General features: G+C 50.0%; 2 protein-coding genes and 2 long non-coding RNA genes across 16 annotated transcripts in view; 2 read left to right on the top strand and 2 right to left on the bottom strand.

Annotated features, from left to right (window-relative positions):
• Window positions 1-7304, bottom strand: part of LOC309793288 — a 20013-nt gene extending 12709 nt beyond the window's left edge. The window contains exons 1-4 of one of the 7 annotated variants that reach the window (XR_014291902.1): window positions 6998-7304; window positions 6595-6709; window positions 5400-5623; window positions 2684-2881 (exon numbers count right to left, since the gene is read on the bottom strand). This is a non-coding gene — a long non-coding RNA (uncharacterized lncRNA). Of the gene's footprint in view, window positions 1-2683; window positions 2882-5399; window positions 5661-6594; window positions 6959-6997 lie in introns of those variants that run through there. The other 6 variants (XR_014291903.1, XR_014291905.1, XR_014291906.1 and 3 more) reach the window with 6 other exon arrangements.
• Window positions 7305-7353: 49 nt separating this feature from the next.
• On the top strand, window positions 7354-33019 carry KPNB1 (karyopherin subunit beta 1; the record flags this gene model as incomplete). 2 transcript variants are annotated; one of them, XM_082603724.1, is made up of 22 exons in its annotated part: window positions 7354-7708; window positions 7811-7869; window positions 10057-10239; window positions 12680-12880; window positions 13782-13934; window positions 15604-15663; window positions 16222-16311; window positions 16664-16774; window positions 17533-17634; window positions 18868-19092; window positions 20541-20732; window positions 21529-21659; window positions 22716-22863; window positions 23210-23281; window positions 24514-24658; window positions 26255-26337; window positions 26824-26931; window positions 27313-27456; window positions 27570-27675; window positions 28340-28454; window positions 29112-29273; window positions 29988-33019. In XM_082603724.1, coding segments are annotated over exons 1-22 (2631 nt in total). In that variant the 5' UTR covers window positions 7354-7668. The 2 variants fall into 2 exon arrangements, with proteins under 2 accessions (XP_082459850.1, XP_082459849.1); XM_082603723.1 differs by lacking the exon at window positions 29988-33019 and having other exon boundaries at window positions 29112-29277.
• Window positions 33020-34109: 1090 nt separating this feature from the next.
• Window positions 34110-36575, bottom strand: LOC309794120. The gene is made up of 4 exons (XR_014291989.1): window positions 36365-36575; window positions 36057-36143; window positions 35600-35680; window positions 34110-35196 (listed from the first exon to the last, which is right to left on the bottom strand). It is a non-coding gene; the product is annotated as an uncharacterized lncRNA (long non-coding RNA).
• A 3704-nt stretch (window positions 36576-40279) lies between these two features.
• On the top strand, window positions 40280-57494 carry TBKBP1 (TBK1 binding protein 1). 6 transcript variants are annotated; one of them, XM_082605206.1, is made up of 11 exons: window positions 40287-40338; window positions 41522-41645; window positions 42266-42525; window positions 42935-43057; window positions 43292-43396; window positions 44438-44618; window positions 45227-45399; window positions 45595-45656; window positions 54003-54121; window positions 54341-55068; window positions 56100-57494. In XM_082605206.1, exons 3-11 carry the CDS (start codon window positions 42301-42303, stop codon window positions 56226-56228), a joined length of 1845 nt encoding a protein of 614 aa, XP_082461332.1. In that variant the 5' UTR covers window positions 40287-40338; window positions 41522-41645; window positions 42266-42300; the 3' UTR covers window positions 56229-57494. The 6 variants fall into 6 exon arrangements, with proteins under 6 accessions (XP_082461331.1, XP_082461332.1, XP_082461327.1 ...); XM_082605205.1 differs by lacking the exon at window positions 41522-41645 and having other exon boundaries at window positions 40280-40338; XM_082605202.1 differs by lacking the exon at window positions 40287-40338 and having other exon boundaries at window positions 40386-41652.
• Window positions 57495-69192: the final 11698 nt, after the last annotated feature.

The raw sequence follows: 69192 nt of genomic DNA, 5'->3' as shown, positions 1-69192 counted from the left end.
TGCTTTATAACAAAGTGAATCAGTTATACATATACGTATGTTCCCATATCCCCTCCCTCTTGCATCTCCCTCCCACCCTCCCTATCCCACCCCTCCAGGCGGTCACAAAGCACCGAGCTGATCTCCCTGTGCTATGCGGCTGCTTCCCACTAGCTATCTACCTTACGTTTGGTAGTGTATATATGTCCATGCCTCCCTTTCGCTTTGTCACAGCTTACCCTTCCCCCTCCCCATATCCTCAAGTCCATTCTCTAGTAGGTCTGTGTCTTTATTCCTGTCTTACCCCTAGGTTCTTCATGACATTTTTTTCTTCTTAAATTCCATATATGTGTGTTAGCATACGGTATTTGTCTTTCTCTTTCTGACTTACTTCACTCTGTATGACAGACTCTAGGTCTATCCACCTCATTACAAATAGCTCAATTTCGTTTCTTTTTATGGCTGAGTAATATTCTATTGTATATATGTGCCACATCTTCTTTACCCATTCATCCGATGATGGACACTTAGGTTGTTTCCATCTCCGGGCTATTGTAAATAGGGCTGCTATGAACATTTTGGTACATGTCTCTTTTTGAATTATGGTTTTCTCTGGGTATATGCCCAGTAGTGGGACTGCTGGGTCATATGGTAGTTCTATTTGTAGTTTTTTAAGGAACCTCCATACTGTTCTCCATAGTGGCTGTATCAATTTACATTCCCACCAACAGTGCAAGAGGGTTCCCTTTTCTCCACACCCTCTCCAGCATTTATTGTTTCTAGATTTTTTGATGATGGCCATTCTGACTGGTGTGAGATGATACCTCATTGTAGTTTTGATTTGCATTTCTCTAATGATTAATGATGTTGAGCATTCTTTCATGTGTTTGTTGGCAGTCTGTATATCGTCTTTGGAGAAATGTCTATTTAGGTCTTCTGCCCATTTTTGGATTGGGTTGTTTGTTTTTTTGTTATTGAGCTGCATGAGCTGCTTATAAATTTTGGAGATTAATCCTTTGTCAGTTGCTTCATTTGCAAATATTTTCTCCCAATCTGAGGGTTGTCTTTTGGTCTTGTTTATGGTTTCCTTTGCTACAGCATAATTTTTAATGGCTAACTACAATTATAATAGTCCATCATACTAATGTATTGTAACTTGTTTAACCAATCCATCACTGTTAGGTATTTAGGTTGTTTTCAGTTGTTAACCACTGCAGGAGTTTCCTATCACTACTGTAACAAATTACTACAATCTTAGTGCTTAGAGCAACACAAATTTATTCTCTTACAGTTCTGAAAGAAGTCTAAAATGGGTCAGAACTGTGTTCCTTTTGGAAGTCCTAAGGCAGAATCTGTTCCTTGCCTCTTCCAGCTTCCAGAGGCTGCCAACATTCCCTGGCTCATGGCCCCACATCACTCAGGCTTTTACCTCTGTCATCACATCTCCTTTTCTGACTCTTATCCTCCTGTCTCCTTCTTCTAAGGACCTTTGTGACTACACTGGGTCCACCCAGACAATCCAGGATAATCTCCCCATCGCAAAATCCTTAATTTAATCACAGCTGCAAAGTCCCTTTTGCCAGGTAAAGTAACATATTCTTGGGTTCCAGGGATTAGCACGTGGACACCTTTTGGGGAACATTATTCAGACCACCATAGCTATGAACAGTCCACTCTCCCACTTCTTTTTCTACCTCTGCTCTTCCTTCTTTTCTCCCTCTCACTTTTAGTGCCTACTAGTTTGTAACCCCATTTCCAGTTCCAAAATCTTTTGCTTTTCTTTCTCTCTTTACAGAATGTTAAGACATAATTTATCCTTGGGAGCTCAGTGATTGTTTCTGATCTACTGACTTCTAACTTCTTCTTTCCCAAGCACCAGCCTTTCTCCCAAATCCCAATCAAGAATGTACAGTTTCTGGGAATTCCCTGGTGGTCCAGTGGTTAGGACCCAGAGCTTCCAATGCCAGGGGCCCAGGTTCAATCCCTGGTCAGGGAACTAAGATCCGTCAAGCTGGGCGGTCCAGCCAAAAAAAAAAAAAAAAAAAAAATACAGTTTCCCTTGATTGTCCCCTTCTGACCTGAAAGACTAAATGTTTCTAAAACTGGACACACACGACCCCTCCCCTAACCTCTACCCCACCGTCCTGCACCAACTCAGCTCCTATACGTGACCTTGTTTTTAAAATGATTACTCTCAAAAATACTCAAGGCTGGAGACCTAGAACTCACCTTTCATTCTTCTCTCTCCTCTGTCTCTCATCAGCCGCTAAATCCCATCAATTACTTTGTGACTTAGCATTCCTCTAATATTCACCTAATATCTTGGCTGTTGCTAGAGTGTGTAATCGGAGGATTTTCTCCCCATCCAAACCATGCCGGTTGTATGGGGGTGGATTATCCTCTCCTCCAGGAAGCCCTCTTTGACTGTCCCTTCCTGGGATACCATCTCCCACTTCTAGAGAAAAAAACCCATAATTAAGTGTCCACTATGTGCTCAGCTTTTCAACCATCTTAAAATTTAATCGTTAAAGTATGGTTTTAATGTTTACAAATGAGGAAACTGAGAAGCTAAGTAACTTGTGCAAAGTAACAGAGCTAGTAGATGGCAGAACTTGAACCCCAGCCTGACCAACTCCAATGCCAAGCTTTTTGCCTCTATCCCACATGACCTCCCTGGAGTTAATGCCCGTGGTTTAAAACTTGCCTGTTCAGGGCTTCCCTGGTGGCGCAGTGGTTGAGAGTCCGCCTGCCCATGCAGGGGACACGGGTTCGTGCCCCGGTCCGGGAGGATCCCACATGCCACGGAGCGGCTGGGCCCGTGAGCCATGGCCGCTGAGCCGGCACGTCCGGAGCCTGTGCTCTGCAATGGGAGAGGCCACAACGGTGAGAGGCCCGCGTACCGCTAAAAAAAAAAAAAAAAAAAAACTGTTGGTTATTTAAATGCTATATAAACTATGAGGTATACTGTGAGCTACACTGTAATAAGAGTTCAGAGGATAATAATAATAACAGCTAGCACTTACTGAACCCCCATCATATGCCAGGCCCTCACTGTTCTAAGAAATGTACATGTATTAACTTCTTAGGACTTTGCAATAATCCTACAAGGCAAGATCAGGACACAACTTGCAGGGCCCCTTGTTCAAACATTATTAAGAATTTCAACATGGCGACAGCAGAGCATTAAACCAAGTGAGGGGCCAGCATTTCTACGCACCTGTGTGACTGTATAGGTCTCACACCTGTAAGCCAACCCTGGCTAAAACTATTATCTCCATTTTACAGATGAGGAAAGTGAGACACAATGATATTAAATAAACATTCCCAAGATCACACTGTTAGTAAGTGAATACATAAATGTGCACTACCTTAGTTACAGAAGGCTTCATTGCAAACTCTATATTTACAAAGTTCTCCAGTCCTTCAAGGTTCAGCTCTAAGCCCCCTTGTCTACTAAGTACTCTCACAAGTCAGGAAAAAAATCTCTCCTCCTCCTCTGATATTTTAGCTCCACGAAAGCATTTGGTTTGAACCTTTCTTATGGACTTTATCACATCCCCATGTTATACCTGAAATAACCTGGGAGGTGGGGGGGTACATCTAATAAATTCATGTAGTTGAATGAATGAACAAAGAAACAAACTTGTGCATGACTTGAAGACTGGGAGAGACGAGGAGGGAACCTGGGCAGGGGACAGGCCTAGGATAGTGCTGAGCACTTATGCAGGATGAAATTATATGACCGGCTTGATCGGACCAATGGTATACATGGGTGCTAGTGTGGATAACATTGGAAAAGACGGTGAAGTTAAGTTTTAAAGCGCCTTTTACAAAGCTAGACCATCACTTCTCACGGGCCATAAGGACGAGTTGCATGTACCCCTCTGAGGTCAGCCAGTCTTGCTCAGGAGGAAGAGGCATCAGGTCATAGCGTGATTGCTTCTCCCCTCGCAGCCAGTCTCCTCACACATAAGCACCATGGGTTAGTAGGCGGACTGAGCTGGAGAATGCCATCTGATCTCATCCATTCACCAATTCATTGTTCAACAGATACTGGTGAACATCTCCCGTCATAAGACACTTGCACCAAGCACTTTCCCAACTCCCATTCATGCTCAGATCACCCAATGGTATGGCAGAGATTCTCCCATTTCACAAGACTAAGACGTTAAGTTAACTTGCTCAGGATCAGGCAGCAGGAAGTGGCAGAGTAAGACTGAAATCCACCTTCTCTCTTTAATTTCAGAATTTGTTCATTGGACATGAATATTCCTGTTATAGAGAATAGCATATTAAAATCCATGGACTCCATACACAGCTCAAGAAATACAACCTGAAGCCCCTGTGTACCCCTCCACATTCACTAAACCACGTGGCCTCCGATTCCTCCTACTTGGGAAACACTGCAAAGGGCATCACCATCCGGAAATCTAGCAGGCACCAGTGACATCTCCCTCTCCTTCCAATCAGTTACCAAGTTCAATACCTATCTCTGTTTCCACTATTCCTTCTACCTTTCTCCTTTCTACGAGTATCAGCTCGTACCTGGATTACTGCAATGGCCTCCTAACTGGTTTCCTTGCATCTGCTCCTCTCTTTCCAGTCTTAATCTTCACGTTGCAATCAAAGACCTTTTTAAAACCTTTGAGTAGCTGCCCTCTGGTCTTAGGATATAGACAAAAGCAGTGGCATGCCAGGCTCTCACATGGTCTTTCCCTTACTCAACACTCTAGCTGTAGCTCAATCCCTTGTTCCCTGTATTTTGGGTGTGCCAGCTTTCTAGCAGTTTCTTATAATCCCCGAGCTCCCTCCCACCACAGGGCCTTTGCACATGTTTGTTCTTCCCTTCTCCACCTGGATTAACTCTTCCCTTTCTCAAGTACGCTTTCCCTGAGCCTCCTGGCTGGGTCATTCTTTGGTAGCTCTCACTTTTACAACTTTACATCTGTGTGAGATTAACTGATTAAAGTTTTTCTTCCCTAATAGGCCAAGGGCCAAGAACCACTCGCTTCATACAAAATACATGCTAAACAGATAATAGCCAATGTATACACAACATACACAAGATGCCAGGCATGTATTAACATGTATTAACTCTTAACATGTATTAACTCACTAAGACCTCCTAAAAGTTGTGTATGAGGCAGGTACAATTATTAGCCCCACTTTACATAAAGCAAAGAAAATCACACAAGCTTAGAAGTGGCAGAGTTGGGTTATGAACTCAGGCAGTCAGTTTCTGGAATCTGAGTGCTAAGCACTCACATTATAGCGCCCAGTAGCATCTGCTGAATGCATGACAGTGTTGGCTGTTTTTGATAGAGACCACAGAGCACCTGTCTTAGCTCAACTAAAAACTCATTTCAGTTGGCTGCGGTAAGGACCTTATGTTTGACTGGAACTTTGCTGAAAACATTTACCTTCCCAGCATTTTATTCCAGCTACTTTAAAAATCCATTTCCTCTCACTGGTAGTATCATGACTGATGTTGAGCAGAGGAGGTGCCTCAGCAAACGGATAAGAGGACAGGAGAAACTTGGCTTGGAGTGAAACAGAACTGCGGATCACTTGTAGTGTGGGTCATCCTCATAAAGACAATACAGAGATTTTGATGGACGTCATCTCACTTAATCTTCATTGATTCCTAATAAAGTTACACACACAGGGCAGTTCTTCATCAGCTGATAGATGAAGCAAAAGGCTGAGATTAAAAGGACCGCTAAGCCACAGGAAATCAACTAGGCACAGGACGGGTAAGGAACGGTGTCCCCACACTTCCAGCTTTAGAACTCCAGATATTTCTGGCAGAGAAAGATCTCGTCTTCCTTTAAGGAATAAAGGTAGCTGGCCAACCTTTCCTAATTCCTTTTTTGTGTGTGCGCTGCGTGGCTTGCGGAATATCAGTTCCCCAGCCAGGGGTTGAACCCAGGCCATGGCAGTGAAAGCGCGGAATCCTAACCACTAGACCACCAGGAAACTTCCTAACTCTTGGTTGGAACTTCTCAACAAGGACAGAGTTGCTCTTAGGCTTTCCCAGTATGGCTAGAGTAGGGCAATTTTCCCACAAGCTGAAGCTATATGGTAAAGAGCTCTATAAGCTAGCTGCATCCAATTAACCCTAGATCAATATGGTGAAAATCTAACAATTCTGGAAATTCTTCACCTGGAGCCCCTGTACCAACGTGAGGGGAAGTCAAGAAACTGTACGCACATTTTCTTTATGTTCATTTTGCTAAGAAAAGCTTTCATTAGTTTCTTTGAGGGCTTATAACTAAAAAAGGCTAAGAACCACGACCCTTTATGCCTGTACACACATTCTTTCTGGTTCACGGTTGCGCCTTTATAAAAGGGCCACGTTCGCAGGATGAAACATTTCTAGTCTTTCAAGTACCTAATAGCTATGAATGGGTGTGTAAGAGGAATCCAACTGTCCAAACCACATAAGTTAGACCTTATAACAACACAGGCCTCAAACTATACACAGGTCTAAAGGAGCTGCATTAGCATTCACCTCCTTGGAGGAGATGCGTGTAAGGCCAAGAGCAGTCAGGAGCGCTTGAGTCCAGTCCCAATAAGGCCACTAACCGGCTGAGTAACCTTGGACAAGGTGCATACCCTCTCTCGGCTTCAGTTTCCACATCTGCAAATTGGAAGTTGAACCGCATGGTCTTCAAGGTCCTTCCCAGCCGAAAGCCTGGTACCAAGTAGGCCTAGCCATTAAAGCAGCTTCCTGTGGGCGCGGGGCAGGGTTTTAACGGTCCCCCCTCCCCCGCTCGAGCCCGCGAAACCCTCTTCAACACGCCCCTCGGAGTAACGGCGCTTTCCCAACCGCAACCCGGACACGACTCCGCCCCTTCCCGGGGGCGTCCCGTCGTGCACTGCGCCGGGCTTCTAAAGCGGTGGGGCACCTCCCGCCTTTCCGAGGCCCCGACCCCAAACTCCTCTCCCCAGTTTTTTGGGGTGCCCTATCCTATCAACGTCTAGTAACCCAGCCAATCGAGCGGGCCAGGAGTCTTACCTTCGGTCCACCCTCCTCCCAGCGCTCAGACGGCCTCAGCTCACGGCCTTTACCAGGCCAATCCAATCAGCGGCCGGCTCTGGCCGGCCTCACCCCAATCTCCCGCCCCTCGGCCAATCCGCGCCCCCATCCCGCTGCCCGCCCAGCCAACCCCGGGCGTTGAAACCAGCGGGCGAATGGGCGCAGGGCGGCCCTTCAACGCTGACCGCCTGGCCAATTGGGGGTTCCGCGTGGCCACAGCGGCAGCCAATCGACATGTAGCGCGGTGCCGCCGCGGAGAGGTCCGGCCCGAATATCCCTCCGCCTTCCTCCCTCCCCCTCTCCTTCCCTGCGAGCCGCCGTTTACTCACCGCCTCCCTTCCCTTCTTTCTCCCTCCGCCACCCGAGCACCAGCCGCGCTCTGAGCTGCCCCCGGGGTCCCTCCCCCGCCGTTAGAGGAGCAGCTGCCGCCGCCGCCAGTAGCAAATTAGGAGGGAGGAAAGACGGAAAGGAGGAAGGAAGGGGAGCTGGAGCGACTACCAAGAGGGAGCCGGTGAATGGGCTTGTGGTGACCCCCGCCCCCCACCCCACCCTCCCTACCCACCCGACCCCCAACCCCCATCCCCAGTTAGAGCCGCCGCCCGAGAGGCCGGGCCGTCGTCCTAAGAGGAGTCGCCGCCACCACCTCCGCCATGGAGCTTATCACCATCCTCGAGAAGACCGTGTCTCCCGGTAGGAGGCGGGGGCCGGGGGTCGAACTGAGGTGATTGGGTGGGGGGAGGGGAAGCCCTGGCCCCTCTGACCCTGTTCCCTTTCCCACTTTCCTTCCCCCAGATCGGCTGGAACTGGAAGCGGCGCAGAAGTTCCTGGAGCGTGCGGCCGTGGAGAACCTGGTGCGTGCCACCCCGCCGTCCCCCATCCCGCCGTCTCCCCATCCCCTGCATGCGGGCCTTCCCGCCCTCCCGGAGGCCCAGGCCTCGGGAACCCACCCCGCCCCATCCCGTCCCCCTCCCCCCCCCGTCCAACCTAACCCCGCCATCGGGAAGCCGGTGGGTGTGTCCCGCCCCGGGCCCGGCAGCTGGCCAATGGCGCGGCGCGCCGGGGTGACTGCCACCCAATCGGCGTGCAGCCTGAGGGCGGCGGTGCAGCAGGAGGGAGAAAGAGGGAGGGAGGGGAGGTTAGGTTGCGCGGCGCTGCGTGTTCAGCAAGGGTGGGGGTGGGGGAGCCGGGCCTAGGGGCCATGTGGAAGCTACGAACCCCGCCGCCCGCCTTGTTCGTACCGGGGCCGGCTTCTCCTTCCAGTCCCATGGCCCCTGTGATTGTCCGCCTACTTCCCAGAGCTCTACCGTTTCCAGTCTCCCTTGGTCTGTGCTCATGGCCAGGCCTGCACCCGAATGCCTCTTAACCCATTTCCGGCAGTGTTTCTCCTTTTCTTGACGGGGTATTCCTCACCCGGGTTTTTGTATTTCCCCCCCCCCCGCGGCCCCCCGGATCAGTAGAGACTAAATCTGCACCCAGATAACAGGCTGAGGCTCATCTTTGAGATCGGGCCTGTTTCCAGAGGAAAGTTCCTCGTTTTTCATATTTTCAAATTTAAAGGGTACAGAACAAATGAATGTTAAGTCCCCTAGAGGCTGGACCTCTGTATAAAATTGTGAGATGTATTGGTTGAAACAATCTACGTGCCAGTAATGTTTCTCTTTGGATTCCCTCCTGTTGGGGGGATGGGGAGCAGAGAGAAGGGTGAATGATACTAGACATCCTTTAAAGGTAATAGTTCTAAATAACACTGTAACCAGATGTGTTCTTTTGTGTTACCTAGGCAAAATAACGCAAGAAAAAAAAGTGACAAGGCGTATTTTTATTTTATACAAACTGCCTTTGAATGGTTTTTGGTTTTTTTGTGTTTTGTGGAGTTTAGTGTTTTTTGTGGGGTTTTTTGCCTTTCCATGTGTTAGTTTTTACTACTAATCTTTTTATCCTTAACTTTCCATAGAAAAGATTTTTATCCACTAGTATAGACTGATAATATTTCCACTTGGTATATATTCCTCTTTTCTTCTTTTGCTAAATTTGCAAGGAGCCTTTTCTCTTATTCCTAACATTTTATTTTATGCCCAACATTCCTGACATTCTTTAGTGGTATATAATTAATAAAACTTTTAAGAATTATTTCCCACTGTAATTGCAGGACTTGTTAGTGGTAAACTATCTGCTTTTAGTTTTTCCTGTTAGCTTCTCCATTGGAGAGAGCTTCTTGCAGGGAAGACTAGTGTGTGTTAAAATTTTTAAACCAAACTGGGGACCTGAGCAGTACAAAAGATTGAGTATACTTTTCAAGAATCTACAGTAATGTTTAAACAACTCAAGAATAGGAACAATTCAAGGAATAGGAACCTTTAGTGTGTTAACTGTTGCCTATTAAACATGAAGTCATTTTCCTTGACATTTTAACCTTTTCAGTTGCCCCCTATTTCTAAATATTTGTTATCACTTTTTCCTTATAAATCTTTTTTCACTGTTACTATTTTGCGGAAACACTGAAAACTAAACTAGAGAACACTAGCCTCCTAAGTCTATGTTTTACATTTAGAAGTACTTCCCTCTCTTATACCTGCTGCCATGAGATCAAAAGCCACCCTGGGTGTCATTCTTTTTGGACTAAGATTTTTTTTAATCTAAATTTTAAAAGTAACAATTTTACTTTCTACCCTGTCATAACATACTCATCTAACAAATACAATTTACTGAGTACCAGATTTTGGTCCAGGTATGAAGAAGAATCCTCTACCAGATTGTCAAGCTTGCTTTAATTCTGGGGGATCTAATGTGAAGATTTGGGCACTCTTAGTTGATGTTGATAGGAAAACCTGTAACTCCTTGTTAAATGCTGAGTCTGTGTGAGAAGATGGATGACTTCCTCATGTACCAAATAACATTTTTATAGGAATCTTGAAGTAGATATTTTGGCATTTTCCGAAATATGATATGTCCTAAAAATTTCAGGTTTCCCCCTGTTTTTTGATGCTATTCTCAATTGGTGAAGTTCCTAAGAGGTATTTCCATTCACATCTTAACAGCCCACTTTCCTTGTGGAACTGTCCAGAGTGCTGGCAAATCCAGGAAACAGTCAGGTTGCCAGAGTTGCAGCTGGTCTACAAATCAAGAATTCTTTGACATCTAAAGATCCAGATATCAAGACACAGTACCAGCAGAGGTGGCTTGCTATTGATGCAAATGCTCGACGGGAAGTCAAAAATTATGTAAGTAGCTTTCATCTCCTTTTGGTCATAGTAGCCTGGGGAATGTCAGTTCTTTTGTCATCTACATGGGAAAGAGCTGACAGTGCAATAGATGTCTGGGATCTAAACTTAACTTGAAGGTAAAAAATGTATTTGATATAAGTCTCCTTTCTCAAACTGTTTTTCTCCAAGTGATTCTTCCTTAGTTAACTAACACTTAGCTCTTGCTGAACTTCTGCTGTAGATAGATCTCATTGTTTGGTGATTAGGCATGGCACTGTGTGGAGTCAGAACGGGAATTAAATGATCTCCTGGGCTTTCAAGCCCAAAGAGTTTGTGAAATAAGATTATGACATTAATCGTGTTTTTATCTACTTAGCAAATAATGAGAAACTTCTAGAGACATCTGGCTTTTTGTCAAGGTGTTTAAAAAGTGAGCTGATGGATTTTATTTTTTATTTATTTATTTTTTTTTGAGGAAAATTGAATGTCACTTGTTGCACTGCATTATGGAGTTCTTGTGATTTGCTTGCTGAATTAGAAATCCATAATTCTTGCTGCAGCACAGAACTCAGAATATATGGACGTATTGCTTTTTTTAAAAAATTGGGTCCTTTAGTGGCCTGTGTTACATGGATAAGGCACAGAGGGTAGTAAGTCAAACATCTGTGCAGTCATCAGTTGGTCCTTGGTATTTGAGGAGAAACCAGTGGGGGGATTTCTGTGTCTGTACTTGTGCTCGTCGTGGTTGTGCACATCAATCTTCTGTTTCCTGGTTCTGGGTGTCAGCATTAGGTAAATTAGTGCTCTTTACGGCAGTAACTTCTCTTTCTAATTATGTACCTCCTTCCCTCTTCACTCTTGCATGGAGGAACTCATGACAGGAAACTAGGTTACAGAAGCCAGCTCAGTTGGAATCTTCTTTGGACTATGTAGAGCTGTTTCTATCTGCATTGGGTTTCCTTATATAATAACAGTTTAATTCTCCTCTCAGTGATTTGATATAAATGAAGTTTATTCCATTAATCACTGGAAATCTTCTGTCGTCGTTGTTGTTTGTTTTTGTTTTTTGGCTGCGCTGTGTGGCATGCGACATCTTAGTTCCCCACCCAGGGATTGAACCCATGCCCCTGCAGTGGAAGGGTGGAGTCTTAACCACTGGACTACCAGGGAAGTCCCATAATCACTGGAAATCTTGATACTTAACTGTATTCATTCAATTTCTCGTTTTCCTCAAATTACACAATAGTAAATGAGAGAAGACATGATTGGAACTGTAGCTGACTTTGGAGGGGGACACATCAATCTCAACACAAAATTTAAAATTTTTGAGTAAGAATTTGTATAGACATTATTGAGCTTTCATGCATGAAAAAAAATAGCAGTTATCTTGGGCTTTTTTCCCTTTCATAGCACATCTGGTAATACTTTTTCAGTGCTGGTGGTTATTTTTTTAAATGTGGGTCTGGACACAGTTGAGAGCTAATTTCTTACTCCTCTTATTTCTGATAATTGACTGTTACCATTAGGGTCACCCCTAGTTTTAAAAAAATAACTTTGAGTACTCAGGATTTAGACATTTGTAGTCTCTAAATCACCTCAAGTAATATTAATTAATGGTCTTCTAGAAGCAATTTAAAGGAGAAAAGCTAAAGAGAGAATGGGATTCGCGTATATACTAGGAGATGGTGCAATATAGTATAAAGGCACCCTGGATTTCTTAGTCAGACTTGGATTAATACCTGTTCAGCCCCTGCCCTTTTGGACAATTCATCTCATCCCTGCTCCCTTCCCCATAACAGTTTTTGTTAAAGTCCAGTCTAGCTCTGGTAGCCCTAGGGAGCAAAACCTTCATTTAGAATCAATCAGAACTGTTATTGGGTAGAGCTGTTGGGATTGGGCAGGTCTGATGATACACCGTATAAGGGGGAAGGATGGGGATTTCATTATTATTAGCTACAAAGCAGGATACTAAGTGACCTGACCTAGTCAGCAGAGCTGGCCTGAATATCTGGCAGCTACTCTTTGTCCTGTGTTCACGCCAGGAACAGTTAACTGTTTGCCTTTTGAGTGGACTGGTGATTCTTAGTGAGTTCATTGACGGAATTAGCTGATCACGGTAATGATTAACCCAGGGTCAGTTGTGGCTTCATTCTTTATCTGTACCTTCTTACCTTGTGTTGAACACTGAGGTGAGGTATCTGGCTTTGGAAATTCCATTTGGAAGTAGGAGATAATTGGTTTCATTTCTAGGCTCTGGGGCAGGGTTGATTGTGCTGCTGTTGATATTGAGGCTGGCTGTTTTCCCAACAGGTGGCCTATACTGTATATGCCTTTTCCTACTTTTCTGTATTATAGAAAATTCAGAGGCTGATGTAAGAGGTATGCTGGTCGGCAAAATATATTCAAGTAGTATTAAAATTGATACCTTTTGTCTTTTTCTGTGTGTACCTGAGGACAGGTTTTGCAGACTCTGGGCACAGAGACTTACCGGCCCAGTTCTGCCTCGCAGTGTGTGGCTGGTATTGCTTGTGCAGAGATCCCAGTGAACCAATGGCCAGAACTCATTCCTCAGCTGGTGGCCAATGTCACAAACCCCAACAGCACAGAGCACATGAAAGAGTCAACATTGGAAGCTATTGGTTACATTTGCCAAGATATAGTAAGTGCTGTGTCTAACTTACATACCTCTGATTCCCTCTAGTTGTAACATGCATGGTATTAGAATTCTTCTTCATCATCATGAAAAAAACCAAGCCATCGCAGAGTGTTTTGAAAGTAGGGCTGCTTTATTTGTTATTCTAGACTTCTATATTCAGATAGTTAACTTATCCTCATATTGCTAAGCATGCCCTAAAGGAAAGAGACTTAAGGTTTACAAACTCAAGATGGAAATCCATGTATGGAGGGACATAGATATTCTCTCCTCTCCTTGATCTGATCGCTTTCGGAAGATCCTCAATGTACCAAGGATGCTGTGTTACGTTTTCAGTTACTGTTTTACAGAAGCAGTTTGCCAGCTTTTGCTGTAGTGGTTTAACCACTGGAGCCACAACACAGTACGTTAAATGCAGCCCTCCTAGGACTTGTTGCTGCTGAGGTTACTACTCTTGGTGTCTGTTTTGATATACAGATTGGATGAAGCAAAGAAGTCCACAGCACTTGACCTGGACTTAGACTCCATAGATGTGCCCAGGTGTTGATCCTTGGTCCTCAGATGTTCTGAAGCTTTACTTCAGTTGGTACAGATGGCCTGGAAAAAAACACCAGACTGCCATCTCCATTTGCACAGAAGGGGAAAAAAAAAATCCAGCATTACTTCATGCCCAGAGTCATTATGCTAAGAAGCAGAGATGAAGTTGATGAGTTTAACTTGTTTCAGTTCAATTTTGGACTCCCAGACCCTGGGATATTTGGCAGGTGGTTTGTCCCTGAATGGAAATGTGTGGGAAAAGATCAGGAAAGTCTCATGATACTCTCTCAAATAGACTTTACAGTTGAAAGGACTGCTGATTAGTCATGAGCTCAATTATTATATTCACTGCACTTCCCTGCTGTTTCAGGACCCAGAGCAACTACAGGATAAATCCAATGAGATTCTGACTGCCATAATCCAGGGGATGAGGAAAGAAGAGCCTAGTAATAATGTGAAGCTAGCGGCTACTAATGCACTCCTGAACTCACTGGAGTTCACCAAAGCAAACTTTGACAAAGAGGTAAGTGTCTCTTGATTAGAAAGTGTAGGTTCAGAGGGTGAGGCGTGAGAGTTAAATGAAAGTTTTGTTTTGTTTTAAGTTTATGACTTAGAAGGTACCATTTTGTTTAGAAGCATTTATCTCCCATCTAGTTAAGATTTGTGTTGTGTGAAATGGCCATGGAGTAGGTGTTTGCCATTTCTCATCGGGCTTTTGGGATTAATGTGATCTAAAATGTTTCTAGGTTTAGGTTTTCCCTTTTGCAGTCCAAAGTGTGAGTATGCTTTGGGATTTTTTAAAAAGCATTATGCAAATTGGGCTGTTTCATACTTCCTTAGGAAAGTGCTTTTGAAAATTAATATATAAATAAAGTTTATTTTGCCTGAAAGTATTTCCCCCATTATTTATTTTTAGTTGTGTTAAAATGTACAATAAAATAAAGTTTGCCATCTTAACCATTTTTAAGTGTAAAGCTCAGTAGTGTTAAGTATATGCACATTGTTTTGCAGTCAATTTCCAGAGCTTTTTCGTCTTGCAAAACTGAAATTATATTATTAACTCCCCATTTTCCCCTTTACAATCCCTGGCAACCACCTTTATACTTTCTGATTCTATGAGTTTGTTTACTCTAGACAGTTTATGTTAGTAGAATCATACAGTATTTGAATTGCCTTTTTGTGACTGTCTTATTTCACTTAGCATAATGTCTTGGGTTCATGCATGTTATAACGTGTCAGAATTTCCTTTTTAAGGCTGAATAATAATTCCATTATATTCGTTTGTTGATGGGCATTTGGTTTGCTTCCTTCCACCTTGTGACTGTTGTTAATAGTGTTGCTGTGTACATGGGTGTACAAATATATCTTTGAGAAGTTGTTTTCAGTTCTTTTGGATATATACCCAGAAGTCGATTGCTGGGTGATATAGTCTGAAAGCATTTTTGCGGGTTTGTTGACGCTTTAGTTGGGCTTTTTGCCTTTTCTTGGCCTTAGAGTGGACAAAGTAGGGAGGTCTAAAACCAAAGCAAATTGCATTCTAATTGCTTGGAAATGTAGTTCATTAGTCTTCTCCTGTATCTTACCACATTTGATCTGGGTTTGTTTGAATTCTCTTAAAGTTTATTTTTTTTTATTTTTAATTTTTAAAAAATATTTAATGTATTTATTTGGCTGCATCGGGTCTTAGTTGCGGCATGTGGGATATTACTTGCGACATGCGCAATCTAGTTCCCTGACCAGGGATTGAAGCCGGGCCCCCTGCATTGGGAGCTCAGGGTCTTAGCCACTGGACCACCAGGGAGGTCCCTCTCTTAAATTTTAAATACAAGGAAGGGGGTTTTCCTAATTGTAGGGGGGTTTTTTGTTTTGTTTTAACCATTTTTATTTCAATCCTGTGACCTACCTTTTCCTGTCTGCTTCCTTCCTCAAGTCTTGTTAGTGAAGGTCATTTGGGGGATTAAAAGATTCAGGACCTCCTTAGAGGGCAGGTCATATAGTAGACACTGGGGGCAAACTGTAGAGCCTAATGGGACTGTAGAGTCCCATTACTGTGTCAGGAAAACCTGCTTGATTGATCCAGGGTTGTGTGGGTCCCTGAGGAAGTGAGAGGTTTTCTTTGAAGGGACAGTCTAGTAATCTTCATATATGTGGTTTATACCCTTGTCATTTTCTTTATTTTTATTCTTTTGCAGTCCGAAAGGCACTTTATTATGCAGGTGGTCTGTGAAGCCACACAGTGTCCAGATACAAGGGTAAGTGAGAGGTCATGTGAATAATTTGTCTTCTACCTTTCCTAGGAAATGCTAACTCTAGCATAGTAGTTTAAAATGTTGGAATCTGGTGACTTCAGAAATAGGTTTGACTAATACTGTTATTAAATAAGAATTTTTCTTCACTGAATTGGAGAAGAGGGAAGAATAGTCCTTGGAAAGCTAACATGATGGAAGTTGTCACCCTCTTAAAAAAGATTTAAGGGAGAAATGGTTTTTGATCAGCCTTGCTATTTAATTGCTGTAGGTTGTTCAAGTGATTGTTTTCCATTGTAGCCATTGAAACAGCTTTCCTGTTGCTGTAACCTAAACCTTGACCCTTGAAGCTGGTGGGAGTAACATCCAGTCTGAGGGCGTTAGTGAGTTTAGTCCTGCCAGGGGTTCCACAGATATCTTTAAAGTAAAAAAGAAGGAAAGGAAATACACTTCAATTGACCCTATAGATTATTAACCCATTTGAGTGAAGTGGTTATTTCCCTTTGTCAGATTGCATTGTTATTAAACTAAATAGTAAACTGTTTAATCTGATGTTTGCAAAAGGTACGAGTGGCTGCCTTACAGAATCTGGTGAAGATAATGTCCTTATATTATCAGTACATGGAGACATACATGGGTCCTGCTCTCTTTGCAGTAAGTATTTTTATTTTATGTAGCTGAGCACAGAGCTGGTTGCAGAAGTCCATTATTCTTAGTTGATGTTTCGTCAGTTCTGTAATTTTTTATTTAATGTTGTGAAATCAAGGAAATTCCCTGAGTCTGTGTATTAGATTTAAGTTCATCAGCAGTGTGCCAAGAAAACTTGTGCTACCTTTGTACTAATAAGAGTATATTTTAAAAATCTCTTTCTTTTTCCTACCTTTCATTTCAGACCTAGCTTTCATAAATCTACATTTTTGAAACTTGAGTATCTGTGGTTATAGGAGGGGTCGAACTTGAACCAGCACTTATTTGGGGCCTGGGGTGTCATGTTTTCTCTCTTAAGATCACAATTGAAGCAATGAAAAGTGACATTGATGAGGTGGCCCTACAAGGGATAGAATTCTGGTCCAATGTCTGTGATGAGGAAATGGACTTGGCCATTGAAGCTTCAGAGGTGAGCCTGGGAGAGTCCATGTGGTGGGAGAGCTGTTATTCTGACTGGGCTTTGGGACTTACCTCTTTTGTGGATATTATTTTTCCTCTGGGAGAGCTTTATTATGACCGGGCTTAGAGGGTATCTCCATTTGTAGAGATTTGGAGTTTTCTGCTAGCCAAAGGCCCTCATGAGGGAGACAGATCAGGAATGAAGCATCTCCTGTTTTTACCAGTCAGGATTTGTTGAAAATACTAGTACTGTGAACACAAGGGGGCAGCAAGAAGTCACATTTTAACCAGGTGACATCTGATGCTGAATTATTTTCTTTTGGAAGGCCTAATGCAAGCATGGGATGTATAATTGATAGCTTACTAACTCTGGTGAAGGAATTAGATATGGAGAAAGGGGTTAATTCTGCACTCACAAATTTGAATTCAAGCTTTGTTTCCAACCTTGATTGTCTTTATGTCCTACTAAAAGCACAATCTTTGGCATCTTTATGTAAACTTCATACATCTCTTCATCCAGAGGTCACTTAGTGAAAAAATAATATAATTCTTAAGGTTGCCTTCGTCCTTTAAGGTAAATTATATGTATGGCCTAAAAGAATCTCATTGAAGTAGCCCAAAAGTGAGCGCCTCCAGAGACCACACACACTGCATGTTACCATGTGCTCCATGTATTTCTGTACAGACCTGTGGGCAGCTCTCACTGTATGCCTTTAGTAGCATAGCTTGTTTGCTGCTGTCCAGAATTTGCTTTATGTTTCTCCTCAGGCAGCAGAACAAGGACGGCCCCCTGAGCACACCAGCAAGTTTTATGCCAAGGGAGCACTACAGTACCTGGTTCCAATCCTCACACAGACACTAACTAAACAGGTGAGTTACCTTCCAAATCTAGCCAGGTGAGCTGTGAAGCCTTGTTAACGGTTGGTTTGCTGTGGAACAGTTGCCACGAAGGAACTCGGCAACTCTTGAACTAGTTGATGTTCTGTTATAGATGCCTCGGGAAGAGCTGAGCTGGATCTGTAAGATCCTCTAGGCTCTGAGTAGTTTGTGACAAAATAAATGTGGCGAGACTTGATGAGGGATGTGGGTTTAATGAGTAAGTAGAGAAGTTATCTTACAAGAAGTGTATCGTGGTTGCCATTGTTCCCTTCTGGCTTCATGCATCCCAGTTTTTCTTGGTATGGTGTTTGAGAGATTCTTCCTGTCACCGCACCTCTTCTGGTGCATGTGAAATATTATCAGAGTTGGCAGCGCTTTGAGGAAACAACGCTGTAACTTTGAGCACTGTAAAATTTCTGCGTACACAGGAATGTAATTTGTTTTTAGGGAAGTACATGACTCTTAATATAGCAATCTTGAAAGATAAATAGAGATATACTTAGTTTGAAATGGACTGGGTGTTCCCTCAAATTTTCATCTCATCTTTTAGTTTTACAGTTGCTATTTTTCTATCTTTGACCTTAGTATTTTCACTTTTGTATATTTTTGTTGTGCTTTTCTCATTTGGGAACAAATTATTCTTTAGGTATATAATTTTCTGAAGTTGCATAAGCAGGCTGCCTTAAATTACTCTGGTGTGAACAGCCACAATAAGAAGGATATACCTTGAATTCTAGTTTCAAGGGAGATCTGAATGGAATCTTTTTTAACCTTTTATTGAAATAATAATTACTAGCACACCAGAACCACACTCCCCACCCCCATCCCCCCAGTGTCTTCTTCCTGGTCGTTAACTCCTCCCTCACCTTTAACTGCATAGATTTTGACTGATTCTGAACTTTATATAACTAGAATCATGTAGCATATATTGTCTTGTTCTGCTTTTTACTTTATGTGTTCAAGCTTCATCCTTATTGCATGTAGTTGGAGTTTGTTCATCTCATTGTATAGTGCTAAGAAGTATCTTCCCTCTGTCTGCATCTTGTTTAACAAAGGCTGTGCTGTGATGAATCTTTGTGGAAGGGATAAAGATAAGAAAGTTTTATATTTTATTTACTTCCCCAAAGCTGAAGTTGTAATGATACTTGAGAGTAGTCAGAGGACCTTTTGAGTTAAAGTGATTCTTTGAATAAAAACTTAATTAGTGCCACGTTCTTTCACTAGGATGAAAATGATGATGACGACGACTGGAACCCCTGCAAAGCGGCTGGGGTGTGCCTCATGCTCCTGGCCACCTGCTGTGAAGATGACATTGTCCCGCATGTCCTCCCCTTCATCAAAGAACACATCAAGAACCCTGATTGGCGGTACCGGGATGCAGCAGTGATGGCTTTCGGCTGTATCTTGGAAGGACCAGAGCCCAATCAGCTCAAACCACTAGTTATACAGGTGAAGCTGAGGGAGTTTGTGGGTGGAAAGTGGGATATTTATTGTTTATTTAAACCTTTTGCCTGAAGATTTGCCTTTATTTTATTTTTTTATTTTTATTTTTTGCGGTACGCGGGCCTCTCACTGTTGTGGCCTCTCCCGTTGCGGAGTACAGGCTCCAGAGGCTCAGGCCCAGCGGCCATGGCTCACGGGCCCAGCCGCTCCGCGGCATGTGGGATCTTCCCGGACTGGGGCACGAACCCGTGTCCTCTGCATCGGCAGGCAGACTCTCAACCACTGTGCCACAAGGGAAGCCCGATTTGCCTTTATTTTAAGAACAAAGCTGTAGATAGTCATCCACAAAGGTTATTTCTAGATAGCTATTTGCTGTCAATGAGGCATAAAATAGATTTTTTATTACAAAAATCATATGACTTGAAAAATGCAGAAAAGGCCAAAAATAAAAAGTACCTTTAATCCCATTGCCCAGTGATAACAGCGTGCATTTGTGTGTAACAGGATGGAGATCTTGCTATACAAATAATTTTAAAACTTGTTTTTTCACTAAATGCTGTATCATAAACAATTCTCCATAGTTTTTTGGGTTTTTTAATTATTTATTTATTTTTGGCTGCATTGGGTCGTCGTTGCTACGTGTGGGCTTTCTCTAGTTGCGGCGAGCAGGGGCTGCTCTTCGTTGTGGTGCGCGGGCTTCTCATTGCGGTGGCTTCTTCTGTTGTGGTGCATGGGGTCTAGGCGCGCAGGCTTCAGTAGTTGTGGCGCACGGGCTTCGTTGCTCCGTGACATGTGGGATCTTCCCAGATCCCACAGGGATCGAACCCGTGTCCCCTACATTGGAAGGCGGATTCTCAACCACTGCACCACCAGGGAACCCAAGAGTACATTTTAATTGAGCTTTTAGTGTATATAGACCTCAACCTTTCAGGAATAGCTAAATGCCATCACAGCTGCATCCTGGGATCTCTGCCTGAGTAATGCAGTAAAGATTGCTGAAAGTATTCATACCAAACTCTTAATAAAACTGTATACTGGGATTTGGTGAAGAAAGGAGGACTTTTTCACTTTTCCAGTTACTTTTATTATATTGTTGGATATTTGATAAGCATGTCTTATAAAATGACAAAACCATCTTGATACTTTGAGTTAAATTCCAAACATCAGGGGCTTCCCTGGTGGTACAGTGGTTGAGAGTCCGCCTGCCGATGCAGGGGACGCGGGTTCGTGTCCTGGTCTGGGAAGATCCCACATGCCGCGGAGCGGCTGGGCCCGTGAGCCATGGCCGCTGAGCCTGCGCGTCCGGAGCCTGTGCTCCGCAACGGGAGAGGCCACAACAGTGAGAGGCCCGCGTACCGCAAAAAATCCAAACATCAGTATTTCCTCTTCTGAGGTATCAGTCAGCATGAACTTTAATCTTTGTTTTGCTTTGCCAATAACCGTTGTATTTTCAGGCTATGCCCACCTTAATAGAATTAATGAAAGACCCCAGTGTAGTTGTTCGAGACACAACTGCATGGACTGTGGGCAGAATCTGTGAACTGCTTCCCGAAGCTGCCATCAATGATGTCTACTTGACTCCCCTGCTGCAGTGTCTGATTGAGGGCCTCAGTGCTGAACCCAGAGTGGCTTCAAATGTGTGCTGGGTGAGGGATTTTCTTCCTGGTGAGATAAGGAGGTTGGCCAAGCCATTGACAAGGAAGTAGGAGGTGTGGGAGAGAAATGGGTCTACCTCACTAGAAGGTTTTTTCTGAATAGCATCTGCTTTCTAATTTCTTCAATTAAAATGTGGGGGAGATGCGAGCTGCATGACCCAGTGGGAGCAGTTGTCTCATGGTGACTGGTTCCCGAGCCATTTCTAAGAGTCATGTTAACCCAGCGGGAAAACTATCTGGACTTGGTTTTTTTTCTTCAGTTGCTTGGGGACAAGAAATTTTGATTAAGGTAGAGAGTTGCTGGCTATGAAAAGTAACCATTGCTGAGAAGGGGGTATGAGGGAAGGGAGGTAGGCAGCTCAGTGTTGAGTCAGGATAGGCTGAAGGTAGTTTGTTAGGGACCTTTGGGGTTTGGGGGTGGAAGGTAAAATAAGGAAGGAGTGGGGTAAAAAGGCTTTCTGTGGAGGGAAAGAGCAGAAATGAAGTGGCAGGTGTTCGTGGTGGGTGAGAATACTCTGCTGCTTAGAGAGCTGTGTGTAGATTAGGCAGCAGAAGCAAAATATAAATAAATATACATGCATACATTTATCTGATTTTGAGAATAGCTGTACATGTTAAGTTGTCTTGAGATGACCTTGATAGGAAGCATTGAGGATTCACTGCCATTGGTTTTTTCTTAGATCAGTTGGAAAGGAACTCTGCCCAAGGTATCTTAAGGGAAAATGAGGTAATCCTGGAGTGGGATTCTTTTCAAGTCTAATTAATATTTACTCTGTCTGGGTTTAAGGCTTTCTCCAGCCTGGCTGAAGCTGCTTATGAAGCTGCAGATGTAGCTGATGATCAGGAAGAACCCGCTACCTATTGCTTATCTTCTTCTTTTGAACTCATAGTTCAGAAGCTCCTGGAGACCACAGACAGGTAACTGATACTACACAGAAATGAGTGGTGTCTTTGCATCCAAGTCCTTTTGCCTCTTGTGTGGGGACTGTTTAACCTAATCATAGAAACATTGCAATAGGAGAAATTAAAAGAATCCTGTTCTAGATAGTTTAAATAAGAGTGAGAAAAGAAATGTAGGCTTTCGACTACCTTAGAATTGTACAGTTTATAACTGAAGTCAGAAAATAGTCTCATTTCTCTACAGGTAGAGAGTAATTGACCTAGAGAGGTGCCTTCATTTTGCAGTGTCTACAGTTAGTAGGAGTATTTGATTATGGTATAAGAGAAATAGTAGCTCTCATTATGAATTTAGTTGCCATACCAGATTACTAACCACCATTTATGATATTGTGTGAGGAACTTGGCATTAAATACAGTTGTTTTATAAATGAGCTTTGGAAATGTAGTTTGAAGGGGTTATATGTTGGGGACAACCTTTAATTATTGTGATTTTGTGTAAGCTATACCTAAAGCCATACTCAAAAGAAACCATTAGGAAGAGGGCAGGGTATCAATTCTTCATGCTTAACTAGTTCATTTCTTCATCTCGCAGACGAATGAAGAAAATTGATATATCCTTTTTTTTTCTTTTTTCTGACCTCACCGCGCGGCTTGTGGGATCTTAGTTCCCCGATGAGGGGTTGAACCCCAGGTCCTTGGCAGTGAGAGTGCGGAGTCCTAACCGCTGGACAGCCAGGGAATTCCCAAGTTGTCTTTTTCATAGCTATTTGTGCAACCTCTTCAGTTGTCCACATGGGTTCTTCAGCATTTTTAACTATTTTTCCTACAATTTTAGCTCATTTCCAAAAGGGCCATTCTAAAGTTTAAACAGGTCTGGAAACCATATTGAACGTAGTCATTGGCTCAGAGATTGAAAATTTGGTTCCAGGCTGTATTGTGTTTGCCAAACTCAGATCAGGTCTGCAACCATCTCGGTTTCTGGGTTACTTTCAGTGAGAGAGTTTCTATATTATAATGACTTCTCTGTCCTTTCTCAGTTAAGGCTTTCCGATTTTTGCTGTGTGTTCCTTACAGACCTGATGGACACCAGAACAACCTGAGGAGTTCTGCATATGAATCTCTAATGGAAATTGTGAAAAACAGTGCCAAGGATTGTTACCCTGCAGTTCAGAAAACAACTCTAGTCATCATGGAACGACTACAACAGGTGCTCCAGATGGAGGTGAGACTGAGGGCGTTCCTGGTTCCTGGTGGGAAGGGTGTGGTACTTAACACAGAGCTCTAGTTTCAAGCCTGTTCTCTTTTTTTCAGTGTTTAAGCATATATGTTCTCAGAAAGATATAAGGCTTATACAAAAAATGTTGCAACTTAAAATTGTTTTGCTTGCTACAGTTTATTCATACGTGTGTAACACCATATACATATATAAGCTTATTTACTTTCCTGCATTAGCAGCAGTAAAGATTATTTAATGGTCCTGGCAAACCCAGCAAAAATGGAGGCATTGAGGGAGTTTAAAGCCCTTTCAGAAGGTGTTTATTCAGAACATGATCTCCTTTGTCTTGTAGTCACATATCCAGAGCACATCGGATAGAATCCAGTTCAATGACCTTCAGTCTTTACTCTGCGCAACTCTTCAGGTATGATGGTGCCTTATCACTTAATAGCTCCAGGGAAGAGAATCATATCTCAGGATGACAAGTTCATGTACACACAGAACTCTGAAGATGATGATGTAGATGATGATGGTCAGAAGCTCTTCTCAGAAGGCCTTAGTCTGATTGATTAGGAGAGTAATTTCCCATTTTCCTTTCTTGTCTGTCCATAAAAATGCAGTTTGTCTTTTGTACAGTGTAGGGAAGGAAACTACTCCATTTGTGATGGTCCCCCCAGCTGTGCAGCTATTTTGTATTAGCAACTTTTAGTCTGGTTTTCATTGGGTTGTCCAAGTGTAGCCCAGTCATATTTGGTTCCCAGCTATGGTTCACTGAGCTAAAAATATAGCCTTGTGTTTTTACAATCATCTTTTGAAACAATTGCTGTTGGAAACTTTATTATAATTTATTTATAGTATTTGGTGTTCACAGTAGACTTTTTCTGAGGAGAGACTGGGAAAATTAAACTGTTAACTCCTTGCTCGTGACTTTAGTCATGGCGTGGCTGAGGAGCTATTCCCTTTTTTATCCAAGAACAGGAAAACCTTGGAACTTGTCTAGTGCTTAGGTGGGTACTAGGTTTTAGAATTGAGTGATGCTGACTAGGTCATCTTACCTATGACTCCCTTCTCTTTTTTACTCCAAACTTAATTTTTTAAAACATGACTGTTAAGAGGTCTTTCCTGATCCAGTAACATTAGTTGAAACAAATTAAAGGGTAAGGAGGTAGGTTTGAGGAATATTGAATTGGGAAAAGTCAGATGGGTTTCAGTTTATCAAGACAATTTCTTGACCATCATCTGTAAATGGGTTAGGCTATAGAAAGGGTTGCTCTTTTGTTTTATGAGTAAGAACTCTAATATGACATGTCCTTATTCAAAGCTGAAATAATTTAACTGCCATTCCAGTACAACTAGATTATGGAGGCTGCTGACAAGGATTTGTCAGACTTAAATGAAACACAGAGGAGATGACTTTTTGCACCATGGAAGATCATCTTGTGTTTGTTCTGAATTGGGAAATAGATGAGATATTTAAATGTATGTTTCATTGTAGATGATTTGCACTGTCAAAACTTCTGAGCATAAAAAGCCTCCCCCCCCCCAAAAAAAAAAAAAAAAGAATTCTAGGGACTTAATTGATTAAAAAAAAAAAGTATGGTGTTCTGATTGAAGGGTTTAGAATCAACAGATTCTGAACTCTTATTCATTTCACAGAATGTTCTCCGGAAAGTGCAACATCAAGATGCTTTGCAGATCTCTGATGTGGTCATGGCTTCCCTGTTAAGGATGTTCCAAAGCACAGCTGGGTCTGGGGGAGTGCAAGAGGATGCCCTAATGGCAGTTAGCACACTGGTGGAAGGTCAGTGAGCCAAAATTGGGCAGGGAATGTCTTTAGAATGCAAAAGTATCAATGGCCATGAAGAATTTTTGACTGCAGAAAAGCATAGTCCAATCTTCTCACTTATTGGGGTACTGAGTCAGTTCAGAGCTGGATTGAACATAAGTGTAAATTTGTGTATAACTGCCTTGCCACTCTCCTTGAAGTGAATGGGGAGCCAATTTGCAACTCAGATTGGCAACCTTTCTGGGGGTGGAGGGAACTGTTACCTACCTCATGTTCATCAGGTTCTTCTTTCCCCTAAAGTCTACTTGCTTTATTGAGGTTTGGCTCCTGTAAAGGATGGAGGAAGTAAAGGTTTCTATTTTCTTTCCTGGCACTTGGTACCTTCTGGTTTGGGTTGTAATGCTTTGGATTCAGGTTGACGCAATATGGTGCCTGGTATGGAATGGAATGAAACGAAACATCGAGTTCTAGGAATTAATTGATTTTCTGAGTGTTACATGTCTAACTATGCAGAATTGCTTTGGGCAAGCCATATCTGACTTAAGGCTCCTTGAAAGGCCATTAAAAGCACATTAAAGAGCACTTCAGAAACCTGGAATGCTTCTTTAGTGGTGGTCTGTAAGGTGTTTTTTTTTTTTTTTTTTTTTTAAGAACTTTTTATTGATTGATTGACTGATTGGCTGCGTTGGGTCTTTGTTGATGCACATGGGCCCCTCCCCAGCTGCGGCGAGCAGGGGCCACTCCTCGCCGCGGCGCGGGCTTCCCACTGCGATGGCCTCTCCTGCTGCAGAGCACGGGCTCTGCAGTGAGGCGCGTAGGCCCAGCCACTCCACGGCATGCGGGGTCCTCTCGGACCAGGGCCCGAACCCATGTCCCCCGCACTGGCAGGCAGATTCCCAACCACTGCGCCAGCAGGAAAGCCCTGTAAGGTGTATTATTAAGGCAGGCCCATTTCTAGCATAAGGAGCCTATGTGCAACTGGTCTGGCAACATGTAATTACCCTGGCAGGGCATAGAAGTTGATTTTGGTTCCTGGAGTGGCTGATTTGGATATGAAACCCAGACAGCTTTTCTTGACTGGCTTATTAAGTAAGTCCTCGATGGAATTGGCTAGAGATCAAGCTGGCTTCCAGGAGTTCCCTGGTGGTCTAGTGGTTAGAGTTCGGCGCTTTCACTGCTGTGGCCCAGGTTCAATCCCTGGTTGGAACTGAGATCCCACAAGCCGCCCGGTGAGGCCAAAAAAATAGCTGGCTTCCAAAGAGGACACGTTATAATCAGATGAAGAGGTGGGCAAGAGGCAATATCACTAGCTCAGGCAATTCATAATTAACCTTGACATTCCTTGAGGGCCATACCACTTGGTAGTTTCAGCCAGAGTGAAATCCCACTCTGGAGATTTGGCATTATCTCCAGGATATAAGAGTTAGGCCCTTTCAGCAGTTATGAATTTGGCTTGTCCAAGGCAGCCCTAAGTCTTTGTGATAGAATCTGTAATTAATTCACATTCTACCTAACTTTTGACTGGAGTGCATACATTTTGGGAGAGCTAGGATGGTTATTTTTGTTCACTTCTGTGATACCCTGTGGTGCTAATGGTTTGTTTCTTTACAGTGTTGGGTGGTGAATTCTTAAAGTACATGGAGGCCTTTAAACCCTTCCTGGGCATTGGATTGAAAAATTATGCTGAGTACCAGGTAAGCTATGCTTTTCACAATAATACATTTATATTCTCATTTATACTTGGTAGTCATTGTAGTACAAAAGTCTGGATCCTGTAGCCCAGGTAGTATTTCCCTGTGTATCACTCCAAGGGTTGAGCTACTTTGTTGCCCTGAGTGTCTGAACTAGAAATAGTCAGTGAAAGACAGGGTATTAGACACATCAGAGTAGCACCCTAAGAAGGGGTTTTGTTTTGTTTTCAATAAACCATCCGCCTCTGCTACCACCATCCCTGGTGAATATTGTCTTTTCTGTCCTTTCTTAATGATAGATTAGATAGTCCTAGTTCTCTTCCTGCCATATTGGTTGTTAAAAAGTGAACTAATCTGAGAGAGGAGGGGTCTTTTCTTCTTTGACTCTAGGTTCAAGTGATAAAGGACCAGTAGCTAGGTAAAAAATCATGCCTTACCCCTGCAGGCAGCCTTTTCTGTTCTAGAGGTCATTTTCTTGATTCTTTGCAGGTTTGTTTGGCGGCTGTGGGCTTAGTGGGAGACTTATGCCGTGCCCTGCAATCCAACATCTTACCTTTCTGTGATGAGGTGATGCAGCTCTTACTGGAGAACTTGGGGGTGAGTGTCTATACACACAATCTAATATACCATTGGTTAGAAAGATGGTTAAACGTCAAGATCCGTGAAAGGGAATGTATATGTCCCAGAATGTTGGCTGTGGGCTTATGAAGGGAGTCGTTCATTTTCACAAGATGATTCTAACCTAAGGATGTGAAGTTAATTAAAGGAACGCATGGTCAGTGCATGGAACTTGAGTGGGGCAGGTGGGGACCAGTAAAGTACAAAGGAAAAGTAAATATATAATCTCTCTATCTAGAGGTAAGCATTGCTAATTTTTGTGTATGTCCCTTAAGGTCTATACCAGACATATCAGTAATCGCTTATTTTAAAAAGCTTTTTGAACCTTTGGACAGAACTTTTTTTTTTTCTCCTTGTCAGAATGAAAATGTCCACAGGTCTGTGAAGCCACAGATTCTGTCAGTGTTTGGTGATATTGCCCTTGCTATTGGTGGAGAGTTTAAAAAATATCTAGAGGTTGTATTGAATACTCTTCAGCAGGCCTCCCAAGCCCAGGTGGACAAGGTAAGTTTAAAGCTATCTTTAAGTCCAGCCCTGACTGGAGGAGCAGGACTTTTGACAAATATACAACTAAAGGCCATCGATATGATGGAGATTCTGTTCTTTTTCTCTTACAGTCAGACTATGACATGGTGGATTATCTGAATGAGCTAAGGGAAGGCTGCTTGGAAGCCTATACTGGAATTGTCCAGGGATTGAAGGGAGACCAGGAGAACGTACACCGTTGAGTATACAACCCAGTTGACTTAGTCCAGCGTGCACTTAGCCAAATGGGCTGTGTGTTCATTGTGTAGTTCACTTGTAAACTAACACCTATTGCTTAAAAGAAGGGGAGAAGGAGGAACAGTGCTCTAATGAAGGGAGTAGCTTTGGGGGAGGATATAGACTATTATTTCTGATCCCTGCTCCTTCAGCTACCTTGCTTCACGTTTCTTGAGCATTGCAAGGGATGGGGTCCAGCAAGGCTGTTGCTGCTGGTTGCATATGTACCAGCGCTGAGTGGGAGTTCCCTAACCCCCACCATGCATCTGAATTGAAGGATTGGGGGGGGTTAGATTTCCTCTATCACCTGATGTTTTTGTTATTGATTGGGGAAATATTTGTACTTCACTCCTTTGATATTACAGGCTTAGAGGAAAGGTTCCATTTGTGCTCTACAGATATATATATCTGCTTATAAGAATAGGAGTATCTGCCTCTTCTGTTGACTTGAAGAATGACATCTTAATCTGAGGAAGAATAATTTGGTATAACTGTATGCAACTAGTTCTCCAGCCCAAAACCTGCCTGATGGGAGTAGAGAATTTGGGAATTTTGAAACAGGGTGTAAACAGGGGGTAGTCCTGACAAATGTGGGACAACCTCAGCAGACCTCTTTCTTTTATAGCGGATGTGATGCTGGTACAACCCAGAGTAGAATTTATTCTGTCTTTCATTGACCACATTGCTGGAGATGAGGATCATACGGACGGAGTAGTAGCTTGTGCTGCTGGACTGATCGGGTAGGTTATACCCTGCTTTTGATAGCTGAATAGAACGTGTCATGGAAAATGAGAAGACGTGTAGTAAAGAATATTGAGAGTAGCCTGGATGGCAATTACCCACCTTTTTGGCACAGAGGGGATTTCTTTCTTTAATAGAACCCATCATGTCCTGTTTTGATTTCTTAGTTAATAATTCATTCCAGAATTTAGCTCTAATCTCATTTCAGACCCTCTAGATTTCTAATTTCTCCCCACCAAACTCTGTGAAGTGAGCTCTCAGAGGTATAGAAGCAGCATCAGATCTATGTCCATCCCATATTCTGATGTTGGTCAACAAATTGCCTCTGTTTAGCCTCCTCTACTGAGGGTTTCTGAGGTATCATTAGAAGAAAGAACATTGGTTTTGAGCAGCTCAAAGACCTGGAGTCTAGTTCTGATTTTACCATGAATTAGCTGTGGAACCTTGGGTAAGTTATTCTACTTTTTTAGACCTCATTTTTTTTAATCTGTTGAGGGCAGGTGTTAGACTTACTTATCTTTAAAATTTCTTCCAGCTTTAAAAAGTAGGTAAATACCAAGAAACCTATAGCTAGCTTAGCACTGGTTCGGAAGGTTCTAAATATGATCTTGTTGTAGGGCCAGGAGCCCATTTTCAGGTGTGTTTACTTTGCACAGGGACTTGTGTACAGCATTTGGGAAGGATGTACTGAAATTAGTAGAAGCTAGGCCAATGATCCATGAACTGTTAACTGAAGGACGGAGATCGAAGACTAACAAAGCAAAAACCCTTGCTACATGGGCAACAAAAGAACTGAGGAAACTGAAGAACCAAGCTTGGTAAGAGCTTGTCTCCACTGCCCTCTTTCTTCTACTTTCTTGGGGAGGAGGTACATTTTCTTTAGACTGTTCTGACAAGGGCTTTCTTCAGGTGTTTTGTTTTGTACTCTTTCCCATATAGTGCTTCTGAGCCAGGCCTTTGTTCCTCAGCCTTGTACTAGTGGAAGGGTCAGGCAGCCAATCTTTCCTTGAGCCAAATATTTGGTTCCTCATGGTTATAACAGAACTTACATAACTAGAATTCACTGAAGTCCCCAAATCATTTTGGACCTTAATAAAGTCATCGATAATGGCATTTTCCCAAAATTCTCTTTCTACTCTTTATTTCTTTCCTCATGTTCTTTTCTTTCTTTACTGCAGTGCTTTGAGACATTGCTTTCTTTTACAGAAGATATCCAAAGTCGGAGTTGTCTGACCTCTGCTTTGAAATGTAGTTTTAATTTATTTTCCTCTCACTTACTGAGTCATCTTACACCACAGATCTCAGTAAAATTGGCTATTTTGAGTTTTATCTTTTCAGTTTCCTACCCTTCGTAAGTGCTAATGAGAGCAGGTAGATGGCACATAGGAAAATAATAAAAATAATCAGTCCTTGAAAAGTTGACAAATTCCATTCAGGTCTATAAGCACTTAATTGTAGGAATCGGAGAGGTGTTTGGCTCTACTGGCTATAAGGGATTTCAAAAATTGACCTTTTTTCCAATCTGTTTTTAGATCTGTTACCATTGGGATGATAACCTGAGACCCCCACTGGAAATCTCCAATCTTTTGAAAAACCCGGAAGTGAGGAGTGTGCGCGGATGCTGAATGTTTGGGAATGAGAGGATGAGTGAGTGAGGCTTGAAAACACACCACATTGAAAATCCTGCCACAGCAGCAGCTGCAGCCATCAACAGCAGCGCTGTTGGTGAGCTAAGTAATCACTGACTTCGTAGAAAACCATGATGTCGGCCATCTTGGAAAAGAGAAAAATGGTGGATTTACTTAAAAAAAGAAAGCGCTCTCTTCCCAGGAGAGGCTAGAACTAGCTTTTCTGTCTTTTGGCCAGTGCCGAGTGGAATGACTAGTTTGGGGGAGAGGAGGAGGGACTGGGTTCAGCTGTGGTGCTTTGTTGTAAAAGGCATCCTGGCCTTTGCTACTGATGAGAAAGATGGAGCCTGGGTCTCAAGCCCACCTTTGGTGTACCTTTGCCACGTGGTACTGGTACTGTATGCGTGCTGGCTGAAAGGAGGGTGAGGGATTCTTTACAGTCTGAGAATGAGTGTGTGTGAGTGAGGCGGTATCCACATTCTCAACTTCAAGTCATTGCAGTTTCTTTTTCCCAAAAAAAGAGGTTAGGATGTTGCATTTCATGAAACTAACTGAAGTTCTGTCTACTGATGCAGCACAAGAGATACAAGAGAAAAAAAAAGGAAAGACGCTCTTAGGTTTTGTTTTTTGGGTTTCTTTTTTTTTTTTTTTTAATTCTAGGGAAAACACTGACGAATGGTCAGAGATCCCACCCTGATCTTTTCATCAAGGCGCCTTTCCTAATAATATGGTTCAACTGTGAATGTAGAAGTGGGGGGGGGGACTCTGGAGTTAGAGGATATAGAAAAAATAAAAATACAATTGTTACAAATAAAGAATGCAGACTTCGAAAACAAAAGAAAGCCACAACCCAAACAAACCAAAATTTAAATGCTCATAATTGGCAGCACAAAAGAAAAGTTCTCTCCTGACATGTATCTTGGCAGTCTGAACGCCCCCAGAAAATTGTGCCAAAGAGTTTAGAAAACAAACATACCATAAAAGTAAACACACACAAACAGCAAATTTCAGGTAACTATTTTGGATTGCAAACAAGGATAAATTTAATGTTTTAAACAATCTGATAAAATGACCATTTGGAAACTGCTTGGCCTTCTGTTCTCTTTTATTTGATTGATTATAATGCGGTATTGGTCTCTTGCTGCACTTCAAAACCAAGTAATCAAAACAAAGGAATATATATGTGTGTATATATATATATACACATATATATATATGCTAGAACTCTTGTGATGAAAATGGCACTTGAAAAAGGTTATATTTTTCCACTGAAGTTGAAGATTAATAAAATGGTGTCAAAACATTCCCCTGGTCACACGCTGTAATATTTTTTTTAAAGTGTGATGTGCTATGATAATGATAAATCAGACTTAATTATTTTCCCTTTTACAAGGAAACAGGGCACCCTGAATTTTGGTTTTAGACTTTTTCAGCAATAAGGAGGGATGTTGGTAAGCTTTGATCCCCTTTTGGTTTTGCAGTTACTAGGAGTTTTTGCTGGCATTTTGAATATGCTGCATTCAAAAGCACCAAGAAAGATTTTTAAATTGCTTCCAGGTATTTGGAGGATTAAAAAACAAGACCTTAATTTCCCACTTTCATTTCCATTCTAGCAAAAAATATGGGCTTACATGTTTCTCTTTGCCAACTCCCTGTTCAAGCCTTCCATTCATAAGTGGGATTGGCTCAGTTTTGCCCATCCATACGGCAGCATCTCTAATAGCTCTTGTACAGGGTATCAGATATTGTGCCTTTTGGTGCCAGGTTCAAAGTCAAGTGCCGATCTATGAACCAGTGTACAAAAAAAAATCCAGGTGTTTGAAGGAAAGACACTCCATTGTGAATAAAGAGCTCACACCAGCTCCTGAGCCCTCTGAAGAGACCTGGCCCTATAATGCCTTGTTTAAATTTTAGTTCTTGAGGGAAAGGGTGATATACTAACCATTCCTGATAAGGGTTGGTCAGGGCTTAGGGAGGGGCCAGGAATATTGGGGAGAAAAAAAAAATCTGATCATTCCTCAGTGCTACCCATTTCTGTCCTGTGTGGGCTGCTTAGCTAGACAGCAGGAGAATAAAGTACACCGAGAACCATAATGAAAACAAACCCCGTGTGTTTTGTCATGTTTTGTTCCAGGGAAGCAGTTGACAGGTGCTGTTACTAATGCTCTCCCCCAGATCCACTCAGTGATGGAGAGGAGGAAAATGGGCTGCTTGGACGGTGGTCTTGGTGCCTCGCAGTTACTCTGCACTGGTTATGCATTTATTACCCTCTTTTCTAGTTACCTTTGGCTAGTGGGTCTTCCCACTAGGTATTTGTCCTTAATTGTACCACCTAAGGCAAATGGATGCAAAACGCATTCTGCCCACTCACTGTCTGGGCCTTCCCCACTCTAGTCTTGGCACATTCCTTCAAGAATGTAGTTACCGTCTGGTAAGATGTCAGTGCAAATGTGAAGAAAATAGGCATCGGACTAGGCTTTGGTTTGCCACAAGTGGCAGCCGCCTATATCAATTATAATTACATTTATTAATTTTGCTTTTCATTTTCCCAGTTCCTCTCGGCTCCCCTGTTGAAATGTTGAGATTTTGGCTGTCAGAGGCAACTGCAACATTGCCTTACGGACTTGTGGAGGAGGGGAACTGCTCAGTGTAGTGTTTTTATTTTCAGAACCAAGTAATCTAGTCACTCATATATTAAAAATGTGTCAGTCCAACTTTAAGAAAAAAATCCAAATCCAAGCTCCATCATCAGATTTTGACAGCATCTTGGATTTTGAAACAACTTCAGTCTGTAATTGGCATTCAGAATGCCCTTGGCATGCCAGTCTGTGATGGCAGTAAAGACCTGTTAAAACACTTGAGCCCAACTTTATTAACCAAAACTGATACCACCACCTTTATCTTCTAAATAAAGTCCGCTTTATTTTTATTTTCAACATTTTGCCGCTTCATTTTTGGTTCCAGATGGTGTCACCTCCTGGAGGTGAAATGAGTTGTTTGAAAGAAGCTGGTGCGTGTGGTGATAGATGTGTGAGTTGGGGAGAGGAAGGACACATCTGTCTTAAAAATTAACTCTACGTAGTACAATAGGAAATGAGTGAAAGTTTTCTACAAATGAGGTAGTGAAAAATGACTACGTGGAGGTTTCCTGTCCAGAGAGAACTGAAACTGCTGGAGATTGTCCTCTGTCTTGTGCATATTTTTCAGGCTAATGATCTGGTCTGTTTAATGGCTTATCCAAAGTTTGGATTTTTACTTAGTTTGCAGCGTGTATTTAATTTCTACTTCCACTTTTTCCCCCCTAGAGACTTGTAGAGGATAGAACACTGACTTGAGATTAAGAAACTGGGTCCTGGGCTTCCCTGGTGGCGCAGTGGTTGAGAGTCCGCCTGCCGATGCAGGGGACACGGGTTCGTGCCCCGGTCTGGGAAGATCCCACGTGCCGCGGAGCGGCTGGGCCCGTGAGCCATGGCCGCTGAGCCTGCACGTCCGGAGCCTGTGCTCCGCAACGGGAGAGGCCACAACAGTGAGAGGCCCGCGTACCGCAAAAAAAAAAAAAGAAGAAACTGGGTCCTTTCCTTCACTGTTTATTAGTGCAGTGAGATGCCTGCAGGCTACTTTATGAAAAAATGCACTTTCTTAGTTTATGTTGGGCAAATAAAATGAGGGCAGACCTTCATTTTCCTACCTTAGCCTCCATGTGGCCTTTCACCATTTCTAATTGCACACCCCTGCAGTAAGGAATTTTTGATCATGCGTACCCACATGTGTTGATAAATTATATACCTGTACTACTGTACCCATATATTGTGTAATAAGACACACAAATAGATAATTAAAAAGCAATGATATGAAAAATAAATATAAATAGGAGTTCTAATATTTTCTTTCTGTACCCAAATTTGGAGATGACTGGGTCATAGAGGGTAACTTGTAATTCTTGACTAGACTGCGTTAAATATTTCTCCACTGAAGGTATGCTCAGAGGAAAGAATGGTACCGGTTCATTATCAAATGGTAAAAGGAAGACCTGCTTCTCCTCAGAACTTTTTTTCCAGCAGCCCTCCAGGTAATTCTCCATTCCCATTTTACGCCCCCCCCCCCCCAGCCAACACTGAAAAAGGACATACAGTACAAGGCTGCAGTTCCACCTGGCCTCATCAAGGATTCCAGCTTGACCTGTCTAATGTGAAAAACAGTAAACTGAGAAGATTTTATGTTTTATTATATCTTAATTCCCACAGCAACCTTAACAGATTTCCATATAGGGGAACATACAGGAATGTGGAGCAGAAAGATTAATTTATCAGACCAAGGTTACATGGAGCTCGACTTCAAACCCAGTTCTGTCATACCAAAACCCAGGCTTTCCTCACATTTGTCCTAGACAGATGCTGTCGGTATCTTAGTAATACAAAACGAGGATCCATGCTGTACATATTTATGCTATGCCATCCATTTCCTTCACAGCATTGTCTAAAGGTATATTTGTTGCTTATTTAATGCCAGTTTTCCCAACTATAATGAAAGCTCCCAAATTTGGTGACCTTGACTGTCTTTCCCCAGCTTAGCGCAGTGCCTGACATACCGTAGACCCTCAGTAAGTATTTGTTGAACTAATGACATGTCAGTACAGTTCAGGGAGTTTCTGAAATGGCATCACTTAGCCTTTGAGGGGCAGAGCCTCAAGACTCCTAACCCTTACCCTCCCCGCTTGCTGGATGACTTCAGGCTAGCCTCTTAGCCTTGGGTTAACTGGAGGCATGGGAACAGGATTAGTCAATAATTAGACATACAGTGTTGATTTTATGCACTTAACAGATGCCAGGCTTGTAATCAGCATCTTACATAGAATAATGAAAGTAACCCTCATCAACCCTTTAACAAAAGCACCATTTTAGTCCCAGTCGACAGACGAGGAAGGAGAAGCACAGAAGGGGCAAGAATCTTGCCAAGAGTCACGTGGGCCAGCCAGCAGTCCCGACTCCCTAGGCTGTGGTCGTCCTGCCGGGCTGTTGCAGACTGTGCTGTGCAGGGTTGGAGGATGGGCAGATGAGCCTCTGTTCCCAGCCAGCTTCCAGGTATCAAGCAGGGAGAGCCCTGGAGGAAGGGGCTTTGGAAGTAAATGGCAAAGTCGTTTTGCAGAAATTCTATAGTGAGGTCCATTGTTAACCTTTGTCAGCTATCTGACTCAATGCAAGGACTGGTGGGAGGCGGCACACTTCCCTGAAGCCAACTTTCCTCCCAACTGGGATTTGAATCACCTCCCTGCACTTCTGCTTCATCTTCCCTCTGAGCTAGAAGCTTTTGGGAACCATGGCTGGGGGGCAGGGTGGATGTTGGTCCCTGGTGGCCCAAAAGGCCACAGGCTGCTGAGTAAGCTCCGCCTCTGAATTACCCCTGCGCTGTCAGCCGACCCTGGGCAGTGCAGTGCGGGTATGAGGCCTGAGCTGTTCCCTCTCCCAGGTGCTCCTAAGCCATATGTTCCTGAGCTTAGCTGTGTGTGTGAAACATACCTTCTTGTTTGAAAGCAAAGTACATCTCAGCTTTGGTGCCCAGCCTGAGCTCTGGATGCAGAGGGGCAGCCTATCGCCATCCTGAGGAAAAGAATTAAGACATGGCTTCGGGGCTTCCCTGGTGGCGCAGTGGTTAAGAATCCACCTGCCAATGCAGGGGACACTGGTTCGAGCCCTGACCCGGGAAGATCCCACATGCCTCGGAGCAACTAAGCCCATGCACCACAACTACTGGGCCTGCATTCTAGAATCCATGTGCCACAACTACTGAGCCCGTGAGCCACAACTACTGAAGCCCACGCGACTAAAGCCGGTGCTCCACAGCAAGAGAAGCCACTGCAGTAAGAAGCCCGCGCACCCTGCTCACGCAACTAGAGGAAGCCCGCACACAGCAATGAAGACCCAAAGAAGCCAAAAATAAATAAATTTATTTTTAAAAAATTCAATACAGGCGTACCTCAGAGATACTGCAGGTTACGTTGCAGACCACCGCAATAAAGTGAATATCTCGATAAAGTGAGTCAAGCCAATTTTTTGGTTTCCCCTGTGCATAGAAAAGTTATATTTAGGGACTTCCCTGGCAGTCCAGTGGTTAAGACTCTGCGCTTCCAATGCAGGGGCCGCAAGTTCAATCCCTGGTCAGGAAGCTAAGATCCTACATGCCTCGTGGCGTGGCCAAATTAGAAAAAAAAAAAAAAAAAGTATATATACTATAGTCTATTAAGTGTGCAAAAGCAGTATGTGTAAAAAAAACAATGTACATACCTTAATTTAAAAATAATGCTGTTGGGGGACTTCCCTCGTGGTCCAGTGGCTAAGACTCTGCACTCCCAATGCAGGGGGCCCAGATTCGATCCCTGGTCAGGGAACTAGATCCCACATGCTGCAACTAAGAGTTTGCATGCCACAACTAAAGATTCTGCATGCCACAACTAAGACCCGGAGCAACCAAATAAATATTAAAAAAAAAAATAATAATGCTGTTGGAAAAGTGGTCCCAATAGACTTGCACAATGTAGGGTTGCCACAAAATTTCCATTTGTAAAAAACCTAGGGGTAAGACGGGAATAAAGACACAGACCTACTACAGCATAGACTTGAGGATATGGGGAGGGGGAAGGGTAAGCTGTGACAAAGAGAGTGGCATGGACATATATACACTACCAAACGTAAAATAGCTAGCTAGTGGGAAGCAGCCGCATAGCACAGGGAGATCAGCTCGGTGGTTTGTGACCACCTAGAGGGGTGGGATAGGGAGGGTGGGAGGGAGGGAGACGCAAGAGGGAAGAGATATGGGAACATATGTATAACTGATTCACTTTGTTATACAGCAGAAACTAACACACCATTGTAAAGCAATTATACTCCAATAAAGATGTTAAAAAACAAAACAAAACCCACGCAGTATCTGAGAAGCGCAATAAAGCGAAGCACAATAAAACAAGGTATACCTGTAGACTAATTTTTAGTTGTTTGGGAGAGAGCAGAAATGAACATAGTCGTGGAGCATATGAAGCACAAATAGTTATAAATTTTCCACCCAAACCTCGCAAATTTGATTGGAGGATGTGCATTACCTCCACAAGAATTGGAGGATCTGGGGAAGGAATGAGACTTTCCACCACTGCCCAAACCTCTGATTTGATGGAAGACTAGCAGCTACAGTTGGAATCCCAGGATGGTTCCGCAGCAAACCCTAATTTTCTAGGACCTAGAACTGAAGGGCTAAGGTGGCAACCGGATCCTGCATTGTCACATGTGTCTAATCAATTTTTCTGCCGGCCTGATTCTATCTGAGTCATCTGCGTTTTATTTTGATTCAATTTTTTGCCAGCTGCTAATGTCACCTCCTCCTACTCTTTTCAGGCAAGAATGGGACAGGAAGGTTAAAGTGTTTCTCCAAAGCAAGGGTCCTGGGAGTGGGAAACAGTCTCCCCCTGATGGTTTCCAAGGAGGAAACATGCAGGGGTGACTTGGCTCCTGCTTCTACACTGTCTCTCCTACCAGTAATACTGGAGGCAGGTCCTCTCACAGCACCTGTGAATACCATTTACAAATGTCGTACAACTCGAGCCTGACTAGCTGTCCACTACATTCCCTCTTCTCCTCTCACTTCCCTCTACCACCCTTCCCCTTTCACCAGGACCCTGGGTTTTACCTTTTTCTGTCTCTATCATGATAAGCCCTGATAATATCATGGGTCTTAGAAGGAATTCAGACCAATCTCCAGTTTTCTTAGATGAAGAAACAGGCCTACAGAGGTGAGAGTAACTCATCCAAAGTTACACAATTTCATTCACTTATTCATTCAACCAGGAACACTCCTTTCTACCCTTTAAGATTTAGCTTAAACATTACCTCATCAGAGAGAACTTCTCTACTTTATCTAAAGCAGATAACCCCCTCCTATTCTTCCCTATTGTTGCCCCTTGTGTCTTTTTACTTTTTAGCAAAATTTATAATTGTTTCATTTATTAATCTCTTTCTTTGTCTGACTCCTCTACTAGAACATAAGCTCCAAGAGGGCAGGAGATACATGTTTGTCCTTCAGAGACATCATCACATCATCAGAGGCTCATCACTGTATTCTCAGCATCCAGCACATAATAGGTGTTCAAGAAATCTTTGTTGAATAAGTAAGTGTATAGTGAGCAGATACTATCTGGGCACCTAGGGCTATGAAGACAGATGGGATACAGTTTCTGTTCTCAGAACTGTCTGTCCAATACGAGCAACAGAACCAGAAAACAGGGAGAATGCAATGAGATCAGGTCTAGATTCCAGGGAGGTATTCTGGGGGCACCTGAACTAGGCATAATCTCTGTTGGGCTTTTGCTACCAACTGCTTAGAATCCCAGATAAACCACTGGGCTGTGCCCGGCTGGGTGACTCAGGCCTGTACCCTGAGCAGCCCAGCAGCATCCGGACCTGACAACTCATCCTGTAGAGTGTGTGCTTAGACGGTACCTGGACCCATTACCTTTTTCAGTGAGGGAAGGCTCGTCAGTCAGTTTCAGGCCAGTTGATGGCTAAATCCACACTCACTGAGGCCTCAGAGACAGCCTCACTACCTTTAAGCCCAGCCTCCAATCTTTTGCCTGGTCTTCTAAGTTTTAGAAGAGAACCTGTGCAGCCTTAAGGGAGATGACACCTGTCGGTAGCCTTTATATCTAAAGGGCAGGTGGGTTGTCCCACATGGCTCAGAGAAAGCTAGTGTTCTGGACTGTAAAAGGCTAGCAGGAACAACTGGAAGGGAACCCAGCAGGAGGAGGAGGAGGAAGGGAGCCAGTGAGAATCCCTTTCTTTGAAAATAAAGAGTACACAGCCCCTGCTGGCTCTCCTAGGAGGAGGAGCTCACCCTCCAGCCCAATCTTCTCCCTACGGTGGGACAAAATGGGAACTGCTGCTGCTGCTTCTCAAAGCTCACAGCAAGCAAGAAACCTTTTCTCCTGCCCCTTCCAGATTCACCACCCACCTCCTCCAGGAGCCAAAAAGATAGGCTCAGGTTCCCAGCAGCCTGAACCCTCTCTCCAGATGGGAGGCTTCAAGCTAAATTCTGAGCCTACCAAAGGCCCCCCTCCTTAGCCTATACTCTCTTTCCAGGGTTGGCTTGTTAGGGGTTAGCCAGAGTCCTCCAGAGTTTCCCTTGATCATTCCCTACCTGCATCCAGGCTGACCATGCCTCTGCCCATGGTTTTTTAATCCATCAGGGAATAACCAAACTGACTTATTAACACCCCCCTGAGGATTCACAGAGCACCTTTAGTTCTGATCCCCATTCCTTTCCTACGGTTGCCCAGGTCAGGAATTACTCCAATTTAATTCAGAGAGGTTAAGTAACTTGCCCAAGGTCACACAGTGGGAAAGTGGCAAAAACTTGTGACTCCTGCCCAGCAGTTTGGCAGGTGCTCAAATAATCTTTGTGGAAGGGTGAAATCTGTTGTTTGTTCATTTCGCTGGCCTGTGGGTGCGTCTGTGTGTTGGGGGGAGGGGACTGTGTGTGGGAGAGGAAAGCTGCCCCCCTTCCTGATGAACTTTGATCTTCTTAGCTCACTCTCACTTCCAAAGAAGTTACTGATTTAACTCTAATCTCTCCGACTGGACCCTAAGGTCATTGTATTCATTATCATTGCAATGCCCCCTCTCCCAAGAGCTATGAACAGTAGGTCTAATATTTTCCTTCTCAAAAGATCAAAGACCAAAACAACCCAAATAAAGAACCTCACTTTCCCCAAAACATACAGCCCCAAAGCAAATTCCAAAGCACCTCCTGAGCCCCGTCGCTGTCCGAAAACTCCCCCACACACGCCGCCACGCCACACTGCGATGGGAGGCGTCGGGGAGGGGCGCGGAGCGTGGGCCGCGCAGCAGGGAGCTGGTGGGCGCCGGGCGCGCTGCCAGGCGGGGCCGCACGCCGGGGGCCGGCCGCCCCTCGCCACGTGGTGGTGGCCGCGGCGGGGTCCGGGGCGCCTTCCCAGCCGGAGAAACCCGGAGCAGCCGGGGTGGGGGGAGGAGGAGGAGGAAGAGGAGGAGGCGGAGGAGGCGACGGCGGCGGCGGAGGAGGAGGAGCGGGGCGGGAGCGAGGGAGGGGGGTTGGGGGGAGGGGTGGGGGGTGGGGAGAGACCCGGCGGCGACAGGGCGAGAGCAGAGCGCGGTGCCAGGGGGGTGGGGGCACCGGTCTGGGGAGGGAGCAGGCGGAGGGGGTAAGCTGCGATTACCAGCAGGAACCGGCAGCAGCTGTGAGTCCCGGCTGGGCTGGGCGGGGGAAGGGGAACGGCGTCCAGGGCTGGCCCCTGTGGGTCGCGAGGTGGACCGGAGGAGGGGGCGGGAGGTTGGCCCGCAGCTGGCCCAGGGTGGCGGGGAGGGGAAGGGTCCGGCGTCGGCAGCCCGCATTCCCCCTTTCCCCCTCCTCCGCCGCTCCTCAGGCCGCACCGCCTCCGGAGCCCCTTCCCCGGCCCGGCTACGGCGGACTGGGGCCCCGGGGCTCAGCCGTCAGTGGGGGAGGGGGCTGCCTGGTCTCGGCCCCTGAGAGGGGAGGGGCGACAGTTTCTGTCCGCCGAGCTAAAGGGGTTTAAAGGGCGGCTCTTAAAGGGACCGCAGAAGGGGCCCGGGGCCGAGGAGGCACCCCCTCCCCATCCGCCTGCTGTCGCTCTCGCGCGGGGTCGCTGGGCCGAGGGGGGGATGCAGAGGAAGCAAACACTGGTCGCGGCCGCTAAGGGGCCAGAGCCCCGGCTAGTGGGGTTGGGCCCAAGGTGGCCGGCCAGCCGGGGGTCTGGGCGGGTGTGGTGAGCGCGGACGAGTGGAGTTTGGGGAGAGGGGAGTTTGGGGGCCTGGGGAGGAGAGGGTTAAAGGTGGGGCCAGCCGTACAAATACGCGCACACACTCCTTACTCGGACCCGGTCACACGCGTTTCCCTGGCACTTAAGGCGGGGCAGTGTTGGGGCCTGGGCCCTCTTCACCCCAGGCTCCTGCTGCCCGATTTGGGGAGGTCACGGACCCCACCGCCTCAACTCACACCTCGGGAGCCCCCTCTCCTACGCGCACACACGCTCTGGCGCGCGCGCACACACCTCAGACATTCCCATAGTGCCTCACGTGACACACGGCCCCGAACGTGCCCACCTTTCACACACGCTCACGCACGCGTGCACACACGCGCACACAAACACATACGGCCTCCTGGCCACTTCCCCACTCCCTCCGACGCCCCCCCCCGCCCGCCCGCAGCCCCGCTAAGGCACTCATTGACTGTGACACACCTACACTCATTCACAGACACACATTCCCCCCACACATGCCAACCACAGACACACATTCATAAACAGGGCCAGGAAAAGTACACACGCACCCCCTCGCCTACTCTTTCGGGAGCCCTGAGTCATTCCTGCCCCCTCTCAGGGCTCCCCATTTCCCTCTGTGCAGGCACACAGGCCGGGCTTCGGAATTCTCTGCCAGCCCTCTCCACCTGCGCCCGGCCCTTTCCCAGAGCCCCCTTCCCCTCTGTGTACCCTCAGACACTCAGCCGATGACTTCCTGTGGGTCCCAGGTCAGGGGTGAGGAGGGCCTGGAGGGTTGCCACAGCCGCTGGTGTGAGTGGGGGAAGCACTTCCTTTTCCTGAACTCTGGGATCCTAGAGGAGGAAGCCGGGGAGTTGGGCGGGGGCCCAGCAGAGGATGTTCTGACAGTGGTGGGGCTGACCCTCCCAGAAGCACTGGGCCTTCCTTAGGGAGGAGCCAGGGGTGCCAGAGGCCTGGCATGAGGAGCTTGGAAAAGAGGTATTTGGGGAGGTGAGGCCTGGGGTGGAGAAGGGGGCTGAGGAGTGAGTCGAGGCCGCCCCGTCTGGGCCCCGTGTGCTGGGAAGGCAGCCCTCTCCTGTCCACAGTTCTCCCTGGGTTCCGGAAGGAGCCCTTCCCTGCTGCTGGCCTCGCTTACTTGTCCCTATTTGTCACTGCTCCCCCCGCCCCCGCCACCTCCGTCTGGTCCTAGCTCCTTCCCCCAAAGGCAGCAGAGAAGAGAAGATGGGTCTGGGAGGGGGCTGTGAGACACGGGGGCAGGACCAGGCTGCATCTCAGCTGGCTGCAGAGCTCCTCAGGCCAGGACAAGGGGTATTAGGGACAAGCTCTGGGCCACCCTCTCCACCGTTGCTCGTTGCTCCTGCTCTCCCAGGAGGCCCAGGGCGGGCCGTGGCCCAGGCCCTTGCCATGGAGTCCATGTTTGAGGATGACATCAGCATCCTGACCCAGGAGGCCCTGGGGCCCAGTGAGGTGTGGCTGGATGCCCCTGGAGACCCCTCGCTCGGGGGGGACATGTGCTCCGCCTCCCACTTTGCCCTGATCACGGCCTACGGAGACATCAAAGAGCGGCTGGGGGGCCTGGAGAGGGAGAATGCCACCCTCCGCCGCCGCCTCAAAGTCTACGAGATTAAGGTCAGAACCTGGAGATGACGGGGGTCTGGCTGCGTGTGTGACACGGGAGGGGGCTGCGGGGTGGCAGGAACTGGGGATCCGGCAGAGATTCCAGGGATCCAAAAGAGGGGTCAGGATACAGACTCTTGGGAACTTGAGGATCCCTCACGAGGGATGTGGCTGCTCTGGACGGATGGGAACTCTGGAGACCCCAGCACCAATCAGGAAAGGATCAGGAGGGATCTGCTTTGGGGTGCTGGACCTCGGATCTAAAAAAGATCTGGTTGGTGGGAGACGCCTACAGGGCCATGGGAATCAGGATGTACAGATCCCGCTGGAGTGGGGAGGGAGAGACGAGGATTCTGACGCAGGTTGTGGGCTGGGGACACAGCAAGGCTGAAGCTCTTCTGAGGGCCTGCCCCACCCGCAGTACCCACTGATCAGTGACTTTGGAGAGGAGCACGGCTTCTCTTTGTATGAAATCAAGGATGGCTCCCTGCTGGAGGTGGAGAAAGTCAGCCTGCAGCAACGGCTCAACCAGTTCCAGCACGAGGTGAGCCCTCCCTGAACTCTTTGCTCCAGTCCATTTCTGATAACCTCCCCAGCCTCCGACCTTCCATCTCCTTGATCAGAGATGGCCATGGTCCTCCCTAGAACCAGCTGCAGCTCCTCCTACCCCTCCACTGGGTGCTGGGAGTGGGGGTGGGAGGCACAGGGTGCTGCTCTGCCCCCAAGTCAAGATGGGCCTGACTCTGGCTGCACTCCACCCCCTCCGGGCCCCGTCCAGTTGCAGAGGAATAAGGAGCAGGAAGAACAGCTCGGGGAGATGATCCAGGCTTACGAGAAGCTCTGCGTGGAGAAGAGTGACCTGGAGACGGAGCTGGGGGAGATGGTGAGGTCCAGGGAGCCCGGGTGCTTGAGGGTGTGACCTTGGCTGTGTGCTTGTGGAATGCACCCCACCGTGTTCGTGTCTGTCCGTGAGTGAGTGAGTGCCCGTTTGGCCTGGTGAGTGGGGTTGTGTGTATCATACAGGTTGTGAGTGACTCTGTACGTCCTGGCCATGCAGTGACAGGAGGTGACTACGTGAGTAGCCCTGTAGAACACTGTGAATCCGTGTGTATGTTTGGTGCTCACGCTGCGTTGACCCTGCGCCTATAGCACTGAGCTGGAAGGCTGTGTGGGTGAGGGCAGAGGTGACTGAAAGTGTTCGTGGCTGCTGGGATGGGCCTTGGCCTGTGTGTGATTCTGAGTCAGGGTATAGCCATGCGTGTGAGCAGGTGGGCAGGTGTCGGAATCAGGAGGCATGGTCTCTTGCCGACTCCTAGCTGTGAGCTGGGTCAAGTCACTTAGCCTCTGTCCTGCCTCTGAAAAGTGGGGCAAATAATAACAACATTGCTGAGCTGTTGGGCATTTGTGTAAAAAATGCTTTGACTTAACAATCACAAACACTTACATGGCACTTCACTGTGTGCCAGGCATCATTCTTATCTCTTTATATATATTTACTCATTCTAATCCTCGTAACAAACTTACCTAAGAGATAGGTGTGGTTGGCCCCATGTTATAGGTGAGGTAGGTGAAGCCCAGAGTGGTTAAGTGGCATATGCAAACGGAAATTATTATGCTCCTGAGGGGGGGGTGTGTCTGGACAGGGGGCTGAGTGTTCTTATAAGTGTGTCTGCGTGTTAGTGACAAGGAAGAGGCATTAACTCTGACCTTGCAAGGGGCAGTAGCCAGAAACATCTGCATTGCAGTTGCTGGGAGAGGAGACTCATGGCCACTTGGAGAGTGGAGTTGGGATATGTGACCTGGGGTCTCTGCTCAGTTTAGGGGAGTGATGGATACCCAGACATGGAGAAGTTCTGGGTTTGGGCGGCCCACAGGGGTGCCCTGACCTGATGCAGATCCTCACCCCTTTGTCTCCCCCCCATAGCGGGCCCTGGTGGAGACCCACCTGCGGCAGATCTGTGGTTTGGAGCAGCAGCTGCGGCAGCAACAAGGCCTCCGGGATGCAGCCTTCCCCAGCCTGAGCCCCCCACCTGCCCCTGCCCCGCCCTGTGCTGAGCTGGACCTGCACTACTTGGCACTGAGAGGCGGATCTGGCTTGAGTCACGGTGAGATCTCAGCCACCCCTGATTTCCATACTCTGAAGTTCCCAAGCCAGCCCCCCATTTCAACACCATTGGACACCTCCAGTGTTTCAGACTGATAGTCAACACCCCGTTACAATGTCTTAAACTTCACCCATAATCACCTCATCCCTCCTTACCAACTGTCCCTTCACCTCATCAAAGATTACCCCAGTTTCTCCCACTGACATCCTCCTCTTAACTCCTTCATTCCCAGGCTCTCCCATGCAATTCCTGTATGTGCCAGCAGAGGGCGGCCCCACCCAGAGTCCCCTCCGCCTGTCTTCCGTTGTGATTAGGAGAGGCCCCTGAGGATGCTTTCAGACTTGAGTCTGTCTGGGGAAACCCTTCCAGAGCCCGTCTTATTTCTCCCCTGGCCTCCAGAAAGATTAGAAAAAGCAGCTCAGCCCATCGTTCCCCTCTGCCCTCAGTAGAGGTCTCTCTCTCATCCTGGGATCTCTACCCTCTGGATGTGTCTCCTGGATCCTTCCTGCTGCAGTTCTCACCTGTTTCACTTTGTATTGATCGGGGAGCGGGTGGAGGGTGTCCAGCAGCTGGTTCCAGCCTGACATTGTCCTTTCCTCTACCGGCAGGCTGGCCAGGCCCCGCGCCGAGTATGAGTGAGCTGGAGCGGCAGCAGCTAGAAGAGGCTCTGGAGGCTGCCCAGGGGGAGGCCCGGGGGGCTCAGCTTCGGGAGGAGCAGCTCCAGGCCGAGTGTGAGCGGCTGCAGGGGGAGCTGAAGCAGCTGCAGGAGACACGGGCCCAGGTACAAATGCGGGGGGGCGCTGACCTGGGGTCCCTGCTCTGGCACCTGCAGAGCTCCTTGAAGGTCTGGGGGCTGCTAGAAACGACTTTAGAGGTCTGGGACTTCCTCACTGAGTACAGGCCAGCCCTGGGAATGGTAAAGAAGGGAAGTTCAGGCAAGGTGAGGTTGGGGCTGACTGCTCGATCTTTCCCTTAGGATCTGGCCTCCAACCAGTCCGAGCGCGACATGGCGTGGGTGAAAAGAATTGGGGATGATCAGTAAGTCGCTCTGTGATCCTCTTCCTCTTAACCTCTGCGCCCCCGGGGATGGCGTTTTCCAGGTTCCCCCCGTTGATCCTCTCCTCCCCCTCCACAGTGTTGTGGGGACCTCTCTTCCACGCTGTCGGGACTGTGAGGTTTGGGTTGCTTGTGTGGCTCCGCACCCGTCACAGGAAGGAGGCGCGCTTCTGGAGGTGCTCAGGTTCTGGGAGGTTCCCTTTGCTTTCCTCTGGCACCCAGGCCTGTGTCTTCTCGAGGTGTCAAGTGTTGAGAGAGACTTCCTCAGCAGCTTTGCTGCTATGTTCAGTGTCCCCTGGTGAGTTTTGGGGCCTCTCTGGAGCCCATTTTCTATCCCAGTAACAAGGCCCAGCCACTTGGGTTAACCCTCTCCTCCCTGACAAGGAGGAAGGAGATGGTCTCTTTGAGCATTTGTGGTGCCTCGGCTCCTATCTCAGGAGAGAGAAAGCTGAGACTTAGGAGAGGATGGGTTTCCTTGAGTTCATGCAGCAGCGTGCAGGGAAGTAGAACGTATTATGCTGGGGTGTCCCTTGGAGATGCTGCCATTAGAGAGAGGCAGCAATGGGTGGGGAGGGAGCTTTGTCAGGGTGGAGCCTAGGAGCGGGGCCTCCGGGGCAGCACTGGGCAGCCAGGGCGAGGGCGAGCGCAGCCTGGCAGCAGCGAGCCTGGTGCCTTTCACATCCGCACCCGAACTCGTCCTCTCCTACTTTCTGAGAAATAGAGCACAAACCTCCTTCCGCCTAAGCCTTCTCCCCTAAGATGAGACGTGTGGCACAGACTCCCTACTTTCATCAGAGGGGAAGGCCTCTGATCAGAGGCCCAGCAAGGGCAGGAGCGAACCCTGCACCACACCACACACCCGGCTCCAGGACCCCCGGTCCTCCTCCCAGCAGGTTCCCTCCTCACCTTCCTCCCGGCTCCTGGCCGGTTGGGGGTACCTCTCGCCTCCCTCCGCACCCTGGGGTGAGGGCCTGGGTGGGGCTGTGATAGCTGGGGAGTGAGAACCCAGTGTGTGGGCCTGATGGGCGGGACCCCTCAGCTGTTGGGGCCTCTGCAGAGAGGGTCCACCCTAGCTTGTGGCTGGGGCTCAGGGTCCATCCTAGCCCTTGTGCCCAGGCCCGGAAAGTGCGCGCGCGCGCGCGTCACACCGTGGGGCCCTTTACGGCTCACTGGATCCAACTCCCTCTTAGGAGACCAGCAGTGAAGCCTCCCTCAATTGGTTGAACCCAGAGAGAGGATTTTTTTTGGCTGGAGTCCGAACAGCCAGGTTTCGAATCTCAGGGACCCCTCCTGGGATGCCAAATGGCTTAGCTTTGCCCACTTCACCTCTCTGGCCCCAGGTTTCCCTCGTGGGCTCAGAGGTCCGTCGTTGCTGGGAGAAGTGGCAGAAGGTGATGTGGGGGAGGCAGAGAAGGGGGGGTGCAGAGGGGCCACGTGAGCGAGTGAGGGGAAGAGAGCCCCTCCCGCAGATGCTTTTGGAGGTCGTATCGTCTACGCCACCAATTCGGGCCCGGACAGCCCCTTTCCCTTCGCACCCCAAGGCACCCCCCCCCCGACCCTGTCCCTTTGGCCAGAGGGAGCCGGGCTCTGCTCTGCGGCTGGTCCTACCAGAGGTGGCCTCCAGCTCCTCCCCTCGGTCTCCACGGCTTGGGCTCTGCATCAGGGCCTCCTGGACGTCTACCCCTAGAGCCGGCTGGGCCCTGCCTGCCCAGCTTCACACTTCCTTTCAGGCCAAGCATCTCTGGACAGCCTCAGCTCGGCAAGAGTTAATTCTCAGAGGAAGTCCTCACTCCCCCGGTAGTTTTATTTTCTTATAAACTCAGCTCCTTTTGGTAATAAGCCGCTTCCCGAGGGCTCCCTCCCCGTCCTCCCACCTGAGGAGGCCTCAGTCACCTGCTCTCAGCTCCTTTTCCCCCACCAGCCCCTCCTTTTCCTTCTACTTCTGCCTAAGCCTCCAGGCTAGTGGGAATTTTACAGGTGGACCTTCCTAGGAGAGGATTGCAGGGGTGGATTATCCAGATGGAGGTGTGAAGGCTCAAGAGGGAGCCACAGAGGTTCCTGAGTCCAGCCGAGTCCCCTGTGGGAATCCTGTGCACCCCCGAGAGGTGCTCCCCCGTCTCAGTGTGGATGCCTCCAGGTGGCCAGTTCCCCCGCGGGAGTCCTGGCTGTTCACACGCCCTCCCCCGTACCGCCACCGCCTCTATTAATTCCCCTCAGTGAGTCCCCCAGGTGCCGAGGGGGCAGTCCTGGGAGGCAGCCCCAGCCCCAAGGCTTCCAGTCCCTCCCATCCCAGCCCCTGGCTCACACGTCCAGGTCATCAATGCTCCTCTGAAAATGGGCGCCCAGACCAGACTGCCACCCTCCAGGTCTGACCTCTGGTCAAGATTTCCCTGCCGTTTGGTCAGCCCAGCATCTGGTGGTCGGTGCCCAGGGGGACAAATTGCCCCAGAGGAAGAGCCGCTGAGGGTGACTCGGGGGCCAAAGGCAATAATGAAGGAGGAGGTAGGAGTGGAGACCACCTGCTCCTGAGGATGTGCAGGGAGCTGAGGACCCCAGGAGGGTCCCAGCCAAGTGAGAGGTGCAGAACCCATGGCCTCCTTCCCTCTGGGCCCCACTCGGGGTCACAGGTCCTGAGTGCGGCCTTCCTGAGGGTGTGGCCAGCCCTGAGGGTGGAAGGGAGATTGTGAAGAGGGGGCTCCTTGAGGGGGCTCAGTGAGGGGAATGAGGGCCAGTGAAGGAAGGGGTTCATCCATGAGGGGAGCACCCTGTGAGAAGATGGGGATTCGGTATGAGTGATGAGGGGGGGACTAGAGGCCTTTCTCCCCAACGTGGGGGGCTCCGTGTTGCAGCCTGGGTGCTTTTCCGCCCACCCCCCACCCCTCTCTCCACCCACAAGCCTCTGCGTGGGCTGCGGTTAGTGGTGGGGGAGAAGTGTGAACTCGGAGAGAGAGGATGGAAACTCTGCACAGAGGTCAAGGGCAGAGTGGGGGGGGTCAGGACGGAAGTCGGAGACCCCCATGTACCCTGAGCTTAGTCTCATGCCCCAGAACCAGCGAGCCCAGGGCCTCCCCCTTCACACTTCTCACCCTCCCTACTTCCTTTCTTTCAAATTTCCTTCAGCCTGGGTACCCGGCCCACAGGAATTAAGCCCTGAGCACTTGCAGCCTCGGGGCTCCCCAAGGGTGGGGAGGGGTTCTGAAGTTGGGGCCCACCTCGCCCACCTAATTGTGGTCTGAGGGGTTGGTGGGCTTTGAACTGTCTCTGACCCTTTCCCTGCCAGGGCGGCAGAGAGCAGCTCTTACCCACCCTCTCTCCCTCGATGGGGAACTCCACATCCTCCCCTCATTCAAACCAAACTCACCGAGCTGGTATCTCCAGAAAAGGATCAAAACTGGTCTCCCCCTTTCTCCACCCGTCTCCTGGGCGCTTCCCTGAGTCTTCATCCACAGCAGACACTGTGCGCGGCAGTTTACCTACAAAATCTCATTTGATTCTCACCAAAATGTGACGGTAGTGTCCCCTTTTACAGCTGAGCAAACCAAGGCTACAAAGAAGTAATCAGAGAAGTTAAGTGCAACTTCCAAACAGGTCCTGAGCAGATGGGGTGACGGTACCTCTGTGGTGTTTTTCTGGTTCACATTCTCATCCACGTAGGAGGCCCTTATATGAGGGGCAGCCAGATGATTTGTTGACTAAACCTGATCATTTTTAAAAGTGAAAGGGGGCCCTATTAATAATTATGCCAGGTGACTCCTGTGAACCAGGACAGCCCTGGGCAAATTGGGATGTGTGGGCCCCCCCAACCGAAATGGGGACTCTGGTCCCTAGCCCTGCTGTGAGCCTCTCGCTTTGGTTGTATCTAGGGAGGCTTTCTAGACACAGAGAACATCTGGCTGAGCTGGAAGCATGGCAGGGGCTGCCATGAAGAGCTGGGCTCTGTGGACCGCAAGTCATAGCTGGCCGAGGAGAGTGTAGGGGCTCAAGGCGCCTGAAAGGAAGTGGTGGAGCGTTGGGTTGTTGCATGCGACTTCCTCCTCCCCCCGCCCGCAACCTCAAGTCCCTCCACGGCCCGGTGCCTGTGGTCCCCTCCCTGAGGGTCGGGCCGGGTGGGAAGACTTAATGCTGGGTGTGCCTGTGGGTGGTGGAAAGTTGGGTCCCTCCATTCCCCCGCGGGGGTGAGGTGGCTGGGGGCAGCAGGGGGCAGCTGTGGGCAAGGATGGAGGGGGTGGGGATGCCGGGTTTCTGTTTTCCTGCTGATTCTGTCAGCCAGGGATTCTGACCACATGACCAGCTCCGATCCTTACCCCAGTCCTAACCCTAATACTGATCCCCTCCCTCCCTGTAACCCTATCCCTCATCCTGCCCCCAGCTCCATCTACAATCCTGACTGAAAATGAACTCATCTGACCCTGACCCCAGCCTTAATCCTGACCTTGAGCCCATCCATCCCTAGTTCTAATCCCATGACCCAGTGCTGGTCTGAATTTCGACCCTGTCGCATCTGTGTCCGCATCCAAATCCGCATCCGCACGGAGGCTCCGGCGCAGCACAGGGCACCCAAGTGGACCTCCCTGGGGAAGACACTGCGCTCGGAAGCCCACGTGTCTCCCAGCTGGTTCGGGGCAGAAAGAGGCCTTTTCTAGAGGCAGACGCTTAGGTCTCTAACCTTTCTCATCTCAGTTGCTTTGTCAATAACAGTGAAGATGATTGTTTCCAGATGAATTTTTGAGCTCCCTCAATTATTCGCGTAAAGAATGAATGAAAGGATAAGTCAACCAAGGTGGAAAGGTTTGCAGGGGTGGGAGCCCTCTTTCCTGCCAACGCTGCCATTTGCACTCTGGCTCTTCCGAAGGTGCCAGCTCAGGAGGCTGAGGTGCCAACAGCCTGCTTGAATCCCTGCTCTGTGCCACCATTGCTCTGTGACCTTGACCCGGCCTCTTAATATAAACTCTGTCCTTCCACTTCCACACGTGCCTAGCGCCTTCCTCTCCCCTCCCAGGGCAGGGCTGGTGATGCTCAGGGCTCCCAGGCCACTTTGCAGGTCCCCAGCCTCTTCCTCCTCCTCCTCATCTTTGCCTTCTGCTGCCTTCCCACCTCTCCTTTCCCCCCTTCCCTGATCCTTTTGGAAGGCAGTAGATAGCTTAGCGGTCAGTAGCCTCGACTTTGGAGTCCAGGAGACAGGAGCTCCCATTCCAGCAACTCCACTATTACTGGGCTTTATGGCTTTGGTCAAGTGACTTAACCTCCGTAAGCTTCACTTTTCTCATCTGTTAAGATGGAGATAATAAGAGTGGTAACACTGCAGGGTTGTTGTGAAGATTAAATTCTTAGCACAATGCCTGGCCCATAAGGGCTCATACGGATTATTTATGATTCTTTTCTCCCTGAGTCCTTCCCAAGTTCTGAGAGACTCAGACAGGATTTTCCCCCACAATTTAAGCAATGAGGAAGCACCCAAATGCAGCCGTCTGCTGCCGTTCACCTGACCCATCCTTCCCAGACAGCCTTGATGGTGGAAAATAGCACTCAGGTGTGGGCCAGGAAGTGGACGGTGTATTCAGGTGCACGTGTGCAGCTCTTGGTTGTGTTGTGAAGTTGAGATTTTTTTCCACTGAATTGGCAGTGTTTTCTAATGTGAGTCATTCAGGTTGTTAGAGCATTTAGCAGCCTGGGCCTGCGCATCTTGAGGTGGGAAGAGACCAAGAGACGCCCGATGAAGGGGGAGGTCCCACAGGGCCACGGGGCATCAGAAGGTCGGGTCCCCCCACCTTGCCCAGGGTCTCAGAGGTCGTTGCAAGGGTTGCCTGGAGCTCCAGGAGGACACAGGGTCAGAGCTGGAAAAGGGGCTGGGTATTCCGGGCTTCTCCCTTCCATTTCCTCTTGCCCTGTTTTGCTGCGAGGAGGGTGCCAGGAGCTGGGCGGTGGAAACTGGGGTAGCTCCTGACATGGGGAGGAAGGCAAGCAGGGAGAGATGGGGCCTGGCAACTGAGTGTGGCAGGTGAGATCTCTAAGGCAGGGTGTGAAGGCGACAGCCTGTATCTGTCACCTGAGATACAGCAGTGAAGGCGGACAGGGAGAGAAACTGTGGTTGCTCGGTCAGAGGGGATGTTCCATCAGTGCCCTGCCCAGGGCTCCCTCCTGCCCCCACCACTGAGGGGCTAGCATGATCCTCCAAAAGCCCCCAGTCTGAGCGGGGGAGACGCAGCTCCTGCCCTCAGATTCCCTCGGTTTGAAGAGGGGAGCCTCCCACTGGGAAGTCCCCAATTTAATGTGGGACACAGACTGGCCTCCCAGTCTGATGAGGGCAATGCCATTTCTTCCCACAGACCCACGCTGAAGAAGAGGGTGGGGGAACACAGGACACACGACGGCTGGGATGTGGTGGGATAGAGGCTGCAGCACCTTGGCCAGGGCTCCCAGAAGGACTCCCTCCTCTCTGCTCCTGTCCATCCCTGTCCACCGTCAGACTGGTAGAGGGCACTCTCCCGCCTTTAGAAGTGGGCTTGTCCCCCAGGATCCCAGCCTATTTGCAAGAATTTGGCTTTGGTCCAAAAGGGTTAAAAATAGCTTTGTTGTGGGAGGGGCTCCCCCTCCCACCCAGCTCTGCCCCAGGATTAGGAAGAGCGCGCGCGAGAGCCCGCCAGTGAGTGGAGAGCGAGGGGGTTCAGTCATCATCTACCCTCTGCACCTCGGCTTTTCCTGCCCTCTGAAGCCCTAACCTCACGACTTCCCCTCACACTCTCTCACCCTGTTCCTCACACCCACCACAGTGGTCTCACACCTCCCTTCATTCCCTCCCATTCACATACATCTTCTCTCACACGTCCATTACCATGGGATGAGGACAGGGCCCTCAGGGTCTGGAGAACTCTCTCCACCCTCCTCTCCTTGCTGCCCAGGGCCCTTCAGCTACTGGGGCAAGAGGGCCTCCCCTGTGAGGAAATCCCTCTGGGCTGGCCAAGCTTCTGCCTGCCACTTCCCTCCAGCTCCAACTTCCACAAAGTTCCAGAGTCCCTTCTGGATTGAGGGGGCAAGATCTGAGGAAACAAAATCCCCTGCTTCCCAGGATCGGTCCAACCCCAGATCAGAGACGAAAGCAGTGACCCAAGGCCATGGCAGAGCCTCATGTGACATCAGGACAGGCTCCTTGGAGGTGTGCAGGCTGGGGTGGGAGAGAGGGGAGGGGCAATGCTGAGAATGATAACCTTCAGTGATTCTGGGTCACAGGGACCCAAAGAGAAAGGAAGAGAAAAGGAAGTGGTTGAAGTCTTTGCTAAGTCTCTTCCAGCTCCATGAGGGTGGGTGCCCAGGAGGCCTGAGCACGAAGTGCGAGGAAGAAAAGGGAAGAGAGAAAAATGGATAGAAAGGCTCAATTCATTAGTCACTTACTGAACAGCTCCTGGGTACCAGACCCTGGACAAGATGCTGGGAATACGAATACAGTGATATAGACCCCAACTTTGAGGAACTCCCAGTGAAGTTCCAGAACAAGGCAACTTTTGTTAGGTGCTTAATGTGAGTGGCGCCCCCTGGAGGTGTTCGGTGCACAACAGCTCCATGTAAAGGGTTCCCTGATGATCCTGGGAGTTGCAAGGCTGAATCGAGCTCAGAGGCAGCTTTGACGTGGAAGCAAGAGCAGTGGACCTGGAAATAGGCAGACTTGGGTTCAAGTTTATCAGTTGGCACCTCTGCCAAGCTACGAGGCCATGTCTTCGCTTATGGAATGGGGCTCTTCATAGGCTGCGAGCAGTGATCCCTCATCTTTCAAAGGTGAGGACTCCTCAGGCATCCCCTGCCCGCGACACACAGATTGCACTTAAACTATTACCATGAGCTCTTTGAGAAAATTCACAGGGACAAAACCTACTATAAATTCAGTGCAGCTTTTTGATGAATCTGTCTTGTCACCACAGCTTCTGCACAGATTAGAAAAACGTTCACACATACCTGTATGAGGTGTGTTCAGGCCACAGACAATGCTCAGTGAATACACAATTTCAGGGATCCCTTGAAATCACTGAGCTCTCGGTCCCCAGCCCATAGCCTGGGAACCACTGCCCTAGCCCAAGGTAAGGTTCGGGGTCGGGGTCGGGCTCCCTGGAAGAGGTTCCGTTTGAGGTGGCCCTTAAAGCCCAAGAGAATTTCAGCAGCGGGGCTAGGAGGGCCTGGGAGGGGAGGGGAGGGCCAGATGCTGCGGCAGAGACAGTTCTCCACAGCTGTGGCAGTAAACCCACTTCCCTTCTCCTCTCCCCCACTCCCTGCCCTCTGCCCTCAGGGTCAGGGCAGGCTGGGGTCAAGCCTTGACCTGGGTGACTGGGTGTCCTTCAGGGTGAATTTGGCGCTGGCTTACACGGAGCTGACCGAGGAGCTGGGCCGGCTTCGCGAGTTGAGTTCCCTGCAGGGGAGGATCTTGAGGACTCTGCTGCAGGAGCAGGCTCGGAGTGGCGGTGAGATGGGGCAGGGGAGGCCTGGAGCTGGACCCGGAAGGCGGGGCTAGCTATGGCCACCGTCCTGCGTCCGGGGACCACCCTTCACTTCCTTCCCCCGTGGCCAGGCCTTTTCCACTCGCGTTCGGAGGAGAGTGGGTGGGCACTGGTCGCCGGCAAAGCCCTGTCTCCCCAGTTCTGACGTCTTCTCTCCCCACCACTGTCCCGCTTCTCTTCTAGGCCAGAGGCACTCGCCACTGTCGCAGCGCCACTCCCCGGCCCCCCAGTGTCCCTCGCACTCCCCGCCGGCCCGAGCGGCGCCCCCTTGCCCCCCGTGCCAGTCCCCCGTCCCGCAGCGCCGCTCTCCCGGGCCCCCCTGCCCTTCGCCCCAGCAGCACCGCTCGCCGGCCTCGCCCTCCTGCCCGTCGCCCGTCCCGCAGCGCCGCTCGCCGGTGCCGCCGCCGTGCCAGTCCCCCAGCCCGCAGTGCCGCTCCCCAGGGCCTCCCGCCTGCCCGGCCCCGCAGCCCCGGCCCCCACCACCCCCGCCGCCCGGGGAGAGGACACTGGCCGAGCGAGCCTACGCCAAGCCGCCCAGCCACCACGTGAAGGCCGGCTTCCAGGGCCGGCGCAGCTACTCGGAGATGGCGGAGGGCGCGGGCTACGCGGGCGCCTCCCCGCCCTGGCTGCAGGCCGAGGCGGCCACGCTGCCCAAGCCGCGGGCCTACGGCAGCGAGCTCTACGGCCCCGGCCGGCCCCTCAGCCCACGGCGCGCCTTCGAGGGCATCCGCCTGCGCTTCGAGAATCAGCCGTCGGAGGAGGAGGAGTGGGCCGTGCCCGCCAGCCCCCCCAGCCCAGAGGCTGGCGCCATCCGCTGCGCCTCGTTCTGCGCTGGCTTCCCCATCCCGGAGTCGCCCGCCGCCACCGCCTACACCCACGCCGAGCACGCGCAGTCCTGGCCGTCCATCAACGTGAGTGGGCACGTGCGCACGTGCCTCAGACCCGGCGGGGGGGGGGGGGGTGTGCCGCCCTCTTCACGCCCGGTTGATGGGCGGGGCTCCCTTCCTTTGTTACCGCCCCTTTCCCCGGGGCGCAGCAACCCCTCTCTCTCCAGTGGCCTTTTGTTGGCCTGAATTGGGGCCCGCACCATTAGAACTTGCTCAGTTTCACGGTTAAAGGCCCGGGTCTTTAGAGTGACAGTCCTGGCTTTGATTCTGGATTCCACCACTTAGTAGCTTTGGGACCTCCGGCAAGTTACTTATCTTCTTGGCCTTCAGTTTTCTCATCTGCAAAAATGAGGTCAATGATTTATTATCTAATTCCATTAGAGAGTTCTTAAGAGGGAGGCAGCGAGCCCAAGCACTCTTGCACAGTGCCTGGCTCAGTAGTAAACATCTGCTATTACTTGGTGATGGAGGCTATGCTGATACCATGGGTCTTGGTTCCGGACAGGGACAGGCCTGCTCATCCAGTTCTGTCCAGCAGGCCTCAGAGCCCCTGCCCCTTTCTGTCTGTCCTGGAAGACAGCCCTATCTCACGGCTGTATCGTTTCACTGAAATAATGAGTTTCCTGGATGTCAGAGCCAGCTCGTGCCACCTGAAAGGACCAAAATGTATTCCAAAGCCAGACAGAAAATTATTTTTGGGTTGTACATTGTTTAGGATTATCCATTGCTTTGAGTTATCTGAGAGCTGTGTCTTAGTCAGTCTGAGGGCATATCTGGGTCTTGGCTTCCCTCATTACCGCAGATGCCTTGGGAGGCTGAGCATACCCACCTCCCCATTCACACCTCCTGGGGACACTATGCCCGGGGTCGGGGGCAGTGGATGTTGAACTGGTAGAAGGTGGTCAGGGAAGGGGGTGGTGCAGGAGAAGGGGTGCCCAGATGCCTCCTGCATGCTGCAGCCGTCCCTGCCTCGGGTTCCAGGAAAGGGCAGGCTGGGATGTGGGGACCATGAGGGAGGGTTGTGGACCCTAAATGAGCCCCTTCTCTCCCCACAGCTGCTGATGGAGACAGTGGGCTCTGATATCCGCAGCTGCCCCCTCTGCCAACTGGGTTTCCCTGTCGGGTACCCCGATGATGCCCTCATCAAACACATTGACTCTCACCTGGAGAACAGCAAGATCTAGGGTGCCTCCCCCACCCACTGGCTGTTTCTCCACCTTCTCCCATCACCCCCAAACTCTCACTCACTTTGAATGCTGCATGAATCTCGTAGGGGGCCCCTGCCCCTTGCGACCCCCAGATACCTCCACTAGCTACCGAGTCAACGTGTGTGCCATCTTCCCTGGTCCAGGCACCACTCAGCCCTGGCTTTTCCCAGGAGGTCAGCTGAGGCTCTCCCCAGCTCCCTGGCTTCTGCTGGGGAGGTGGGGATCAGGGCTGGGGTGGGAAGGGGCATATCCCACCCAGCCTCTCCCTCTGCCTTTCGGTTTTCAAACAGTTGGATCCAAGAAGGTGTCTAGTGCTTGGGCCTGGGGGAGGGGAGGGTATCAGAAGACTCCAGGAGCTCCCCTAGCACCTCCCCAGATGTCCATCTTTCTCAGGCTGTGCTCTGTCCAGGGAATGCCTCCCTGTGGGGTCTCAGAGCCTTCCCTGCACACTGACGCCAGTTCCTCCATCCCATGGCCAGGTCGGGACTCGCCGTTCCCTGCAGGCCAACCCTGTTCTCCCCCTCTGCCCACCCTGGGGAATATGGAGGGTGGGAGAGGAGAGGGAGGACCCTGGAGGACTGCGAACATCCAGCCTAAAGAGGCTGCCCTGAGGCGCCATGACCCTCAGGCTAGGGAACTATCTGTGCCAGCCTCCCAGGCCCATGCCCTCCTCCTGGAGCCCCCAGCACCAAGGCACAGATTGTTAAGGCAGATGCTTCCCTCCACCCTGACCCCACTCAAGCCCCGACACCACAGGTGCCCTGGAGCCCGGGTGTGACTCAGCCTCTGTTAGCTGGGTGGGTGTCATCAGCCCCGCCTCCCAGTCCAGAACCTGAGGATGGGCCCAGGGTGCTGTGGAGATCAACTTCAAAGAGCTAACCCCTTTCCCACACCCCAGCGACCCACATTCCCTCTGTGAAATCTACCTCAGAGTCGAACCCTCAGAAGGATGGGTAAGCAGGAGGCCAGGGGGTCCCCAGGGCTGAGGTGTGGAGCTGGCTATGGCAAGAGCCTGCCGCCCCACAGTGAGTCCGCCCCCCTCCACTGCAAGCCCCTCCCGGGTCCCAGCCCGGTGCGGGCAGTGCACGCCACTGTCAGTGCAGGTACCATCCTGATCCAACTCGTCCAGGTCCCCCACCTCCTCACACCCCTCCCCCGCTCCTCAGTGCAGGGGGGTGAGGGGGTGTGGGGGGCAGGGAAGGGGCTAAGGACTCCAGAGACACATGGCCTTGTACCTTGAGTGTCCCCCCAGGGAGGGGGAATGGGGGAGGGGGACTGGAGAGGGGAGTGGGGCCCCTGAGCTCCCTGAACAAGTTGAAAGTCCAAATAAAACTTACCTGTCCCATCTGCGCCTTGGTCCGTGCCCTCTGTGGCTGTGGTGGGGAGGAAACCCTTGTAGCGGAAGGTCTTGGAAACTGTCTCAAGTAACCACAACCATGGGAGGGTGGGCATTGGGCAAGTAGGGGATGCACGGGGCACCCATGTTCCAAGGTGATTCTGGAGATGCAGGCATGTGAGTGGCTACAGGTGACTTGTGACGTGGACTTTACCTGGAACAGGTAGGGAGCAGCAGAGGGTGTCTTCGTGACCAGCCCTGAGCAGATGTCAGGGACTCATGAATTTTCCCTCCCAGCAGGTCTGGCAGGTAGAGGTTCTGTAGCCTGGGGATTCATTTATCAGTAGCACGATTTTTTCATCAAATGATTTCTTGCGCCATGAACCAGACTGGGGCCTCAAAGAGGAAGGAACATTTGGATCTATGTCCTTATGGGTCAGAGAGCAGGGAGGGGCTGGGCTCCAGGCTCAGCAGCTGCCTTGAAAAGTCCCATAGCCTGGGAGGTCAGAGCCAGGTCGTGAACCCATGACTTCTGCCCCAGCTGGGGCTGTGCCCTCTTGTCTGCAGAAAGGGCCTGAGTTACTTATTCATCAACTCTGGTTGCCTTTCATTTCCACGCGACCCTTTTGGCCAAGGATTCACTTAAAAACAAAAGGCAGGGGCAGTTGCTCATTGAAGGCCCAAGGTTCAGCTCCAGACCCAGGGCCAACATCCCTTTCCATTCAGTGCCAAGGTGCAGACCCCCATGGGGAGATGTCCCAGCCTCCCCTGCTCTTCTGTTGCAGTTGGCAACTATAGCTGGCCTCTAAAAGTCTATCCAACCTGCATTCCATCTGCAGCTGAGTCCTGCGTGCCAGGGAAGGTGAGAACAGACATCCCTATGGGACATGGTTTCTCACAAGCCCTGGGAAAGAAGCTTCCGGAACCTCTGGCACATGGGTTCCCCTGTTTTTTTCCCACCTCAGTCAATTCCCATGGAGGAAGGTAGCACCCAGGTTTCTGGGTCTGGGTTTGTTTGGCCCTCTGGAAGCATTTGCTAGAAGGGCATTAGGAAGTTAGGGATGGTTAAGAGACACAAAGCCAAGAGAAATCCTAGCCGAAGATAAAAAGCGCAAAGGATGACCTGGGAGTGAGCTACAGGAGGGGGCGTGACCTGAGTAACCACATCTGGTCCTTGAGCGTGTTTGAGGGGGGAGGGCACCCAGGTATCCTGCAACCTGGACATTTCCCCTGTCACCGGGGTGAGGGGAGCATGGCAACATAGGGTGCAGATTCTGGCAGCTTGTCTCCTTGATTTCTGGGGACCCGGGAAAGGGCTCAGGTGTAAGGTGGGAAGCTAGGTGGAGCTGGGAGGGAAGGAGAGGAAGGGAGAAAAAGCTAGTGTTTCTGCAGCCCAGGTCCTCCAGAACCACAGCCTTTAACTTACTGCCTGCCCAGAAGAGAAGACATCAGGGGTAGGGGTGCTGGAGGAGGGGCTGGGGAGCCCTGCCAACACTCATCCTCCTCTGCCCAACCAGGGCTGTGATCAGATGGAAGGACTCTGTGGGAGTGATTCAGGGACACCAGGGCCTGAGAGGGCGTGGGCCAGAGGGGTCTGGATCTCTAAGCTCCTGGAAGGGCGAGGAGGGTGGGAGAACTTGCGCAGGAGCAAAGTGCGGGGACGATCCTGCTGAGGCTGGAGGAGACACCCAAGGACCCATTCACCGTCATCAGCACAGACCCGGAGCTGGACGGCTGGGGGTGGGGGAGGATTCACAGACACCAAGCTGTCCATGAGCTCATCCCCGAGTGCCCGGTGAAAGGCCAACACCCAGCATCCGAGCTCCGGCCCCACTGCCCTCTGTCTCTCCTTCAGCCACCAGCTGCCCCTCAGCCTTCCCTGCCTCATCTCTGATTTCACGGCCAGAGCTACCAGGCTGTGGCGACCCTTGCCCTCCCCTGGGTCCCCGTAGAGGCTGTGCCAGGCGATCAGCTGAGGAGAGCAAGAGCTCCTTTCAGAAGCTGTAGTGGTGATGGTGGCGGCGGCGGGGTGTGTGTGTGTCTGTGTGCGCATTGGGGGGGAGTGGAGGGGTGGGAAGCTGATAGCTAGCAAATGGGAGGGGTGTGTGGGTGAGTCAGCCGTGTTAATGAGAAACACCACACCCCGCTGATTAGGACTAATGAAGAAGATCAGGGAGGGTGGGGTTTCAGTCGGTGATACCTTTATAGGGTCGGGGGAGCAGGAGTGCTCCCCCAGTCACATTTCTTCCTTAGCAAGGGCACGAACAGAGCCACTTTGGCTACTGCAGGAAGAATGGAGGTTAGACACAAGCATGAAGCGTCCAGGTCAAGGGGGTCCTACCTGGGAAGGGGTGGAACCAGGAGTCTGGGCAGAGACCACATATGGGGGGAAGCGGTGTGCGTTCCTGCAGCACCTGCTCCCGTATTCCTGCCCCTCCTCTGACTCCTCTGTGTTGACTCACTCCAGAGACATTCCTGCCACTCGGAGCGCAGTGGCCTAAGTGCCTTTTGAAATCTAACTGACATCTGAAGAGGACGTGATGGAGGGGGTGCTGTGGAGAAGGCTCCAGGCCGTGCCCCTCCCATCGGCAGCCTGGAAGGGAGGCTCTGGTTTGAGGCATTGACGGTCTATGCAGATGTCCACGACCCAGGGGGGGGCCTGGAAGGGCTGAGGGCAGAAGGGAGCTGAGGTAGGGGAAGGCCTGGGCATCGCCGAAGGCCCTCTTGGTGGCTGCCCTGTCCTCGTGGCAGAGACAGAGGCCCCCCGAGAACCCGCAGTGTCGCCCACCCTCCATGCCAACTCAGCCAAGGGCAAAGGCACCAGGCGCGCCTCGCAGATGTTCCAGTCTGCTGTGTGAGTGCGGGCCTGCAGGGAGGGAGGGCAGAGGCTGGGAGGGGGGACAGGATGGGTGTAGGCAGCACCTCCAACGCCTCCTAATTTGCATTACCGCTGACACCCTTCTGGACCAAGAAAATGGAGCCCGAAATAACAAAGGGGGAGGTGATTCCCTGAGGGGGCCTTTGAGGTTCTCTTTCCTTGCCTCCAAGCTCCCGGGGCTGAGGGCAAGAGGGCAGCCCCACAGCCGGCCCCTGGGGAGGGGAATGCACCTACTGCTGCTCCAGACACCCCACCCTGGCCTCCCACTTCCCTTGGCCCCAGACCCCCCAGCCCTGCCCCTGTCTTTCCTGGGAGCCTATTCCACCCACCCTTCCCTCCTCTGGGAGCCCTCTCCCTGGAGCCCCCCTCACACCTTCGCTGACCCCAGCTCTGCCCAGCTGGGGAGTTGTTCTCTCCAGACCCTCCTGCCTCCCCCTTCAGACTAGGCATTTCCCAGGACAGGGCCCAAACTGCCCCTGCCAGCCTGGGAGCCGCTCAAGAGAACATTCTGCATGAGAAATAATCCAAACAATAGCAGGGGAACTTGTGAGTAGATTCTAGAAATGGTGTGAGGTGGACCAGGGTCCAGTGTGAGACGGACCAGGGTCCAGTGTGAGACCCCGGCCCTAGGGCTACGGGGTGGGAGGGAGAGGGGACTCTGTCCGTCGGAGGTATTGCTAGATGTCAGGTCTCTGCCCTGTAAGATCCTTGGAGAAAAGGACCAGGACTGTTCCATTCTGACATATGTTTCCTCTGCCCCAGGGACTACCGCACCGACCCCCAGCAACACACTTGGTGCTCGATTTATATGCACTGAATTGGCTTCTGTCCCAAAGAGGGCAGGGAATGATGTGGCAGCCAAGGCTTGGAGGCGGGAGGCGGCGAGTGTGATGGGCTGAGGAGAGGGAGATGGGACCCTCTGCCGGAGGGTCCTGGGACCTGGACGAGCCAACGGTGAGGGTGCAGGCAGAGCAGAAGGACCTGGCAGGGAAACCAGGTCGCGAGAGACAGCCGAGAGAGCTGTGAACACGCTGTGGGGAGGAGCGAACGATGAGCTGAGAACTTCCCCCACTCCCCTCCAGAGATGCTATTTGGGAGGGAGAGAATGTATGCAGTGCAGGGGGCAGGGTGGGGGGAGTATGGCAGCTTCCACAGGGGTCAGCGGGACCCCCCCTCTGCCTCCCCTCTCCCCGGTCAGCCGTCTTCACTGGCCCTGGGACACCCCTCCCCCAGCACTTCCCTCCTCATTGGGAAAATCTTGCTCTCTTGAGCGCAGGAAGAGAAAGAAAGAGCCTGGAGATTAGCAGCTGTGGCTTCTTGGCACCCGCCTGAGGGTCCCCTGGGTCCTCAGACCTAGAGAGAAGCTTCTATTTCCATGACTGCCTTGGAATGAAAATGTGGAGGGTACCATGGGGCACAGGGGGAGACAGGCACCGAGTACGGCTCGGGGGGCCTGAGCACTTCTTGTCCCCAGCTCCATCCTTAGGCACTCAGCATGGATCCCCCTCTAGCATCAAACAGGGAGGGAATCTGGTGTTAAAAGAGACCAGGGCAGAGGCTGCTTCCAGGGCCAGCTGGGTTCACCCACAGGAGGTCCAGCCCCTCCGGGTGGAAGCCCATCTTGCCCCTTTGGGCCAAGGGGGCTGGACAGAGGTCAGTGTGAAGTAGAGCCTTGCTTGGCATGAGGGGAAATTCCTGTGCCCCAGCTCAACCCTTCCGAGGGGCCCTGACTCATTTTGGGATGAAGGCTCCAATGCCCTGCGGGTTTCTGTGGTAGCTGGGGGCAGGGGGCAGGCAGAGTATGTAGAGAACACTGGGGACAAGGGGAGACTTTTGTTTTCGTTTTTGGAGCTTGGCTCTTTACTGCCTGAGAGCTCAGCTTCATCTGAAAGAGCAAGGTTGGCTGAGATGGGAAGAAGGTGCTGGGCACGGCGGCAGTAGAAGGAACGTTAGGTTAGACTTTAGGCAGAACTTCCTGTGAAGACACTGGGACCCATTTCCCAGAGGAACCGAGGGATCTGGTTCCCTGCGTGTTTTCCACAGTGAATCCCTCCCTCTCTCTAAGGCTGGGAGTTTGGGCTGCCATTGAGGCAGTGCAGGCCAGAGGCAGACAGATGAGCAGAATGACCCACTGCAGGCAGCGGGGCTCTGAAGGCTCCAGGGAGGAAGGATGAGAGTGGGTTCAGGTGTCAGAAGACCTATGTCCCCACCCCAGACATGGGTGAGGGATTTGAGTTAGAAGACCACAGGTGAGAAAGCCCGTCTCATCTCGGTCCCTCTCCCACTGTCCTAGCATCATACTTTTCTTCTTCTGGCCCTTATAGGCCAGGGAGGGAAGGAGAGGAGGGGAAAGCAGCCACAGTGAATGGGCTCCTTCCCCTGTGCCTGGAGCAAGAGGCCTGCAGGACTTCTTGGCGGGGGGAAATGGGGGTACTGGAGCCAAATTCCCTGCGGTAGAGGAGCTGGGGGGTGATCAGCAGAGGGGCAGGGGGAATGCAGGAGCCCGTGTTATTCCGTCCAGGGCCCCCTGCTCCAGAGGGATGCCCAGTCCAGGCTTTCAGCCCACGGTGAGTAAGGGGATGGGGCCAATTGAATGATGATCACATCCCTCCGCCTTCCTGGGGCCTGTGGCCTTGTGGGTGTTGCAGGAGCTGAACTTTCCCATTCCCCACCCCCCAACAGCAAAAGCAATCTGTGGATGGGAGGTGGGGGAGGATCAGGGGATGGTGTGAAGGAGATAGCTCACCCAGAGAGGCATGGGTGAGGGGCAGGGAAGAGGACAGTGCCCCCTGGTGCTGGCCTTTATGGTGGGCCCAGCACGCACAGGAACTTACCTGGGGGATCAGAGGGCCCCTTGCCTGCCCTGGCATCCCACTCCCTCCCAGGCTGGCAGGTGGTTAAGCCTGAGGACAGAGGAGGGACTGAACAGGACTTGGCACAGAGGGTCTCCGAGCTCAGGGATTTGTGTATCTTGGGCCTCAGGCGTGGCCCTAGTCCCCCACAGTGAACACATGTGGGTCTTTTCCGCACGGTGGTCCTCCAGACTCATCCTGTCACACATAGCCCCAGATGCACAAAGCACACACACACCCTTCCAAAGTCCCGGTTGTGTGTATACACACCCACACACACACACACACCCTTCCTCGCTTACCAGGCTCCCAGTGACACCCACCTGCAGAGACACACTCCTCCCAACACGCATGGCCCCCACACACAGTCTCAAACAACCAGGAGCAGAGTGCCACACAGTATGTCCCAGGTGCCACAGGGACATGGGCACGCACTGCCATTCATTCGCATATGACCCCACGTGGACCCCAGGAACAGTGCACACCAACACATGCGTGAAGTCCCACGTGCATATGCTCCTGGCTTTGAAGTTGACCCCGTTATCCAGTGGTGTGCCGGTAAATGTTCAACAACGGGCTCTCCAATTTGAGCTGCCACTAGGATAGCACCGAGCATTGGGAAGAGACACACATAATCAGCTCTGGCGAGCTGGTGTAAGCCAGCTCTAGCCCACCACTCCACTATCCTTTGTAGAAATCACATGATAAACCTTAACTGCAGATGGGCAGCCCCCAGGAGGGCTGCCCCTGGGCAGCAGTGACTCATTAAGGCAGCTTTTTCCCCATGCGGGTGCCTCCCCTTTGCTAGCTTCTCCACCCCACACACCCCGCTCCTGTCCAGACCCCACTTCCTGTCCCAGGTATGGAGGGTGACAGGCCCAAAGCTACTTCAGGCAGGCTTCCAGGAGGAAGAGGACAAGGAGATGCTGCACGTTCTCAGAAAAATGCAAAACCTCTCTGTGCCCAGCTGCTGATGCTCTGTATCTGCCCCCTTGTGCCTGGCCCACCTCTCGTTTCCTGATTCTTCTCCCTGGTCATTAGGATCAGAAGTCTGGTCAACATTAAAAGCTGAGAAGGGGGGAAATTTGCACCTTGTAGGGCAGTGACAGGAGGTGCTCAGAGCCTGTTCTGAGAGTGAGGACCTCTCGTTCCACCCAAGCTCTGAGAATGTTGCATCACTTCTCAGAGATTCTGCTCCTCAATTAGAAAAAAAAAGGGAAGGGACTGGACTGGGTTGTTTTAATTTCCCTCTCGGCTCTGACCTTTTGGCATTCTATCTTTCTGAGATTCTTCTAAAATCTACTCCCTTATTGCTAATCCGGATCCCTTCTCAGCTCACAAGGGAGGCGAACAGATGTGGTTTGGGGACTGGGGGCAGTGAGTGCCATAGCCAAAGGAGCTGGAGGCTAGGCCTGGGCGTCTGTAGGTTTGGATCTGGGGCCTGACAGCGCATTTTCATTTGGAGGACCTTCCAGCAGCCTCTGTTCTCTTCGCTGTGGCTCCTGAATTATTCCTGCCACACACACATATTAGAGGAAAAGGGGAGGGGAGGGAGAGAGAGGAGAGAGGGAGGGAAGAAGGAAGAGAAAAAGGAAGGAAGGGAGGAAAAAAGAAAGAAAAAGAATGGAGAGAGAATGAAAGGAAGGAAAAGGAAAGGAAAGGAAAGAAAGGAAAGAAAAACAAAATGAAACAAAAAGGAAGGAAAAGAAAAGCGTTCACCCTGGATCCAGGAAGCAGCCAGCCTAACCAGTCAAGTTGCTGGGGGGACATGGAGAGGACGGGGGAGAGCGGCGTTCCTGGTTGGTACAAACTCTTCCCTGTGACTCTGTGAGGTGGGGGCAGTTCCGCGCCTTCCTGAGCTTGGGCTGAGTCGTGCCAGGGCAGAGGTGAGTGCCCTCACCCTGCCCCATCAGTGCCCCGGGCAGGGGCTGGGGTCCAGGAGGCAGCCCACTCCTCTGCCCACAGCCTCCTGCTGTGCATTGCTGCTCCTTCTGAAAACAACTGAAACCACAAAATTGGCTTGTGGTTGGGTGAATATCAGTCACTGCTATTCAGCTTGGCTTCCTAGGATGACTAAGGGGGTTGGAAGCCCCTCCTATTAGCCCCCCAAATTTTCAGAGGAATCAGAGGCAGACATGGAAAAGTGGTTTCTTTCGGAGGCTTTTGCTGGAATCTGAGCTCCCAGATGGCAAGGCTGCAGGCACTGTATTGCAGCATGTCTGTGGGCCCAAGGGTTTGGGAGGTCACCAAGGTGGAGGGTAACATTATTCCTGGGGTACCTCACCCAACAGCTTGGAGAGGGAGGGGGAAAGGATGAGGACACTTAGGTCTCCAACGAGTCTCCTTTCAATCTGCCTCTTCCAATTCCAGTCCTCAAGGGAGCCAGGAGCCGAGCTGCTGCTGAGGGCGTGACTGGGCATGGTGGGTCCCACGGGCAGGGCCTGGGTATCAGCCTGGCAGCCGAGCTGGTGCCTGGGCCTGGGATCAGTGTCCTTGGCTGGGGTCCTCCCACCTCCCTCCCAGATGGCTGCGTGACCTGGAGACAGTCCCCTCCCCTCTCTGGGCCAAATTGTGCTGGTGGTCTTTCAGGCAGGGTGCTGCCAATGGGAGAAGCCAGGCTGCACTGTGAACGCCCAGCCCCCGGTCAGTGCCACCTAGAGTTTGATAGTCTGGGGTTTGACAGGGCCTAACTCTCCATCCTTCCCAGAGTCAGGAAGAGACAGTCCAGGTGATCCTGAGTTTGGGATGGAGGTGGCGTGGGTAAAAGAGACACTTCCTTTCTTTCTTCTGGATATTGAAACACTCTTGGCCCCTCTTCTTATCTCCTCCTTCCTGTGCACATCAGTGGTAGCCAGCGCCAAGGGAGAAGGTTGCATCCCCTCCTCTCAATGTTATGTAAAGTGGAGTAAAAGCATCCTTTAGAAAGTTTTGCTATTTTTATTGATCTGTAACATCTCAAAGGAAGAAGTGCGCTTGCCATACAAATACACGTCAAGACCAGTCTCCAGTCTCCTTCCCCCTTGCCACCCCCAAGCCCCACCATAGAAAATGCGGGAAGTGCCGGCTCAGCCTGATCCTCGGAAACTGTCTGGGCTTTGTAAACGAGCTCGGTCTGGGAGGCAGGAGTCCCCGGCTCGGTTTTCCCTTTTAAGTGACTCTATCACTAAGCCTCGATTTCCCCTTCTTGACCTGAAAGACTTGCATTCTCTCAGCGCTGACCGCTTGTGCATCTGTGATGCTGGTGAAGAAAGGGAAAAGGCAACCCTTCCCTTGACCCCCGCTGCCCGCGCCCCCCGCCCCCCACCCTCGCCGCCCGCCGCAGTTCTGCTCCCCGTGGCCCCCTCCCTACCCGGTTCTGCCCTTCGATCTCTTTCTGACTCTGATCTCTCTCTGTCCATCGTCTCAGTTTCTCTCTCCAGCTTTCATTCTCTGTTTCTCCATCTCTCTTCCTGTTTCACTCCCTCGTTCTCCGCTCCCCGCCCCCAGGCTGCGGGTGGGCGCACGTGAGTTCTAGGTTGCCGACTCAGGCTTTTCTAACTGCCCCGTCCCCGGGGTTCCATTTCCCCAAATTCGCCCGCCCTCATCCAGGGTCCGGGAGTGGGGTTCATGCGGGTTCACATCTCTTTGAGCCTTTGACCAGGTGGGAAGGTTGAGGGTCTACAGGACCGATCTGTGACCTGCCCCGACTGGCTGAGGGTTGGGGGTCCCCTGGTTGGAGGAAGAAGAGTCATTTTTCTGTGAAGGGATGGGCCTACCTCCTCACTGACCCCTGAATTCCCCAAACGTTGGGGAGGCCCAAGGCGGGGCTTCTCACTTAAGGAGAGGGAGGGAGTCTGTTTAACACCCCAGGCTGCAAGCAGTAGGGTACACACGGAGCATTCCAGGAGGGATGGAGGGCGCATGTGGACAAGGAACAGATGAATATAACATATGTGGGGAAAAAACCTGTGCCACTCATAGACACACCAAAAGCGTGACATCTCCCCTCCTCCGCCCCTCTCTCAGCCTCGGGGGTTAGGGGGCTCACCCCTAATACCAACCGTACGTGTGTGTTAAGCACACACACACACACACACACACACACTACGCTCCTGCACTCGCGCACACGTGAGCTAGAAGAGCAGGACTGGGGAGCTGGGCCGAATGAGGCGAGGGGAGGGGCAGGAAGGCAGGGTAGCCCCACCCCCATCCCATGCCCCATGCCCACTATCCGCCTCCTGGTAATTGGCCAGGTCTCTGCCCCCTTGACTTTTCCCAGCTTCGAGGAAATACCTCCCTTTAGGGGAAAGCGAGATCGTGAGGGGAAGCAGGGGAAGCACTGACTCGGGCAGAGGCATGAGCCTGATTTTCCAGTCTGAGGCAAGGCGGAGCAAGGTGGCACCGGGGACGCCCGGGCGACGGGGCCTGACTCAGAGCCAGAACCACAGAGCTCGTCCGCTGTATTGTCGTCGGGGAACAAGAAGCCACCAGGTTTATAAGAAACTGCGATTCATCTCTGCCCCCTTCCACCCCTCTGCAAGGGATCACAGTTAGGCTCGAGGAAGGACTTACAGTCCAGGCAAGGCAAGGACTCGTCTCAGATGATCCTTCTGGAAGTCTTCCCTGGGTTTGTTAAGGAAGGACGGTATGTTTCAGGGAGTTTAAGTCTTGAGAAGAGTCTCGGGCCAGAGGGTGGGGCCCCTGATTTCCCCACATAAGCTGTCAGAGAAAGCCCCTTCCTTCCTCCCAGACGAGAACAGGGGCTCTTAAGCCCCACTTGCTGTCCCAGAGCTACTGAGGCTGCCGCAGGGGCGCACAGGGTCCCCAGAATCACAGGCAGGTCGGTTGGCATGGAGGGGGTGGGGCAGCTGGCCCTGGCTCTGCTGGTCCCCTCTTGGCCACTGGCTCACAGGTCCCAAGGTGAGAAGCAAGATGGGGAGGAGTGCAGGTTCTAGTAGCAGAAGGGCAGAGCTGAAGGTGTGATGAACCTCGGAGTGCGCAGAGAGAGGGAGGTAACCCTGCCTGGCAGGGAGCATGCCCAGGGGCGTCCTCTTCCTATTTCTAACAGCTGCCCAGGTCCCCTCCCCACTCACACAGAAACACCAAACCGCTTGGACGTGTGGCAGTGGGCCCAGTTTTCAGGGGTGGGGAGTTCAAAAAAGTGAGGAATGCCTCTGCCCCCACCTCTACACCTGGAAACAGGACTCCTGGACTCCTGGGTTCTTCTGTCTGGACTTGTTTTCCTCCACTGCCGCCATGCCCAGCGCAGCCTGGGCTGTGCGTCTGAGCCGGTCCCTGCCCCTTTTAGTTCCTCAGTCCTGCTTCCCCCCACCGCTCCCCCCCACCCCCCGCATCTTGCCCCATAAGTGGGATGGGTTTTGCTGAGTAATGGAGCTCAATTCTGCAGGGTCATCAGACAGAAAAGGACACTAGGAATGACTTCCCAGAGTACAGGGGACACACACCAGGGGTGACCTGGGGAGGCCTTAAGGTCTTGCCTTTCTCCAGACGGAGGGGAAGGGCTCTGAGCTGGAACTGGGGTGGGTAGGATACTTAGTGAGCAGAGAGGGATAGGGGATAAAAATAACTGAGAGCCTGGGGAAATAAAGCCACCCTCTGAGCTTTATTCAGTTTCCTCATCTGTAAAATGAAGAAGGATAGTATCCTCTTTACAGGTAGGGTCATGGGAAGGGCACTGTGCAAGCATAAGGGTTCAGCACAGGGTCACCAGCTTGACAAGGTACTTAACTTCTCTATACCTCAGTTTCCTGCTCTGTAAAATGGGTACAGTGGTCCCCACCCCACTGACCTGCGGCCTTGTGGAGCCTAACGAAATCAAGGGTATGTATTGCCTGGGAGTGTTCTCTTTTCTCATCCTCTGTGCCCTTAAGCAGC

Source organism: Mesoplodon mirus, assembly GCF_964341445.2.
Source record: "Mesoplodon mirus genome assembly, chromosome: 18".
Taxonomy (NCBI): Eukaryota; Metazoa; Chordata; class Mammalia; order Artiodactyla; family Ziphiidae; genus Mesoplodon; species Mesoplodon mirus.
Note: the sequence above shows the minus strand (reverse complement) of the source record. Positions and strands in the feature narration are given on the sequence as shown.

What these genes read in the sequence shown, in the direction of transcription:
- TBKBP1 (XM_082605201.1), top strand. Translation starts at nt 42,118, where the DNA reads ATGGGTCTGGGAGGGGGCTGTGAGACACGGGGGCAGGACCAGGCTGCA. An exon ending in TCAAAGTCTACGAGATTAAG is followed by an intron (nt 42,526 to 42,991) that starts GTCAGAACCTGG and finishes TATGAAATCAAG; the next exon opens with GATGGCTCCCTGCTGGAGGT. An exon ending in TGCAGGAGACACGGGCCCAG is followed by an intron (nt 45,400 to 45,594) that starts GTACAAATGCGG and finishes TCTTTCCCTTAG; the next exon opens with GATCTGGCCTCCAACCAGTC.